General features: G+C 51.6%; 3 protein-coding genes across 4 annotated transcripts; 2 read left to right on the top strand and 1 right to left on the bottom strand.

Annotated features, from left to right (window-relative positions):
• Positions 1 to 15,927: 15,927 nt before the first annotated feature.
• On the bottom strand, positions 15,928 to 25,903 carry MFAP3 (microfibril associated protein 3). Its single transcript, XM_080554864.1, has 3 exons — positions 25,769 to 25,903; positions 21,444 to 21,905; positions 15,928 to 20,051 (listed from the first exon to the last, which is right to left on the bottom strand). The coding sequence occupies exons 2-3, from the start codon at positions 21,721 to 21,723 to the stop codon at positions 19,306 to 19,308; spliced, it is 1,026 nt and encodes a 341-aa protein (XP_080410990.1). The 5' UTR covers positions 21,724 to 21,905; positions 25,769 to 25,903; the 3' UTR covers positions 15,928 to 19,305.
• On the top strand, positions 25,777 to 35,591 carry FAM114A2 (family with sequence similarity 114 member A2). Of its 2 annotated transcripts, none has more exons than XM_080554863.1 (15): positions 25,777 to 25,916; positions 26,402 to 26,544; positions 26,660 to 26,859; positions 27,077 to 27,176; positions 27,651 to 27,746; positions 28,033 to 28,145; positions 29,080 to 29,214; positions 29,377 to 29,535; positions 30,139 to 30,262; positions 31,298 to 31,377; positions 32,048 to 32,176; positions 32,390 to 32,529; positions 33,314 to 33,386; positions 33,949 to 34,002; positions 34,755 to 35,591. In XM_080554863.1, exons 3-15 carry the CDS (start codon positions 26,662 to 26,664, stop codon positions 34,854 to 34,856), a joined length of 1,503 nt encoding a protein of 500 aa, XP_080410989.1. In that variant the 5' UTR covers positions 25,777 to 25,916; positions 26,402 to 26,544; positions 26,660 to 26,661; the 3' UTR covers positions 34,857 to 35,591. The 2 variants fall into 2 exon arrangements, with proteins under 2 accessions (XP_080410989.1, XP_080410988.1); XM_080554862.1 differs by having other exon boundaries at positions 25,797 to 25,938.
• Positions 35,592 to 49,241: 13,650 nt separating this feature from the next.
• LOC308177963 (LON peptidase N-terminal domain and RING finger protein 1-like) lies at positions 49,242 to 62,807 on the top strand. The gene is made up of 12 exons (XM_080555877.1): positions 49,242 to 49,903; positions 53,106 to 53,224; positions 54,052 to 54,174; positions 54,722 to 54,832; positions 55,619 to 55,745; positions 56,326 to 56,419; positions 57,812 to 57,926; positions 58,570 to 58,691; positions 58,918 to 59,076; positions 59,759 to 59,921; positions 60,065 to 60,211; positions 61,056 to 62,807. Exons 1-12 carry the CDS (start codon positions 49,534 to 49,536, stop codon positions 61,251 to 61,253), a joined length of 1,848 nt encoding a protein of 615 aa, XP_080412003.1. The 5' UTR covers positions 49,242 to 49,533; the 3' UTR covers positions 61,254 to 62,807.
• The last annotated feature ends 6,206 nt before the right edge of the window (positions 62,808 to 69,013 follow it).

Here is a 69,013-nt window from a genome sequence, read left to right as displayed (position 1 = left end):
TTTTGCCGGAGGGAAGGACTTAATGACTCAGCCCTGCCATACCCCAGCTGCTGCAGGGAGTGCTCCTGCTGGGGGAAAGGCTTTTTGTGCCAAGGCAGTTTGATCCTCCAGAAATCCCCTTTTTTTTTCTTTTTTTTTTTTTTTTTCTCTGCTTGGAGTGGCCAGAAGGGAGCTGTGAGTGCTGGAAGTGGACCTGGAGATGAGCAGAGCCCACCCGAGGCGGGCAGCCCGCGTGGACCGAAGATGGGCCGGCCAAGCCGCTGTTTTTCCAAGTTCTCACCATGATCGCAGCTGAAGGAAGCTCTTTGCTCTCCCCTCCTCACAAAACCTCGGGGTCCTGTTAAGAAATAGCAGCCGGGTCCTCGTTTTCCCCGTGCCAGCTTGTAGCCCCTGGCTTTGCTGCAACTCTTGGCTGCTTTCTCAGTCCCTGTCCGGCCGTTCGAGGTGGCTGTGTTCATCCATAGCCTTCCATCAGAGGATGCTTTTCGCTCTTGTCTCCTGTAAGCAGGGCTTCATCCAAGCTGATTTTAATGGGTGACAGCAAAAAATACCTCAGGATACTTTTAAAACCCTGCTGTTCTTGAAACTTTTCTTTAGCTAGAGCAGCTCCTGCTTGGGTTGCTCTAACAACAGCTGGAGACTAATGTGTGCTGCGTCTCTTGGGGGCCACCAAAGCCAGAGAGAAAGGCCAGCAAGAGCAGTGACAGAAGTGATGATCTTGCTAAGAAAAGCTGTAATGGAAAACTCAGAGCTGCCCATAAATCCCATTGTCTTGTTATGCTGCTGAGCGAAACCCCAAAACAAGACAAAAACCCATCACAAAACATGCCCTGCTGTAAAACCGGCATACTGTAAAACTCGGGATGTAAAAGTAATAATAGAACTGCAGGAAAATGTGGAGGCACGGGCTCAGTCCGTGTGACGGTGGAGCACCGAGTGCCGTTGCGGTGGGGCAGGCAGCCCCTCGGGTCTCCCCTGCCGGGCTGCAGGTCCCACCTGTGGAACTTGCTCTCCTCCATCTCCATCTAATTAAAATCCCTTGGACTACAGAACAACCGCGTGCATTTGGAAATGTTCCCCACCCCTGCTAATATTTGAATTGCCGGCCACTCCCTGTTCCGGCTGGGGAAAGGGAAGGGAGAGTTGGGAAGCTGGAGGGAATTTTTGGGAGCAGCAGCCGGGGGGCACGGGGCAGGGATTAGCACTCGGCGCACGCCCGCACGCACACACACGGGCACAGCAGGGCTTCTCGCTGCGTGCCGAGGAGAAACCAGTTCAAACAACAGGTCTGGCATTAATATCTCCTTCTCTATAAATAAATCAATACAAGGAGAGCTGTTCGGCTGCTCCTCCTCCGAGTTGCTTGCGTTCCCCCCGATGCTTTAGGTCCTGCTTCATGCCTGGACTTTTCACTGCCCGGTCTGGGGTTAGAGGGACGGGGACATCGCTGTCCCCCTCTTGCATGGGTGGCGGTGGCGGTGGGCAGGACGCAGCCCCCTGTGGACCCCCAAATCTGTGGGTGCCCCATGCACCGCTGGGGGAGCAGCCTGGCTCAGGAGGAGGCCACCCCAAGAAGAGGAGCCTGCAGGTGTAGGGCTGTGCAGTCTGTTCCTATTATCAGCACTTTAAATAAATGGAGCCAAAAAGGAGTCATCTGAGCTTGTTTCTGAGAAATAAGTGACTCAGCGAAATTATTGGGGGAAAGGAATTTTGAGGGTGGTGGAGGGGTCAATGAAGAACCTCGAAAGACGAAAACATCACTTGACAAACTGCTGTGCAGGGCCAGGAGCAATTCCTGCTGCACGTTGGGAAGCAGCTGCGCTTTGGATCGTTCTGCCTCCAGTTGGTTTGCAAATTTAATAGGACACTCAAGAGAGCATAGACGGGAAACCCAAAACTTGCTTCTCCTTTTCTCCATATGTGCTTGCAGGCTCCCTGACATTTTTTTTTTCCTGTGTGTTTGCTCTTTTTTTTCCAGCAGCTTATGTCTTACTGAGGAAATCCGACCTAAAACTGAGGCTCTGACGGACCGAGGCTCCACTCAGAGCAATGTCACGTAACGCCTCCCATGGTGGGAGCTGGCAGATAATGTACTGAAACAGGGAGTTCAGGTGGTTTGAGCTAAATAACGTGAGCTGGGTTTTAACGTATTTACAGAGCTGATCTGGTTTTTGACAAAGGCGAGGAACTGGCCTTTCTCAGTCTGCAGCTCACCACGACCCTCCAACCAAAATTATTGATACAAGCCATCAGCATGCAGCCCATGATCCCCGATGCTCCTGGGGGCTTGAGCATCTCTTGTATCCCGGCCTGACCCTACAGCAACAAGGCAATGTGCACAGGGGGAGGGCAGAGCTGAACTATTTATACTTGTGGAAAAGAAGGAGCCCTTCCCTTGACCTCCAGCAGGCAATAAACAGCCTCCAACCCAAGTTAGAGCTTCATCCCAGGACCTGCTCGTCAGTCTCAGGATGAGTCAGGAGCTTGCTGGTGCCAGCTCCATCACCATAAAGTCATAGAAAAGGGGGTTGCCCCCTGGGGATCCCCATTTGGGAGTTGCTGGAGGCAGCAGCAGCGTGTTCCTGTGCCGGGGCAGCTCTGCAGGAGGAGCAGTGCTGTGCTCGCTCGCCTAAGCCATGCCAGCTGCAGCTCTGTGACAATTTTCAGGTGAAGTCACTCAAAGAAGTCCTTGGAGGAGGTCGCAGCCCCAGTCCCCAGGAGGAGCTCCAGTGGTCCTTGGGTGCTGGTCAGCCCTGTGCTCAGCATCTCTGAGGGCTCACAGCCAGGGTGGTGCCACCATGAGCCACACACCCACGTGCTGGGAGCTGCTTGAGTCCGTGACACGCTGGGCACACTGAACACACACACCATGCTGGGCTCACTTTGGATACACCCTGGCTACGCTCCTGACCCTAAAAGTCTTTAAGACCATAAATAAATGATACTGCTCTGTCTTCTCCTCTAGCTCTCAATGCCTGGTGAGCTCACCAGCGGACGAGCTGTGCTGTACCTGTGGAGAGCCTGTGCTCTGCTATCAGCCGGTAAATCCCCCCCGGACGGGGGAGTAAGGGCTTCAGTGGCTGAATTTGGGACCGCATCCTGCCGGGGCAATGGCAGCACAGGGAGCTGGAGCAGTGGGAGCCCTCTGCTCCTTTTGTAACATGGGAAGGATGTTTTGTTGGGGCACATTATTCACCATGGCCAGATATTGATGGCCTCCTAACTCCTGAGCGCTGGAGCGCAGCACGCTCCTGGTGCGTTACAAAGTGATCGATAATGAGTGGAAATTAATGCAGTGGAAACGATGCATTCAGAGCCAGCTGGGAGTTTGGCCACGGGCTGTTAGCATGGCTCTGCCTTGTGGGGGCAGCAGGACATGGCATAGGATGCAGGTGGTGCCCTGGGCATCTCCCTGCATCTCCCTCGGGTCTGGGATGTGCAGGTTCCCAGAGAGAAAAATGAAGATTGTTATGGACTGGAGAGAAAGTTCAGCTCCTCTTCATGCTTTTTAGGAATAACTGGCCGCAGCCCAGCTGTGCTCTGGCAGCAGGGCATTTGGGACCTTCCCCTATCCCGTGGCACAGCCTCGCCTGGGACTGCTGCTCCCCTCCTCTTCCTCCTTGCTGCAGCCCTGGGGCAGGGCTGGGGCATTCCCGGCTCTGAGCAGCCACAGCAACATAAATGTTGCCCTAATAATCAGATAGCTTTTCATCCTTTTAACTCACATCCTGCTCATGTTTCCTGCAGAAACAACCCAGAACCCATCCGCTCCCACCCCACTCATTTTCCGCTTGGTCTGCCTCTTTATTGCCCAATAAAGAGCTTCTGGTTCCATTTTGTGATCGGCCTGCTGGGGCCCCAGCCCTGTGCCCTGGGCAGGCTCCTTGCCTGGCCCCTGCAGCCCCAGTGGGTGGGGGGGTCCCGGTCTCACCCTGGGGACACGGGGACGTCGGCTGTGGGGCCCCTGAGCTCATCGGGGCACCCTGCAGGGGCAGAGAGGCTGCGTTGTGCCTTTCTGCTCCTTGCCGGGCTTTGCCAGCCTTGTTGTCATCCGAGTAGCGATTTTGGTCTCTCCATCGAGGTTTGCAGTGAGCAGAGACAGAGGAGCACACATTTTTGGCAGCTGCTGAGACCAGGAGCCTGCACGACGCCCCTTCCATTGTCTGCCAAGGTGAGCCTGCGGCTCCAAACGTCCCCGTGAGTGGAGGAGCAAAGCGGCTCCTTGGCGGCTGAGCTGCTCCTCCCGGCCTTAACTGCAGCATTGTTACAAATATTGTATCTCAGGCAGAGCTGCAAAGGAGAAAGCTCAGCATCACAAATACCTGCCCTTATAGTAAGATGGCCAAGCAAACAGCTTCCTGAGCAGTGCTCCCTTTTAAATGTTCTCAGCTGGGGTCTGATGCAGCTTCTTGGGCTTCTCTTGTAAGGGAGGAAATGGTTCTGGTTTTATTTTAAACTACAAAATCTTGGTCACTTTTCCTGCCCAGCTGCAGATTGGAACAGTGCTGGCATGACGAGTGCTTTGCCCAGGAGTGAGACAAGGGGCTAGTTTTGGTTCCTAGCCCCAGCTCCCCCCCGGTGCTGGAGGCTCTGCGCATCGCTCTCAGCAGCGGCACAGTGGCGAGGTTCCCTGAACACTTTTAGTGCATAATAGGACTGGTTCAATAATCCCATTACAGTCTGTCTTCGGGATGCCAGAACTAATTGGCAGGCGCTGGGACCTTCTTCCCCAGCTGGAATTTTATTGCTCATCACAATTAACCACGATGCTGAAGTCTCTCGGCTGCACATGTGCCATTAGCTCAGTCTGGAGCTGTGTCCTCGCTGGGCACTCTCGGGTCCCCAATGCACCCTGTCCCCAGCCTCTGGCAGGAAAAGTACATGGTTATTACCGTAGCTGATTTGCCTTTATTTCATGCCGTTTGCACTAATAGGATTTATTTTGCGCATGTCCAGTTGGAGCATCTTAATGCCTGAAATGCTGAAGGCGGCCGTGCCAGAGGCACTGGGAAGCTGGGGACAGCACTTGACATGTGCTCCACTCTGAGCACGGGCAGAGATTCAGCTCTCTCCAGCATGATGGACACATTTGTTTAAGCACTTTTTTTTTCCCCCTGAACTAAAGCTGTTAAACAGCCTTTGCAGCTCATCCTGGCTGCCTGTGTTCAGCTGCTCCGGGATGTGCCATTTCTGGGGCTCCGGGGAGAGCGGAGGGCTGAGGACAGGCTCTGGTAACGCGGCTGGGGCCATTTCGTTGCCTTTTGAGCAATTCTGACTTCAGAGACTCTGATCCCACGGTGGCAATTTGCAGTGATGAGGAGCAAACTCTTGGCTTCGGTGTTCGTATTTCCCATCCCCACACGTGACCTGGATCACAGTGCCGCCGACAGAGGCTCTGAAAGCACACAAGCCAGAGGAGAAAACCTCCTCTTCCAGCGTTGACCAGAGACTTATTACTGGAAGATACTGCAAAAGCCCAAACTTTACAAGGCTTCAGAAAGTGATCAGACAAATTCTAGGAATTAAAAATCCATAAGGGGCTGTTAAGTGCCAAGACAAGCTCTGAGCTACAGGTCGGTGAAGCCAGGAGTCGTTGTGGGGAGGCAAGCCCGGGTCTGTGCAGTCCCTCCTGCTCTCACCATCACACCCACGTGTGGCCAGGACTAGCGCCAGGGTGCTGGGATGAAGGGGCCTTGGTCTGTGCAGGGCTCCCTTTGCCATTTTAGCTTCTGGAGTTGTTTTAATCAAGAGCTACATGATATTTGAGCAGAACAGCAGGAGTATCTGGAGCACTGCAAAGGATGAGGCTCCATCAATGGAGCCAAACAGGGGAAGGCAAAGTGTGCCACTTCAGAAGACGCTTGTTGAAACTGGGAGCAAAGGGAGGTTGGAAGAGATTTGTCTTGTTTTCCACAGCTGGCCTGTGGGGTGACAAAGCCCCAAAAGCCATGGGATCAGGACGGGAGGGCTGGGACAGCAGGCTGCACCCTCGGCTGGGGGTGGGCGTCAGCAGCAGCCAGAGGCACCCTGCCTCAGTAACGATGGCATTTGTATTAAACACAGGCTGCAGGATCAGATTGCCACCCAGCAACAGCCTAAATTACACTTCATTCCTCTGTTGATTGCCTTTTAGGTTGGCTAAAACCCTGCCTCAGTCCATTTCTCCCAGCGATGGCTTTTAGTCAAAATAAAACCCTGCCCTGAATTCATTGCGCTCTGGTTCACGCTCTCGGTCCCCAGCTGTCACCTCCAGCACCCTACATAGTGAGTTGCTGTGTGCCCCTCTGCCCAGCCTCAGCCCCTAAAATACAGCGGGATTGCTCCCTCTTTAGCATCTCCCCTCCGACAGCAAGTAGCTAGCGAATGCCCCCAGGATTATTTTATTTCCAAATAACTGAACCAGCCTCTTTTTCCCACTTGGGGGTCGGTCACCGTTTGGAGCAGAGGGATGCTGCTGGCGGCTCTGGGCTGCCCACCCCTGCCTGCTCCCATGCTGGGGGCCGGGGGGGGGCTCGATAGCAGCACTGGGGCCAGGGGAAGGTTTCCTTGGTGCGCTGAGGCTTTGATTCCAGCGTAGAGCCGCGTGCTGGGGCAGTATTTCATGCTTGCCGGTGTCGGCTGATAAACCTTTGATTTTCACTTCTGGGAATAATAGCACGGTAATGAATTATATTCACAAGAATAACTGTAATAGTCATAAAACTGCAAATAGAAGAAAACTGTAAATCAGTCATCCCCTTGTAATGTGCTTACTTCATCTGAATCACCCTCCCTGGGCAGATTATCAATTTTATTTGGCTTTTCCATCCTAAACTTTTATTAAGTGGGGTGCCTCATGCGTAAAGATCTGGAGCACGAGCCATATGTTCAGGGGATTTATCTGTTTATTTTGCCTGCCTTCCTGCGCTCTCCCCCTCCTGCTCACAGCTCTCCAGACCTGCAGGCGGCTGACGTGGGCCCATAAAAGACACACATCCCTGGTGTGGCTTTACCTTTATTATGCAAAAAAATAGATGCCGTCATGCCGCACGGCGATGAGCGTGCCTTCCTTCGTGCTGTGCAGAGGTACCCAGGCGCTGCTGCACATTCAGATTTCCATGTAATTAAAGCAGAAATCCATTAGCATAGCCCCAGAGTGATCAGGGGGACACATCGTGGACCACGACATACCTTGGGCTGGCAGCACGGAGCTGCTCCTGCTCGTGGCATCGCGGGGAGGCTGGGGCAGCAGGGTCAGCATCATGGAAAGGGTGGTGAAGGTTGGCTGCTGCTTTGCTGAGCTGGAGCCCGGATGGGGAAGGTGGCTGTGAGGGCAAAGCTGCTGCACAGGGGGCTCCAGGTGTCCTCACTGCAGCATCTGACCTGCGCTCACCTCAAAGGGAGGGAGCAGCATGGATCGGCTGGGCCCAAGGGTTTTCTCCTGCTGGGTGCAAGGAAATAACCTGGTAGCTTTTAGCAAAGAATTGTCACCTCCATTCCTCTTTTCTGGGGGGGGGGAGTTATACAAAAAAATGCCTTTGTGTTTCTCTCACAACAGACCCCGCATCCTTTTTTGTTTCCCCTCAGCTGAGATCCACCCGTTAAATCAGTGTAAAACCACAGCAAGGGTAATGCTGAATCTGGCCCAGATGCAAAAGGCATCGACGCAGCCAAATGAGGCACAGCAAAGGTGCAAACTGCACCCAGCAAGATGCAGCTGCGGGGCTCGGGGACCTTTCCAAAGCCAAGCAGGGTTTGCTTCAGCTGGATGTGAACCTGCCAGGGCCCGCGCCGCTTTTGGAAACCCTGGCTGCAATGTTCCACAGCCGCACAGCAGGGGAAAAGAGAAAAACCACAGAACGGGTTATTTACAAGGAGCTTCTCTGGGATATTTCTATCTGTGATCTGAAATCACCATGTAATGTAGAGATCCAGAACTGCAGCTCCAAATCCTCCCGTCAAGCTGTGCTTTTGCCATCATTTTCCTGCCCACATTGCTCCAGTCCTGACTTCCCAGTCTCACTGGAGGAGGTCACGGCTGGAGCCTGGAGAGGTCCCAGCTCACCAGCCCTTTCCCAGCTGCTGCTGGAGCTGCTCCAGCTTTTCCAGAGCTCCTGTTTGGCCTGAGGTAGGGAAAACCGGAGCCGGCTGCGCAGCTCGAGCTGTTACCAGCTTTGGCAGAGCTGGAGAAGAGACAAAAAACAAACTGCCGAGGTGACTGAGATGGGGAGTGGGTGGAGGACAGGCAGAGAGCTCCATTATTTCCATGATTCATGTGGGTGCTCCGCTCGACACGCAGCACGCGGTGTGATCCCGCACAGATCCCATCACGGAGCTTCAGCGGGGGAATTAAAAGCAACCGGAGCAAAGCTCCCGTGGAGCAATGGGGTCTGCAGGGTTTGGCTTTCCCATGCTGGTTCATGGCTCTGAAATCCTATTTTCAAACATCCCCGAGGCTGGGGGCAGCCAGCACAGGAGCTCAAAATCTCTCATGGGAGCCATGTGGGGTGTGCAACCTGCCTCGCATCCCCCAGGCAGGTTTGGGGTCCTGTATGGCCGCGTGCACTGCTCCTCAGCAAAGAGAGCCTGAGCGGAGTCATGCTCAGAAGAAGGGGGAAAAAAAATCAACCTCATAGGAATCGGATTTTAAGGACAAGCCAGAATTTCAAAAGTAGCTGCGATTTGAACATAAATCTGCTCTTTGCAGCCAATTAGCCAGTCTGCGAGAGCAGCGGGAGCGTCTCATGTTGTGACAGCGGTGGAAAGGCACCAAAGCCGAACAGCGTGGGTTGTGTGTGCCTCCCGTGCAAGCTGCTGCTCGGGCAGCCCCAGCCCCAGCCCCAGCCCCAGCCCCAGCCCCAGCACCAGCGCCCAGCACCGGGCAGCAGGAGGATCCCACCCGTGGGGTGCTGCCGGCAGCTGCAAACAGCCTGGTTTGGGGAACTCTGGTGTCTGGGGCTCATGCGCATGCCCGTGCACAGTCCCTCTGGGATCTGCTCATAGCAAGGGCCTCTCCATGCAGTTTCTTGTGGTTTCCTAGGGAAAAAAAGAGCTGATAACGCCGTGCAGGTGTGTCCATTGGTAGCTGTATTTCCTTCGGTGCTTTCAGATGCAGACAGGGGACAGCCGCCTCCCTGACCCCCAGTCACCAGAGCCTCTCAGAAGGTCGGCAGCGAAAACACCCCACCTAGAAAAGAGGGCAGTGTGAGCTCAGCCACTGCAAGACCCAGGAGAATCTACACCCTCCAGCACCAGGGCAGGGTCCCTGGGATGTCCAGGCCCCCCCCTGCTCACGCAAGCCCCCGCGATGCATTGGGAGCCTGTCCATGAGCATCCTCTGGGCAGAGCCGGCCAGAAGCCTGCAGCCTCCACCGGCCACCCATGCAGCTCGGAGGCAGGGCCTCCCCGAGCAGCTCCTGCTGCTGAAATCACATCCCCGATCCCTGCTCCGTGACCGAATTAGCGAGGAGCAGCCACGCGAGACGCATCGCCCCCGCCTGTGCGCGGCGAGGGGGCGGCGGGGGAAGGCGGCCGGGGGGATGCTCTCGGTGAGTCAGTGCCCAGCTCCCGCTCGGGTGCTCGTTTTGGAGGTGAAGGCTGGAAAGTGGCTCCCTCCCTCCCTCCCCAAGCCAAAAAAAAAAAAAGAAGCCGTGACAGCTTGATTTAGTGCTGGATAATGAGGCAATTGTGAGGAGGATGGGTACAGCGGGAGCCTGCGCTTGCCAAATCGTTCGGCTTAATTGATCAAATATTTTTATGCATCGTTTATTCCTTTAAGGCCTCCGTAAGCCGCCTCTCCTGCCGCACTGAAATGAAAAGAGCAGTGCTGGAAATCACCCAGGCTGAGCCCTGCTGTGACGGGGAGGGACGGGTGGCAGCTGAGGACCTCCCGGACACCACGGACCCTCCTGGCTGCCCCTGCTGCCCACCCTGCTCATGCTGCAGGGCCAAGGAAATGGTGGGCGAGACGATCCAGCCTCCCCAGGGCTCCCGTAGGCAGGCAGCAGGTGGGAGCACAACCACGGACAGTGTCCATATATCCAGGCTTGTCCTGAAGTGCTGGCCAGGGCACGGGGACAGCCCCGTGTGCCACCCGGGCTGTGCCTGCCCGTCCCCGTGCCAGCCCCGGCGTCCCCGCTGTTCGCGGTGCGATGCAAGTGCCCGGCTAGCCAAGCTGGGCAGACAAGGAATTGCTAGGAAAGCTTTCCCCCATGCAATTAAGTCACTGTAATCACTAAATCCTCCCGTCAAAGCCGGATCTGTTAATCTACGAAGAAAGAAGGACAAATCCCTCTTTGCTGGCTTTTATCTCCTGCCCTCCTGCTGCCAGGCTCCCCCGCCGTGCTGGGGGTCTCCTTGCCCTCCCACAGGCTCTAACGTGCCGTATGTGCCCCCATGGGGACAGCCGCTGCCGGATGGGACCCCCGGTGGGCTGGGGGGCTGCAGGCCCCCGCTGGAGGATGGTGCTGGGCTCGGGCAGGCAGGGAGCCCTGCAGGGCACTGCCTGGGCAGCCGCTCGGGGCCTGCGGGCAGCTTTCTCTGTGCTCAAAACAAGAGCTGCCTCTAGCAGCAACGGAGACGGCCTTGGGGCTTGTGCCAGCTCTGGGAGAGGCAGCTCCTTCCCCACCTTGTGCTGGGGTTGGGGGGGATGTGCCCCCGACACGCAGCAGCCTGGGGGCCGCACAGAGCAGGCCCCCAGCGCATCCCGGCCTGTCCAGCGCCAGCATCTCCCCCAGCGCTGCGCAGCCCCCGTCGCGCCCTGCCTGTGTCCTGTCCTGCCCCTCAGGCAGCCGCTGAGGCCAGGAGGTGCTGGAGCAGGCCGTGGCCTAGCTGGGAGATGGGGCAGCGGGTGGGTACGACATGTCCCGCAGTGCTACTTTGGACTCTCCTGACACCCAAATTCTGTTTTCTCTTATTTAACCCCCCCTCCACGACAAACTTTCACTCTAATTCTCCTAGAACTGGCTCAGAGCTCTCCTAGGAAACTAGCAGATAGAAAACCGCAGCATCCTGTTGGAGCTCTCCGCTTGTTATCCAAGGCGGGGGGAGCTCCACCAGCACCTCAGAGAGCGGAGGTCTCTCCTCCAAGCGCGGCCGGACCCTGCACCTTCCTTTTTGTTCCCAGCAGGTCCAGTGACGTGGGATTTCCCTGACGGCACACCCAGGGATACTCCTCTCTACTTCTGTTCTCTAGGAACAAGAAAGACCACGAAGAAGAAAGCTGGAAATCCTGCGGACACCTAAAATGAAATGCAGGTAGGGAGATAATCGAATGGAGGTGTGTCGACAGCCAGGGCTGGGACTCCCAGCCCCGAGTCCCTGGGGAGAGGCGGCCGGGCTGTGCTCGGTGCCGCCAGGCGAGGACCCTGCTGGGAGCACGTCGGGAAGAACTGCCATTCTTTACGGCCACTAATGGTATTTGCAGCTCCCCATTTAAAGATGATGATAAAGGTAATCAAACTGTCAGGGACGAAGACAGATGGGGAGCTCGCTGCAGTCAGCGAGGGATTCCCCGCCTCGGGTTAGCAGCTGTGATTTATATTTCCTTCGTACCTGCGCACTCGGAGCGGGGAGCAGGGCAGCGGGGCTTCACAAAACCCTGTACAGAGTGCAGTGACGCTGAATTTATCTGCATTGAGCTCCGAGGCCTATTATGCCTTCTTTAGCCATCACCATGAAATATCGCTGGGATTATAAACGTTTCCTAGAAAATATTTGGTGAGCGGGATTGGCTGACAGCGATGAATAGCTCAGCATCCTGCAGCCAGATGTGTCCCAGCCAGCAGCAAGCCCCTTTCCCTTCCTTCTCCATCCACACAAGGCTTCGAAAGGGCCCTGGCAGAGCAGGCACTGAGGTCCTTATGATCCATCTGAGCTATGAAGTACTTGGTTCACTCGGAGGTGCAGGTTACAAGAGCATCAGCCGTGATGAAGGAAGGGGATGGAGGTGCAAGGACCCCCCCCAGATGCATTGCCATTGACCTGGACCTGCCTGCAAGCCACGGCTCGGACCTCTACTGGCTGTGGATCCCTACCTGTAAATCAGAGAACAAAGGGCAGCCCTCCCTTGCTCTTCTCCAAGCTCTTGCCTCATCTTGGCTCTGGCGTTCCTCCTTTTCTATCCCCAGACATTGTCTCTTTTCTCATCTTTCCGTTGTGCACTGTCACACCGACAATAGGGACAGCCACCAGCCTCGCCCTCGTTGTAACACAACGTCGCTCAGCGGGGCTCTGTGCCGGCGCTGATACCGTAGCCATGCAACCCGTGTTTGTGTTTCAGGGATTGTGTTTGCTTTATTTCCCTGGATTAAAAAGCGGTAAGAAAACAGCCTCACCAAGAAGAGTTCGAGCAGTTAATTAGTTTCAACATTGAAAGGGCCGCTGCCCAGCAGCTAAAAAATCATCGTGTTTGAATGGTGAATTAAGTCAGCCAGCCAATAAATCTGAGCAACAAAACAGTCCCTTTAGCCCAGAGGAGCTCTCTTTCCTCAAAACACTGATAAATGGCTTTTTCTCAGAGCCCACAAGGTCATCAAATTAATAAAGCATTTCAAGTAATGTACGGAAGCGAAGTGACACCCTGTTGCAAGAGATTTGCTGTTGAAACGGACTCTCTATAACAGAGTGTGATGCGTAGAGGATTTCCAAAGCAAACCCATCCTCTAATTTAGGGCAGTTGTCCAAACTTCTTCATGTCTGTTCTGGTCCATTGTCTTCCCCCCTAGTCGTTACTTAGGAGGGCTAAGCTTGGGAAAAACTCACAGAAGAAAAAAAAAAGTAAATGAAAATTTGCGATTTTCCCATTGACCAGGCAAAAAACTCAAGATACTTACTGTGAACGAAATGTAAGAGAAAGTAAGTGAAATGCTGAAAAGCTCTTAAAATGATGGCAGGACACAATCCCATCCTTTGCAGGGGCTCCTTTCCAAGCCCACATGAAGCCAGGTCCGGGCACCGCGTGGTGCTGGGGATGTAGCAGTGGCAGGCATGGACAGGACGAGATGAGTGATGGATTTAGAGCTGCTCGGGGGCAGATGTTAGGGAAATCTTTCCAGCAGTCAGGATAGTTTAGCAAGGGAACAGATTGCCTGGGAGATGAGGCAGCTCTGCCCCTGGCTCTTTCTACGGCATCTGCCAGTGGCTGCGAGCGCGTCCTGGTGGCCTCGCTGCCTTCCAGCCCAGGGCTCTTCTCAGTGCCCTGCTCTTCAGAGGAGGTAGCACGGGACACAATTTTCACTTTCCCCTCTTGCAGATGGCCATAGCAGGCCTTGCAGCAGACGCAGAGATGGAAAAGGCACCTCCAGCCAGCTATCTCCAACTGATTTACTTGAAGTTCGTGGTGGGAGCCTCTCCCCTAATCTTAAGGCTGGGTATGTCCCCTCGCTCTCCACTGAAATAGCTTTCTGCAAGCTTGTGTTACACTTGAAACAATTTAATATGAAATATATACTTAATAACACGGCAGCACAAAGAGGCACCGAACAGGCCAAACATAAAAAATCAGAGCTAGCAATAATCTCTGCATGTTGTATCCACTGAGTACCCTTCGTCATGAAATCCTAGCCTGGCTTTCATTTGCCTTTGAGTTACTTGGAGCACAAACCTCTCGAGGCAGCCTCCAGTCCGTGCACGCCCCGCAGCATCCTGCGAGTGCTGTCCCAGCACATGGCTCCTAACCACGGCGCTGCCTGGGGCGCACGCGGACGGCGACCTCCGAGGGGACGCGCATCTCGCCCAGCTCCTGACATCCAAAGCTGGCAGCACGCACGCAGCGACAGCTCCAGCCTCTTTGCGAGCTCATTGACATGCAGCAGGAGCCCCGGGTAGCATATGGAGCGTGGAGGCAGATGGATGGACATATGTATAATCTGTGTGCATCTCCGCTGATGTAAACGTCCCGGCACGGGCATTAACACTCGAGTACACGGCTTGCGTTGGGGGCACGAGAGAATTTTTCTCCCATAAAATAAATAAAGTACGTTCCGAGCATCTTGGGATGCAGCCATTCTAATCCTTTTATTCCTTCCAAAGGAAAATGATTCCATATTCAGGGCACTGTGCAAACAATTAATTAGCCTAATGAAAATGAAAGGCCTAATTGCTTGATATTATTATGATCATTGGCAGCCAGGCGTGACCAGGCACTGTCCTATCAGTGAGAAAGCTCCACTTTCTGGCTTTTCAGGTTTTTTATGACATTTGAATATCTAAAAATATATATTTTGTTTTCTTTTTTTTTGGGAGCGATAGTGTAATCCTCCCTTCCACATGCAAAAAAAGCTGGCAGTATTTGGAGACATCTGAACGAGCTGCTGTATAATTAAAAAAATGAACAGAAGAGATACCCAGCTGGTGTGAAATGGCCTGGCTGAACAGAAGTCAATAAAGCTGTAACTTGCCTGAGTTGAATGATACGGTGGCGTCTCCAAAGCACGTCTCCTGCAGGAGACCGCACTCACAAGACAAGAGTGCTGCAACATAAGAAAGATTATCTTTTTTAAGGAACAAACCCAAAATTAAAGTACAATTGCCCTTAACCCAACTCCCTTTTCAATTATCTGTTGTTATCCAAATGGAAAAGTGCTGTAAGCTCATGCAGATGAACTTTTTCACTGTGGTTAGGATCATGAGGAGTCCAGTTACAGGAGTCTAAGAAAACGACCCTTTATCATTGATGCTTATCTCACAATGTAGGGATAGAAAGCAGATGCTGACTGAACACTGACTCAGCCTGAGGAGCATGGGTCCAATAATTCTTCCTTTACGCAACTGATTCTCACAGGAAAATCCCCAAGATTCAGCTTTAATTCTACTCTCTTGCTTGTGCAGAGACTGGCAACCAGAGACTTTAAAAACAGCATGGGCAAAGTCAGCTCTCGTTTGCTCAAACAACCCCACTGACTACACTACTGAGGGTTTCTCAGGATGCTGTATTTTGGTTGGGGAGGAAGAAATTGCAATTTAAGCTTTTTTAGGGGTATTTTTACTCTGTGCTCCAGGCTGGCACCCAGAGCTGCAGGAGAAGCCCATACAGAAGAAGTTCATAGCCGTGCAGCATCAGGCACTCAGAGGGGAAATAGGGCTCCCTGCTGCAACCAGTGGGGATAGGTCAGCTCCTCACTTACGGCCTTGGGATATCCCTGGGCAGAGTTAATGCTTTGAATTGATTGCAAAGCAATCAGGAATCCAAGTCTGGCCACTGAAATGAGGTGAAGCCTGGTCACCAAAATGAGGTGGAGTGGGCCCGCTCCCTCATGCTCTTCGATGTTATTCCTTCCCCACGTAATTTAACTTACTGCTGGCTAGCAAAGAGGAAGGGCAAAGTCAAACCTACACCTCTGTTAGCACGAGGTGAGAGCAGCCCACATGCTCCTCTAGGCACAGAAGAAATTTCTTTATGCCATCTCAGCAGCTTGCTGGGAAAACAGCAGTAGACTTGGTCACTTGAAGACTTTGGCAACTCCACATTTGTATCGTGCTGACTTTTATGAGATGAGCTGTCCCCAAATATATAATTTTCTGAGGATTAAAATAAAAAGAGGTGATTATACTATAGACTTGTACAATCATGTAAAAATGTAAGAATAGAAAATAAAGGTTTGTGGCTGAGAGTCCCTGCACTCCACAATTAACTTTTTACCTTGCAAAAGTGAAGCTGAGAATGTATGGGCCTTACTGAGACCATTTCAGGTCTGCAACTATTTGTTTTTGCAGCTGGCAACAATTATTACAGATGCTGCTGAGGACTTTGAGACAGAGAAAACATCAAACCCAAAGACATCATAGCAGGAACTGTCTGTCAGATGGCTGAATGTCCTGGCAACCTTTATCAGGGTTGCTAACAGCATTCTGCAGAGTTGAACACAGCTGCTATTTAACCTCAGACAGACTGTTGCTCACCACCCCTTACTGATGAAAAATAAAAAATGAAACCCTAACAAAACAAGGTTTTTGTTTTTAATTTATTTTGCAAATCTACCAATTCATTTTATGAAAGTATGAAATCCTATGTGGTTACATTAAACAGTTACATTACAATCCATGTAATACAAATAACCACTACAAAGTTATTTTTAGGTACTCTTGGGTAGCAAGTAGATTTTACGTTATTTAAAATAAAAAGAAGTTACAAAGAAGAGAGAAAATAGCCTTGCGATTGTCAAAGAATTTAGTTTAAACCAAGAAAACCACTGTAGAATCTCCTCGTGCTACAAAAGGTTAGAGAGAAACACTGATGTTTACAGAATCTTTCAATGTTAATTTTCAATTAGTCACATCAAGCAAATTTAAGTGCACACATCTAGTTAATATAACAAGAATAGTTCACAAGTTGTTTGGAAACCACTGTCGGGTTTCATTCTCTGGAAATTACGTTTACTGTATAACATCACCACTGTCCTCGCTTTCAGATGCACAAAGATCCTGCAATCCTGGTTGTAAAACACACTAGAGCTTCCAATCTGCTCTAATTGAGTTCGGTGGGAGTAGAATCAGTTCCTACATTTAGTAAGTATCACTGATGTGCTGAAATTCTTGCAAAACAGCCTTGTTCCCAGGAATGAAATTAATTCAGTGAACAAAATACTGTAATAATTTAGGACAATTCTTAGTTTTACCATTCCGGCAATTGACATGGCAACTGCATTTCTGAGGACCTTTATGCAAGATCATTCCTTCCTCTCCAGCAGCAACAAGGACACACGAAGACAATGAGTATCTGTGCTTAGTAAGAACTCGAAGCTATGTAAATAAAGTATAAAAATCAAAGAACAGATTGAATTAATCTAGAAACTGCTCTCCTGACAACCCATCTGACACACCTCTAGTGTCATTCTGCTGCCTGTAAGCTGCCACGTCTGATGAGACATCTGTCAATCACAGTTGCATAACTGCTTCTTCGGAAGCAATTAAATGGAGCTTCGATTTTGTAGCTGCACCTCTACATTGCATATATAGTATGCGGGAAAATGTCAAAGATGCTACTGCCACATGTAATGCAACAGCTTCACAGAAGCAAGGAGAGCTGTTTCAGGGAAAAAAAGGCAGGTGTGGATACAATCCCAAAGGCATGTGGCACAAAGGAGATTAAAACAGGTTATCCTCTCTTGCGGCCACCATCTCTTTCAAACAGGACATCCAAAAATGGTGCAAACCGCCAAATCTACACTCATGCACGTGCAATAAACCTGCAGAGCTGGCTGTAGTACAGAAGTGAAGCCAGCAGCATCTCAGCAGGGCTTCTAAGAGAACTACGCCTTTATCCACAAGAGTATCTTTTAACACTGATCACCAAAAACTTCTGAAGAAACCAGACAGGTTACACAAAACTACACAAACTTCTCACCTGGACATAAGGTGCCATCAAGCTATGGAAGCTAAGAAGTTACTGCTGAGGGCAGTATCTACTGTAAGTGTCTACAGCAGGCTTTATTCCCCTGAAGCAGATAATGTTTGCTACAGACTTGGAAATGGCACCAGGTTGGTCAGAGCACTGCTATAACCAAGGCTAGCAATTTTAATTCTTCCTGAAAAACACAGCTCTTACCCAAAACGCCAAAGCCACCCAGGCTGCATTTACTGGTGGCTGGCTGCAGAACTTTCCCCAGGAGGTATTTTAAAATAGTAATAGATGCTTCAGTTTCCCGTCCTTTGATATGATATGATAAATATAATCTGTTTAGACCCTTTTTTATGAGGAAGCATTACAACAGGAGGCCCCATCCTGTTATTACCACTGTGCCTACTTGTTTTCCATCTCTAGTCATGTAGTGTCAATTCCTGTTAAGAATCCTGAACAGTCTTCCAGAATCACTTGTTCAACTGACATTTCTGTAATAATAAGGAAAAGAAAAAAGAGTTGTGGGAAATTAAATGGTGCTCCTGTTGCCAAGTTGTTAAAATTATATGGCAATATGGTTCCAGTAGTTGTACGAAATTAATTTATGGAGTGCTTGCAAGCCTTACATCTACTAAATCTCAACAGGATATAAAATGCTATTTAAGTGATACAACTTATAAATGCTAAGGAGAAAAAAATCAGCACCAACGAGTGAAAGGAGAAACTTGATTCTTGTCTGCACTCAACTTCCACAAAGCTGGATCTCTAAGGCTGAGGAAGCCGTGCAGGAGATCCTCGGTGCAGTACATCTGTGCTGTGAAGGCAGGGATGTGAGCACTCGCACCTCACCCTTCTGCCACTCCGTCGGCAGACGGGAGAGAGCATGCTACCGAGTTACTCCAGTCCTGTAAGCAACGCTGGGCAAGCAGCTCAGTCAGCCCCTCTGCTAAGCTCTCTCTCTTCCGCTGCTTTCTGAAAGTATGAGCCAGAGCAAAGTGAGTGTCGTTGCTTTTCCCCTCTTTTATTATAATTCTGCTCAGAAAGATCTGCCTGAGATACCCGATCTGTAGACAAATTCATGTTTAAGTTATGTCACTAGATGATTACTGTCATTCCTTTCTCACAACAATGTCAAATACAATGTAAAACTCTGGATTTTCTATAGTGAGTGAAATCAGCAGAGGCAGAAGACGGACGGTGCCAGCAGTACTGCTCACTGCTCTGCAAGACAGAACCAGGGTAAGGCGCTTTGGCAGTCAGCACCAAGGTTAAGTGACAAGCTTTGTAACAACTTGCTTTCCACACACTGGAGTACACACAAGTTTTCTGCAGACGCATGGAAAACTGAGATCCCCTGGTTGTTCTCTAAGCTGCTTTGAAACTATACCAATGCGTTTCATGCACCAGCCGATCCTGGTACCATTCTTTTTCTAAGTACAGTACATTGTGATAGCAACATAGAAGCACACCACACAAAACAGATTTGTTCAAGCTCACCATGGTTCTGATGGGCTACACGCACCAAAAGGCAATTCAAAAAGAGCACACAACTCATCAGGACAGTAACATTGGCTAAAAGGGATTCTGGTTTCGCTTTGTGAAGGAAGTAAGAGTTCACAAAGGAAAAGATCTTATTGCAAGTTGTTTTGCTCAGCCTGACCACTTCTAATACAGATCAGAAGTGTCGGAAACTACCACGGAGACAAGGACAAAGAATTCCTGTCTTGTAAATATTTTAAGTTTAGTAAGCTTGCTTCAAAAATAAAAGCCACAGATATTTCAAATGGCCTTCTCTAACAGACTTGAAACTGTTAGATCAACACAGAGGAACACTGATGGAAAATACAGATTTCAGTAGTAGTTCTGGCACCTTGCAATTTGGAAAAAAACAACTCTTGTGCACATGGGATGAGGCAGCTTGTTTGCAGATCCCTTTCTCACAGTGTCCTAGAGTCACTCACACTTCTTTCACAACTGTGTCACTGCTCTCAGCAGGTGCCTTCCTCAGAAGGAGCAAACTGGCAGCTGTCATGAGAAACAGTGTCGATGCTCTGCACTTCTGACTGCGGGTGGATGGACACCTGAACGGCTATCTCTTGACCTTGCTCATTCATGGATCCATCGTCTGAATCCCCGGCTGGCGAATCGCTGCGCTTGATCTCTGGGTTGATGGGGTATATCGCAGCTTGGGTACCACACGCCTGGGTTTGCTTTTCCTCCTCGCCGACTCCATCAGGGTCATCAACTCGCACAGCCTCAAAGATCTCTTCCATGAACGCCCTGCAGTTAAGGATCAGTGGTGGAAGGGGAATGCTTCTGGCAAGCTCTTCAATGTACCGAGCAAACTCCATGGTCTTAAACTGAGTGACTTTGGCCAACTCTAGCGTTTTGGCAGATGTAATGATAGGGATACGCTTGGCTATCTCGAAAGCCTTCTGAAGCTTCTCAGCCCCTTCCGTCCTGAAGAACTCATTAATAGCCTTCTCTGTTTTGCGGAGGTGGCTGCTCATCATGCACAGACGGGTTATGTTTAAAATGAGGGTGATAGCAAAGGCAACGAGGCACACAATCATGTAGTAGATACTCATGTCTCCCGAGGTGAAGATAACTCTCAGGGTGACTGTGTAGTACGAGGTGTCGTTACGATTAACGGCTGCACACGTGTATCGCCCCCGATCAGCAAAGCTGACCTTTGTGATGTTAAGGGAATTATCAGCAATCTTCCACCGTCCACCTGGAGATTCAAAAGAAATAAGCTGAGCTAATGAAACAAAAATGACTAGGCAAGCTAGACACATGCTGCTTGCTCCATAAACAGGAGCCAGAGCTTCGAAGCAAGCAGTCCATTCCTAGCGTTCCACAAAATATGCCAAGAATGGAAATTTCCTTTTCATGCTTGTGACACAGAAAGCCCTAACTCAGGTACCAATCGTACTGCTTAATGGTAAATTATTCTATGCACTTGCTACTCTGGTCCTTCTGTTTTCTCTCATCTGCACTTTCTTGAGCACTTTTGCATTTCTATTTCTTTCTGGCGAGGAACCTAATTCTTAAGCAGAACTTGTCACCCACTGAAATACAGTGCGTTGAAAGACTGTCTGCCATAAAGCATAATTTTCTGTATATTCTCAGTCAAAGGTCAAGTGACCCAAGAAAAAGATCAGAATCTGTAAATGGCTCAGCTGGCAAAAGAACACAGGATTTTCTTGAGACGCAGCTTTCTGCTGAACACGCAGTGCTGATATACAAAACTCATGTAAAAAGAAATCAATAAAAGAAGCTAGCTTTATACAGTATTTCCTACGGGTTTATTACTTGGAAGAAAAACTGTTTTCATAACTCATTTTTCTAATTAGTCTACTTTGAACTAATTTCCAGATGGCATTCTAACTGCAAAGAGGTTACTGAATACTTAAAGCAGTAAGATGGCCTCTGAGAAGATCCTATCAATTAGCTCGATGACCTTCATTAATACTAATAGAGGATACCACGTGCATCTCTAAAAGACGTTATTTTTTTTTTTAACTGAAAAACAAGAGGGACAGAGCTATAAAAGCCAACGCTTCAAAAATATGTTCTTCCTCTGTATGAAAGGGTTAAATATCATGTATTTCATCCTTGGCCACTACAAACTGTGCTGGTTTCCGCAGTCTCAGTGGTGCATAAACCAGAAAATAAATGCAGTTAAGTTATCCCATGCTTTATAAAATCCTCTAACAAAATTAAAGCACTGTTTGCCAGCTCAAAAAGGTTACAGCTGTGGAGAAGCGTGTTTAATTCATGCATTTGGGAAGATAAAATATAAACCAGAGCAATAATAAATAAAAACATCAGTTAGTATCTGGTAGGATGCAGGCAGTTCTTTTGCATTGTGTACTGGATGCCTCTTGAACAAAATGATTCTGTAGGGCACCATAGCAGGATGGACAGGCTAGGACACACGAACCCAGGTATAATTCCTGCTCCACCACACGCAAAAGGGCAAAGAGCCCTTTTTTGGGCTTGTTCTCTCTCTACTTCCAAACTGTAAAAATGTGAGGATAGGAAAAGAAAACAACAATAAAATCTCAGAGGTTTTCATATAAAAGCAGAACGCCCAAAGGCATAAAATAGCAGAAAAGCTCACCTTCATCTTTCTGTTCAAGCAGGTGTCCTCTGGAGTTATACCAAAGGATATATTCATATTGGCTGATGTTCAGCTTACATTCAATTAAAATACTGGTCCCCTCTTTGGCTATGATATCACGGTGTGCTGGGGAACTTAGTAAAGCTTGAGGCACCGGATGAAGTGATGTACTGAAAGACCCAAAGGCAGATGTTCCATTAGAAGCTACATTTTCCAGTGTAAATCCAATCGAAAGATCAACACTAACAGTCAAAATTAACAGGCAGCAGCTGAGCTTCATGGGAAGCTAGAGGAAAATCTTTTCTCATTTAATTTGGAGAAGTGAGGTCATAAGATATTAAACTGTCTGTACTGCTCTGAGATAGGAGAGGAGGCTCTTGATTTGTTCGGTGATAGAAAATGTCTTGGATCCAAATGCACTTTCAAGACCATCAATATTATGAGAGGAAAGTGGAAATCCAACTGAAAAAAAAAAAAGAATTAAGTTTATTAATGATAGCAAGCTTACAGCGTATTTAAATTTCATTTCCAGTAAACATATTTCGATTAGCATAATATAAACTGTCAGCCGAGAGCTTCCAAATCAGAGCTTTGCTCACACCACAGCAGTGAAGCGAGGGTAAGAAGGCATTAACACAACCTTCGGTCCTCTAGATGTTCATCTTCCCATCCAAATAAATAATCTCAGGAACAATAATCATTAAGAGAAAGAAGGTTTTAAAAAAGGACAATTTGTACTGACTACTCAAAATGCATAACTATCTTTATGGTCAGAAAGTGGATTCTGCATTTGTTAATGGGAAAAAAGTGCTTTCTTAATAGATACAGAAAAGCAAGAAAGAGGATATAATTTCTGCCTCCTTCCGCACTGACATCAAAGTCCTTTTAAGCCCCAGTTTTTCAGTACTGGTTTTCCATTTAGCATCTAGAAATAAAGCACTCACGCATCTCATTTTTAGCATTTATACATCTACTTACTCGATTTTAAGGCACAATCAGTGTTAAATGTCTAAATACTATTTAATATGCTTATCATTTCTTGCGTTGAGAAAATTCTCTTGGCAGTCATCTACAAAGACAGAAAGTCCCTTTCTGAATATCAGGACAGGATTGTCTAAACATACTTCCCTTTTTTTTTTTTTTTTTTTGCAAACTCCCTTGCTTCTGTATTCTTTGTTGTTGTTGTTGTTGCTGTTTTACAGCAAACTGCTACTGAAAATCTTCTGCTTTGTGCTGCTACATCTCAGCTGTCGTATCTTGCTTATTATCTCCACTACACCAAATTGTGCCCCATATTTCAAAACAGATTGAAAAATTGTTTTGTCTAGGGACAGAATTCACACTTCAAATTTACATGTGCACGAGATATTTGAAGATGCTGGGATACAGACTTTAACTTGAGGCTCTTTGCACACAAGGATTTTTCTTTTTTAAAAGCCAGAATAAAGCCAACTTGTAATGAAATGAGATGATGCTGTTAAGAGAAAATCTGTTATCAATTTTCCTGGAAGCCTGATTCAAGAAAATTTCTAATCCAATGTGCATTCCCTGAAGTTATGATTCCATTTAAACTGTTCCAGAGCCCTAAAAAAAAAATTAACGAAGTATAGAAGCCACAAGTTAAAATGTTATCTTAAAGAATATCTGACTTCACCCCACTGTCTGGGTGACTTCAGAGGTACCATTATTTTCTACCAATAACAAATGCTAATAGAACTGAATTTCATAAATATCACAATACAAAGGAAAACATTTTCTTAATAAATAATGCAGACACTCCCTGTGTCCTTCCAGAATCACTAGCTAACACTGCCTAAAGCAGAAAGAATTTGTATCGCTTATGAAAAATAATTTACTATAAATAAGTACAGCTGATTTGTACTGTCTGTCCAGTAGAGAGCAATCAAGCGTATTCAGGAACGGGAACGTTTGCTGCTAACACACTGCCCAGACCAGGAGTTTTTTCAGTTCAAGATAACTTGTTGAAGGTCAAACCAGATTCTGGATTTGACATCTGATGAGAAACGTGTATCTGACCCTTTTCTGTTGCAGTTGTTGCCAAAACCAGCTCAACAAAGAAGGCAAGAAGACAGCTGTGTCCAGCTCTCTTTCAAGCTTGACTGACTGACTCACCCACTGAATCCTGCAAGGGAAACTGGAAAACCTGCACTCTACTTGTTTCTCTGTAGACAGCAATCTTTTCTTTTTCTTTCTTTCTTTTTTTTTTGGCCCCACTATTTTTGATCATGCCTCTTGCCTGTTCACTTAAGATGGATGAGCACTGAGAACGCAGCTACACCTCTGTAAAAAAAAAACCACCAACCAACCAAAAAAACTACCAACGCTTCTTTTGTTCCTGTTTTCGACCTTTCCACCAGTGACACTTTGGGGAAACGTGTTACTGACTTCTGCTGCCTCTGGAGAACGGCATCGCAGCCACGTCAACTGCACCAAGTCTGAAAAAGCAACATGAAGGTTGCTGCTGCACAACAGCTATTTGTTTGTCCGAAGGAGCGGTTTCAACCTTTCTTTTTTTAGACATGTAATGTTTTCAGAGGGTTTCAGGGCCCTCCGAAGGCTGCTGACAACAGGCTTGCTCATTTGGGCAACCTCGTGCAGCTTTCTTTAACGTACGGTGAGGACTTTGAGCGCTGCGGACCGCTGCCACCCGACCTGACTTCACAAGATTCGATGCCGCTCCGACTGATCCCAGCTCTGAAGTGAAGATAAACCCTGGTCTTCGTTATTGAATCGAACACACGGAATAATTTCCAACCTTCCAAAACAATAATCTCCCAACTAATAGTGCTTCAGATTTATTAGAAAGTAATTCCAGCACCTCCTCTACTTTGCCTGTGTCATTTTTACCACTTTAAATTATTACACTTAAATTATTAGATTTCCAAGTGTCTGCGACTTTCCTTCTAAAACGACATTAGAAACCTCAGTCAATTATTTAACACAAGAAATACTGAGCAACATTTTCCCTCATAAGAATAAGATAATTATCTTCGGTAATTGCATAGGCTCTCTGCTATATCTGCGCTGAGCTTGCATAATTTGTGAAGGGTCATTGAATTTTACTGTTAAACTCTTTAAAAAGGCCTGATTTATTAGAAATTGTTTGTCACGTTTCACTTTTGGAAAACCCATTCCTGTTAAGCAGACAACGACGTCTTATTGCTGAACGCTGGGGAAAATGATTTGCAAAACCCACATTCTTCGACCACCACACTTATGCAAAACAGCTGCTGGAGCTGATAAAGGATCCAGAAAGGATAAAGCGCGAGCGGTGCCAACGGTACAATTCCTCAGGAAGGCGTTGGAGCCAAGCAAGACGAAATGTGCAGGACAGAAACTGGCAAGCTGACAGCCGGACCCCAGGTTGAGCTCAACGCATTTAACCTTTGTGAAACCGAGTTGTAACAACACAAAGCAGCGCGAAGATGAAAATCCACGATGCGTATGCTTACGGGAGTCATCGCTGGCTCTCAGCCTGAAAAGACGTGTGTTTCACTTAAAGTACTCTAGTCCCACTGAGGTCAGTGGGAGTACTAAGAACACTTAAAACTGCACATATTTATAAAGTGCTGCAAAACTGGGGCCCGAGAGGTTCTTTGGCTTTACGGTCAGGGCTCACAGCACGGTCAGTAACCCCAAAATGTGAGTTTGGGTGACGTTGGGGGCGATACGGGCGTGATGCTGGGGAGAGCCACGGCCACCGCTGCCAGCACGGGCATGCCCGCAGGGAGAGCTCGCCCTCGGCCTGCAGCGGCTCTGGAGAAAAACCAAAAAACCCCAAACCAGCCCAAAGAGCTGCAAAACCCCCAAACCCCCCAAACCAGCCCCGAAACCAGCGGGAGGTGCGAGCCTGGGGGAAGGGGCCCAGGAGGGCCCAGGGCTCGTGCTGTGGGCTGAGCTGTGGCCAGCAACAACCTGCACCCCCGTAACTGCTAAAAACCGCTAAAAACCGGATAAAAAGTCCTCAAAATTGGATAAAACATGCTAAAAACTGCTAAAAACTGCCAAATTCCCTCCGCGGGGGCAGGAAAACCGAGCGGCCCCGGCCCCGGGCGCAGGGACAGAGCCGCGACGTGTGACAGCCCGACGGCCTCGGGGGCGTGACGTCACGGGGGCGTGACGTCACCGGGCTCTGACGTCACCAGGCGTGACGTCACGCCATAATATTCCCCCCCCCCCCCCCCCCCCCCCAAAATAAACCACCGAGCAGCCGCCGCCGCGCCGCTCCCCGCCCGGCTCTGACAGGCAGGGAAGGCCGCGCCGCCGTGAGGAGCTTGGGGGGGCCCGGCCGCAGCCCCGCGTACCTCCGGTACCGGCACCCGCACCCCGACACCGCCAGCTCCGGCCCCGCCGCCGCCGCCGCCCGGACGCGTTTCCCCCCGCTCGCCCTTCCGGGCCCCGCTCCGCTTCCGGGTTGAGGCGGCCGGGGCCGCTCTGCGCCTCGTCTCGATGGTGCGGTCCGCCCGGCCCCGGGGTGAGGGATGGGGCGGGGGGGGGGGTGGTAGGGGGGATGAGGGGGGGGTTAGGGAGCCCCGGGGTGCTCTGAGGGGCCGCGGCTGTGGGGTGGGAGCACGGGGGGCGCTGGGCGGCCGGCAGCTCGGGACCGGCCTGGGGCCGGCCCTGGGAGGGCCCTGGGAGTGGGGTCGGGGGGCTGCTGGGGCTCTTGGGGCTCCTCAGGCTCCTGGGGCTCCTCTGGGGTTCATCTCGTGTCCTGGGTGGCTCAAACACCCTGAAGAATCTCAGCCCTAAATACCGAACCAAACGACCCTCAGCCTCCCCACCACCCACTTTCATTGCTCTCCACTTCGGGATCCAGCACCCTTCAGAGCAGCCACCCCACACGATTTGTCCCCCTCCCCCCTTTTATTTTTTTTGGAGAAGCAGGTCACGGATTTAATCATCTGAGGACCTTTTGTACCTCTCTGTTTGTTTTTCAGAGTTAACAGCCTGTCTTTTTTGTGTGGTGGTGAGGTAAAGCCACGTGTTCCTGTGGGACTTTAAACTTCCAGGTGTGACATTTCGTGCAGCCAGACGTAACGCGGTGTGCAGGCTCGCTTAAAAATATAATCTGTTCATGCAGGTATGTGCGGTAACAAGAAGGGATCTGAATCGTTGCGTTTAATTATTTAAAACTAATGTCAGTGTGTACATGGGAGTGATTGTTTTATCTGCTGTGCTTTCTGTGATTGTCATAGTCATGTCTGAAAAAGACAGCGGTGAAAATCTGGAAGAGGAAGCTTCTTACGAAAATGAACAAAAATCAGAAGAACTTGGCCACGCTGAGAGCAGCAAAGAGAAAGAGCAAGAGCCTGTGCCTATGACTCGGAAAAGACCTGAACCCAAACCCCCGTGTCAGTCTGCTGCCACAGAAAAGTCCACTGCTGACACCCTCAAGGTACGTTTCTGTGCTAGGTCTGAATGACATGACTTCATGTTTCACGGCTTTATGCTCAGAAGAATTCTGACTGTAAGCCTCACTCCTTTTCTGAAAATTGACATCGCTGTTTATTTGAAAAGAAAAAGTGTCACAAAAGTTACGCATCACAAGCTGATTGTGTTCCTCTTGACACCATCATATCTGCATCACTGTCTTCTGCTTTTCTTCATTAAAGGCCTCAGATTCTCCTTCTGCAGCTCAGACAGGATGGGGGTACTGGGGAAGCTGGGGGAAATCTCTTCTGTCAACTGCATCTGCCACTGTAGCTACTGTAGGTAAGTCTCTTTCTGGTATTTGATAAATGTTGTAACCATATGTCACGTTACAAGCTAATGCTTTTGAGCTTGTTTCTAGAGAATGGGGTTCTGTTGTAGAAGCAAGTATTGGAAAATGTCAAGAGAACTGTTCAAGTAAAGGGAAAACCTGTACCAAAATGTACAATAACATTAAAGAGAAGTGCACAAACAAAACTACTTTCAAGTTTTTGAGGCGTTTGCATAATTTTCAGTTGACGTTTTAAAGCTTTGCCACTTGAGATGAAATTTTTGCAAACCTGAGATGAAACGTGAGTTCATTAAACTGGCAAGCAAGCAAGACGGGGAGTAGTAGGTGTTAGCGTGGGTTAAACTGTTTTGAACAGGAGGAAGCCAGAACAGTAGAGAAACAATATACAACCCTGATCCTGTTTCTGCTCTAATGAGGAATAAAATGTATCTCATGGTTAAAGTAACACTGCTATCTTTCTCTAGGTCAAGGTATTTCAAATGTCATAGAAAAAGCAGAAACAACTCTTGGGATCCCCAGTCCTAGTGAAATTTCTTCGGAGACCAGAGATGCTACAAGAGGTCAGTTTTTATTGCATAAGAATAACACTGAAACATATCTTACAATATAATCAGCCCCAAAATATCGTAACATTACTCCGTATCTCTCATATTGGTATAGATAACTAAGTGCTAAAACAACACATTATTGCTTACTGGTGTTAGTTCCGAAAAGTAGGTGGGAGAATAATAGCAATTCTAGGCCTGATCCTGACTGACACTTTGCGTTTGTTAATTTTCTCCACTCAGCAGGTGACAGGATCTTTTTGGGGGAGTGAGGAAGTTAATTTTCTACCTTCTATTGCAGGAAGTGAGAATCCTGATGATAACAGCACAGATGCAATTGCTGATGGCAGTCCCTTTCCTATTGCTGGGGCTCTTGGTGTTTTATCAACCATCTCTACTGCTGTCCAAAGCACAGTGAGTGAGTTGGGAAGGCAGAAAAAAATGTGCTTGAGAGCATTGTCTGAAGTATCTTATCAGGAAACATTTAATTTTGGCTTTTCTGGCATAAATGGTGAGAGACTATCTCAGCGTTCAGACAGTCTTTATCTCGTGCCATGCTTCTAACTGGCACTTGATGTGTCAGTTGTTTTGAATTTTGTTAGTTTTATATTAAATGCTGATGCATAACAAAGATGCCCAACATTGGACTGTGTGGTGCGTGCATTGCCATGCATGTCACCTCTATACTCTGTTACCATGCTCTCTTCCTTTAGAGTACATGGCCAAATGGAGGGTCAGGCTAATTCATGGAATACTTTCACTGATTTTCACAGAACTGTCTAGAGATGAAATCCATTCTCGGGTTCAAAAACGTCTGTGAAACTGGCCTCAATTGCTTGGAAATCGGCTTGCTCCTGTGACCATGAGAAATACACTTCAAAGAACCCATTACCCTTAGAAACTGTGCTTTTGTGATCTACCGTCTTGTCAATTTGCCCATGAATCTGAAAGAGCTGCAGATGGAAAGCTTGCTTCTGCTTTTAGGGCTTGAACAAGAATTTAGCAACCAACACAGCCCACAGGTCTAGCGTTTTCTGATTGGAGCAATTAAAAACTAAATACTTAAATGTGCTGAGAACCAGCTCCTTCACAAAATAAAAATGTTTCCCATCAGATTGCTGCAGCTGTCTGAGTGCTATATTAAACTGTTGGATGATAGTGTATTGTGGCTCTTTCCATGCCTTTCTGCTCTGATTTTGGTGATTAGTGTTGAATTCTAGAGTGATAAGGACCAGTTTGGCTTGTATGTGAGTGCCTAGCGTAACGCAGACTGTATAAAGCCCCCAGTATAAGCTGTTTAGTCTTCTGTGACTCTTATGCACTGACCATATCCAAATCTGCTTCCTAGGGGAAAAGTGTGATTAGTGGAGGTCTAGATGCCTTGGAATTCATCGGAAAAAAGACAATGGATGTGATAGCTGAGGGAGACCCTGGATTCAAAAAAACAAAGGGCCTAATGAACAGAAACTCTACGTTATCTCAGGTATGGCTGTTTCATATCAACTCCTTGTTGATTCTTGTTTGTTCTTCCTTCTTTTGCGGTCCTGTCATTAAGCAGCCATTTCTTATTGTTAAACCATAAGTCTTCTCTTCCCTATTCCATATGTTCTGGTGCTGATCTGAGTCCTTTGGTTTTCTTTTTCAGGTCTTACGAGAGGCAAAGGAGAAAGAAGAGCAGCAGACAGCTACTGAGGTTACCATGGCTACGGAGAAGAAAGCCCATTATGGATTACTGTTTGACGAGTTTCAGGGTCTTTCGCATCTGGAGGCCTTAGAGATGCTTTCCAGAGAGAGTGAATCAAAGGTAATGGCCTTGAGCAATTTTCCTTCTATTTTTGAGTTCAGCTGGGCAAGAAAAAAGATCGGAAATGTCTGTACACACATGCAAAATCAAGTGGTCAGAACTTGGAACTTGCTACAAAATGATTAATTGCACAACGTCACTTTGACCCCTGCATTATGATCTAGTGTTTACCTTGGGAGCATTCTGTCCTACCCTCAGGTCTTAGAATGATCCTCTTTACCTAACTAGCCTCACTTCCAGCATTTCTCCAACAGCTTATCACAAGTTACTCTTTCCTCGCATCAGCTTGTTTGCTCTGTGGCCTGTAAGAGAGTACTGCAGGCAAAGCTGAGATCGTCTTCTGTCTTGGAGCAGGGAGGGGCTGGGTCAACATATCATTTCAGAAGTCATTCAGTTTTTTATAAAGGAAATTATTTGAATAACTCCATAAGAATCCATTGGTACCTAACAGGTCTTTGCAAAATAGGTCTTTTCCCTAGCATTTTCCTAATATTGCTCTGTAATGTTTTTACACACAATGTAAATGAGTGCTGCATCTTCCATCCTGTTTCTTTCCTTTACTGGACTTACGATTCTCTCTTTGGCTGCGCTGCCCCTAATTAGGTGAAACTGGTTCTAAGTGCCCTCTCTGGTGAAGAGTTGGACACGCTGAAGGAGGAAATGGAGCAACTCAAAGAAGCGTTTTCTTTAGCTGAATTCTTTGAAGAAGAAGAGGAAGAAAAGAAGGGTAAGAGCCTTGGGTTGTGGGAGGAGAAGCTTGTTCTAAATGAAATTCTCAGAGCAGAACCAGCCAGTCCTGAGAGCACTAACATTGGGCATGATGCCACAGTTAAGTTATTCTTTAGCTGGATGCTTAATCCTAAAGCTGCCTGTGGCCAGGAGCATGACAGGTAGCAATGCTCTTCATCTTTGGAAAGCTTCTATGCATTAATTCTGTTGCAGAAATCGTTTGATTTCTTGCCAGAGCAGGATTAGATCTGCTGGATTCCTGGGCATTTCCTACAACTGACCTTGAGCCAAGATGCAAATGCAAAGAGATGCTGGGTTTCCCTGTTCATAAAGGAAGGACTTTGAATAGAGTTGTCTAACCTGTGGGAGAGTTTTTCTTGTTTTTTTTTTTTTTTAATGAGAGTTAGCAGCAAAGACCAAAAGACTTAGAGGTGTCTCCATACAGAGGAGCCATCTGATTCTTGAGGATTACACAGATTTAAATGTAAATGTCTTGCATTGCTTTTACTTCGATGGCTCATCAGGGAGGGCTCACACCTGCGCTTGCTAGCATTTAACATTTAATGCATCTTTTATATTTCCATGATGGATCTCACAGCATCCCTCCCACTGTTAACATCTGCCCTGCCATGTATAATAGGAGAACCGTGGGCTTTAAGCAATATTTCATACTCTCCAAGGTGATGCACAAGTTAGTGCATTGTAAAATGCTGTGTTTATTTGATGGATTGTAGACTGCTTGCCTGTTTTAAAAAAAAAAAAAAAAGAAAAAAAAAAAGGAATTACCTTAGCTAAAGAACCAGGATAGAGAAAGCAAAAGGTAATCTTTTGGCATCGGTGTCTGCCTTTTCAGAACTTAACTTACAAGTTGTATTAAAAAGACCGGATGTGATGCGTCCTTTTCCTGAATCAATGATTCAAGGACAAATATAGGAAACAGTTGATAGACTTGTGCAGAACTAGCTGTGCATTGAAGTCCTGCTTTTTTCCCCTGTATCTGTACTTTCTGGGGATTCATTAGCCTTTTCTTTAGGAGATGAGGAGTTCACAAAGGAAGTAACAGAGTTGTTTTCGGAATTGCATATCTCCACAAAGCCGGACAAACTGATCATGGTGAGTTATTTCCCATTCTCTAAAAGCTGGAGAGATTTCTCTCAGGAACTGCTTCTCCATCCTGCTTTGCTGATGAAAATATGAAAGACATGAATACAAGCAGTGTTTTAGATCCTTTGACACTGGTAGTGAAAGAAATCGGCCTTTACCTTTGACTTTATGAGGCAAAACCATGCTCTGCACTGCCTCTGGCTCTGAAGCAGTAGGCACTAGTGTGTCTTTGCCCTGTCACTGGGCAGTAATATCTGGTGGCAAAGACAACTGAGCGGTAAGACATCAGCCAACGCAGTGAAATCAACCTACAGTCGTGAATTGCAGCCCTCCTCTTGGTACAAAGCAATTGTTTTTACTACGTACAGAAGCTGGTATGAGGAAGAATCCTTCCTTTCCTTCCTTTCACTACCCTTCAGATCCACCAAGTGGCAGCAGCATTCTGCAGACACGTTTTTAAAACTCCTCTGTTAGTCATGGCCCTGGTGTTAGAGAAATGACTGCCTTCAACTGCATGAGTGCAGCCAACTCTCTACAGGTCCTGGAGGCGCTAGGATAATTCGTTCTTGTTCTCTTCATGTAGCTGTTTCCTTCCCCTAGAGATCCAGCACTCTGTGTTTTGTTGTGGGGAAGGGGGATTCATTCTGCTCCATAAATACTATGGCGCATCTTCATACAGGTGAGGACATCTGCTCATGAATGGATAGCACAATTCAACAGTAGTCTTCCAAAAGAAGAAAAAGAGAGTGAAGATGACCAAGAAGTAGAAGCTGGAGATGGTGACCATGATGCTAAAAAATCAGTAGAGGTAACTGAGCAATGGAGGAAGACAATATCTGACCACAGAGTGTTTTATCTGGCTGTTGAGTTACAGTTGTGATTACTGGAGCTTACAGGTTTCTATTTCTGTGCAGATTCTGGGGTCCAAAATGGCAGATAGAACATTGTGTGATTTACTTGTTTTAAATAATAAAAGCTGCTAGTTTTTGTATGGTATAGGGGATCTCTTTAACTCTTGTAGGATATTCATGCGTTTGCCATTAGAAGCCTGGCAGAACTGACAGCATACTCCATTGAAATGTTTCACAAAACTGCAGCTTTGTTCCTTCATGGTCAGAAAGAAGAGGTGACTGCTACAGACAGAGCCAAGTCGCTTTCACAGTAAGTTCATATCTTCGTAAACATGTGGCATGCAATAACTTGCTTACCGATGAAACTGTCTGATGATTCTTGGCAATTCCGAGGGATGCGGGGCTCTTGAATTCTGCATAGGTGTTCACCGTTGCTACGGGTGGCTATCTCCCAGCATAATTCAGCTGGCTTTATCTAGTTCAAAGACGTTCCTTGACAAGAAAGAAGAAACCCTACTTGAAAACTTATATAGCCAAGGAGAATATTTGCTCCAAGCTTGTGCTAGTTAGTAGACAGCCATTTAAAATATGACAAAACAGTTATATAAAAATGATTTTTGATTACCTCTTTGCTGGTCATTTAGTATACTAGGTACGTGGTTATTGTAAAACTACTGCAGTAATTAATAGACTGATCTTACCAGTAATGCATAACAGGAGAGAATTTTTCATTATATCAGAATGTACTTGGCAAGTATATGAAATATGCAATACTTCCTCATTCAGAAAATGGTACTTACTTGTCAGTGATAAAGCAAGTTAGTACAGTTCCTTTTTGAATGGCTGGGTCTGTCTTCTGAATGCAGTTTCAGATCTTCAGCTTTAGTTGACTATTTTTTTCACCTTTCCATTCCTCAGTTTTTTAATAGAACTTCTAAACAGTTCATGAAGATACAGATGCTGTATATCAATTTTGGTTTAATTTAGCTTTATATACGTGGAAACAAGGTATTTGTGTTTTACAGGAATGCTAAAAGAAAGTTATTCTTCGTAGATTGTGTTTACTACATAGCTTTTCCACTTTTCTTGCACAGACTGACAATTGTGCTGTGTAAAGAACTGTCAACTTTCTCTAAAGAGTTCACTACATGCTTAACAGTTGCAGGGGTAAGTCTTGCATCATAGTTCTTTGGGATGAGATGTGATTAGTTTATTGCAACCTTGGGATCTTTGCCATAAAGTGCTTCTTGTGCTTGCTCATTTATGCGTGCAGTTTTTTGCCCTGTGAACTGATCTCCTAGACCCGTGTTTTCCAGACTGTGGCAGCTGAACATAGCCTGAGCTTTTGAATGCCTCCTGAGGTATTCAGCCTGGCACGGAATGATGATGGGGGTTGGTGCTGACAGTACTAATGAGGCAGAAGAAAATAAGGTTGTAGATACTGCAAAACACTCAGGTGTTATTGAAGATAATATCCTTATCTCTAAATCTTCCAGCAGTCCACAGTTCATGTGGAGATGTAATGTGTGTCTTCATGTAGGTCTTGCATTGTGCCTATGTGGGTTACTTTGTTGTTATCTGCACACTGCAGGGCAATTCCTCTGCAGCTTGGGACTTTGCTTCCAAGGGAGCAGTGGTGTTTTTAACCTTAGTGAGGGTTTGGCTCTATCTTGCTTGAAGAAATTTGATCAAATTTTCAATCAGGATAATGTATGTCTGATCTCTGCAGGTCAAAGAGAAAGCAGATGTGCTTAATCCCTTGATCACTGGAGTGTTTTTGGAGGTCAGTTATGCTAAAGTTAAAACTTTAAGCTAATACTTAGAAAATAAATGCACTGTTTTTTCCACTTCTGTATCATTAGCATGCAAAGTTCTCTAGCCCATGATCTAAGATTCTACTTACCTTGCTAATAACTTAGAAATTTTAATAAATGCTCATAAATCTTCACAAGACATGAATGTTAGTGAAGAGTGAGCCTTATATGGTCTCAGCTGACAGTTATGTTGGATCAAAGACACATACTAGACATTCATCAGCCTATTTTCTAGCATTTTAGTGGGAATTTAAATGCCTGAAGTCAAACCTCAGACAATCTCATACATTAGCGTGCAAGAGTCCCAGCACTTCCCAGCTGTTCAGTTGGTTCTCAGTGCTTGTAAACTCCTGAGGTGTGGCAGGAAACGGGTGTTCCTGTTGGTGTGTCCTTCCTTCCTGCCACAGCATAACATTTACTTTGCTTTGAAATAAATGCTTCTCATCTATTATACAAAGTAGTATCCTACATTTAGATTGCACCTGATCTTGTATGGCAGCTTTTAAGGCAGGTGCTTTTTTGCTGAGTGGCATAAAGCCCCTCAAAAAATTAATGTTGAATTGATTTCTAGAATGACGCTTTAAAGACCCAACAAGCAATAGATTTCTGTTTCTTACGTATGTTAATCAATGCTGTTTGAAATGAATATATGGTTAGTAAAGCTGACTGGTAGTATAATTATTCATGCATGTTTTTTTTCTTTTTTTAATTATTTTCATAGGCTTCAAACAGTGCTTCATATATCCAAGATGCCTTCCAGCTCTTGCTGCCTGTACTGCAGATCTCTCTTGTTGAGGCTAGAACGGAACCATCACAGCAATAAAATTCCTTCTAATTAAGAACTTTCGACCTTCCCACTTCGTATTTTCCATGCTGGAGAATGATGTAATGGCTGATATTAAAGGGAAAAAGATTAACTGATCACTGCTACTGCAAGAACGGTGATTAAGTGCAGACTGGCAATGACAGCTCTTAGAGCTCATTGAGAGATGTGATTAGCATAGTCCAGGCTGGTGGGCAACGTGACAGACTTTAAAATGCAGTCTGCTTCCCTGTTTTCATAGACTGTATCTTTTCACTGAAATCCCTGTGCTGTATGTGTTAACAAGCTCTTTGGAGAAGCTCTCTGGACTGTGGAGACAATGCTGAAGAAAAGAGCAGCAGCTGGCTAGTTAAAATGTTAGCACTCTTGTTGCTAAGTCATGGTGTGATTTTTAAGTCAGACATAATTAGGCTCCTGAAAGCTCTGCGTTGAAGTGAACTTTGGATTGGAGATGCAAGAAAAGGCAAATATTTATGATTATCACCCTTGCAATTTCCAGGCTGGAAAAAATAGAATGGAGAGGATGCCTTATCGAGCTGCTGTTGCTGAAGAGAAGCCCCAGCTTCCTAAAGGTGTCTGCTAAAGACTCAGGGATGTGGGACTGGGACTCTCACTAGGGTGCTGTTACTCATTCCTTTGCAGAATGCTTGCTTCAGCATGAGGTAGAAAAATGCTGATCTGGCCCTAAGAATGTGGGTACTTTGCTTTATAGCAATAAATGAGAATTGGCTAAAAGGGATTGATTCTTGTTTGGGCAATCTAATGCAAGAATGGAGTGGGAGGATTCTCCTTTTTTTATTTAATGCAATTTGACATGTCAGCCACAGACTGTTCAGATTCAGATACCACTCTCTTTTCCATTTCTTTGCAAAAACACTATAATGCAATGCTCCTTTTTGGAAGATATATGAAAGTAGGGGGAGAGGAAGCAATTTGCTTCTGTTAGCAGGAGTCCTAATTTGTCTCAGAAGCTGCTTCACAGCACAAAGAAACTGATAATGTGAAAGTTCCCAGTTCTGTTCCTTTTTACAATTCCTATCTTTTGAGCTTTCCCATTCTGAGGGAACAGCCTCTGATGGAATCACAAGAGCAGAAACACAGATTAAATGCAACTTAAGTCCAGAACAGCAAACCGGAGGTGACTGAGTGTTGGTTTTAGCAGGTCTTGCAAATTTCTGCAGTACTGAACGCTTAGCATTCCTCTGCTCTGTTGTGAAGTAGAAATGTTCTTAAGCATTAGCCAAAAGGTATTCTAATATTCTGTGATTTTATATATATGGAAAAACCCTTGCCTTAGTCCTTGTTAGACTGATCAGGTCTTTAAAAGTAAAGTATTTATTTTGATTTTTAAAGAAAACTGGACTTGAAAGGAGTGTGATTGGATGGAAAAAAATCTGCACTACAATAAACTATATACTTTTTCTTTACCCTGATAACATTTTTAAAGAAGGATTTGCTTTGACAACAGTTTCAGGTACAAGCTATCAAGGTAGTGTGGGGCACTAACCAAGCAGGAGGAAAGACCCGTGTGTGTGCTTTCTTCACACCCCTGACCAGTTTCTGGGGCAGGGCTCAGTGCTGCTGTGGGGCAGAGACAACTGGGGCCTCTCATGGCAGGGTGTCCTTTCATAGAACAGAATTCTAAACCCAGGCTGGGGAGTGAGAGCTCCCCCAGCTGAGCTCTGAATTCCTGCATCAGTGCAAAATCTCAGCTTGGCTCCTGTCACAAAGCCACATTTTACAGAAATGTCAGAAGAGAAGAAGTAATGATAACAGGGTTTTCTGGAGCAGCAGCAGCTTTTTTTTTTCCCCAGATAAATTGTCTACTCAAGCTGACCTGCAGTGCTTAAGTGTAGAGTAGTTTAATAATTAAGGAAAGGAGGGGATTTTTTTTTTTTTTGATGCAGATGGTAATTCTTTCAGTCATATGCTCACCTGGATTTTGTCAGAGCAGCCAATAACCAAGCATGAACCGGCTTCACTTGTGTGCCAGTGCAGAGACTGCAGTAGCCTGCCAGCGAGAACAGCCATACAGTTGTTGAAATCTTCCTACCCAAAGGATTCATCAGAACTCAGCATCCAACTGTCTGGAGGTCTTATTGCTTGGCCTCGCCTTGCTTATGAACCTAATGAGAGCTGGCAGTAATTTGAGCACTTCTGGTTGTGTTTGGGGAGGTGAGAGGTGGCTGAGAATAGATAGGAGTTAGCTAAGATGCTGGCAGTGACTGGGAGGAGAAAAAAGCCACAATTATTTTCTTTCCTTAGGAGAGAGAGCCCGTTACTTGCAGCTGTAAAAGCTGCTTCCTGGCAGCTGCCGTGGAAAGCTTTAAAACATGAAAAAGGCTTGATCCTCCTGGTGGGTTTGGGGATGTGCTCCCAGCCCTTGCCCAGCCAGCTTCCCCAGGGCTCGTTTTTTCATTAGGAAAACACACACGTTCAGCAGCAGCAAAACCTCTGACACAGGCGCGATGAGCAGTTGTCCTGCTCCTGTGGAAGAAGCAGGAGCTGTGCTGCCAGGAGTGCTGGTGGCCGTGAGCAAGGGGACAGCTATCCCAGGTCACTCGCAGCACAAATTAAGTGCTCTGACCCAGAGGCAGGAAGGGGAGAGCTCGGGGCAGGAGGAGGAGGAAAGCTCTGGCATTTCTTTCCCAGGTGTGCACACCCGATCATAAATAAACAGCTGTCGACAGCGATGTGATTTAAGCAGAAAGATTGGTCTTCTGCAGCCAAAGGCTCCTTGGCACAGATAAAAGATCTAGCGTGGGAGGGCGTAAATGCCCAGTACTGTGCTAATTACAGTTTTCTGGGGGTGTTGCTAGTCCCTCACAGCTCTGTACTCTGACAGCAGCTCGGCTGCAGCCCTGTGCTGCTGTTTTGAGTGCTGGCTGCAAGGTTCCCTTCCCTTCTTCGAGGCAGGTTTGTGCCTGCTGCCGGGCGAGAGCTGAGCTCACGCGTGGGCTGGGGCCTGGGCATGGAAGTGACTGTCCCCCTCAGTGTCCTGGTGGTGGTGGCAACCAGCGCCCTGCTGTAAGGTGCTGCTGGCTGGGGCGGTCCCTACAGCCGGTTCCCCGGGGTGCTGCTTCGTGTCCCCACGTCCACGCAGGGCTGGGCCACGGGCTGCTCTGGCTGGAGGATGCTGAGCGCTTTGGTCCCTCGCAGCTGCATGCTGCGAGCCTGGCTGGGGCTGGCAAGGAGCAGCAGCTGCTGCATCGGGGTCACCGTTTAAAAACAAGGTCAAGTGCAGTGCTTGGAGGGGTGGATCCTCCTAAGGAGGAGGCAGGAGCTGTTTGGACGAGCAGGATTGGATTCTAGCCATTCCTGACACCAAAAAATCCTCCCCAGTGCTGCTGGGGACCCGGTGCTGTGCTCTGTGTCCCCATCCTTGCCCCAGGTGCCTCGATCTGGGCAGGACTGCTGTGATCGCTCGCTCCCAAACAGTTCCATGAATGATTTGTGCATGGACTGCAGCATCTCTGCTAGGAAACAGCCGCTATTGCTTCTGAAACTAGCAGCAAGGAGGGCTCTGCCACCGGCCTTGCTAAACTCCCACGGGGTTTGTCCACCCTTGCCCTCAAAAACCCCTCCCTTAGTCCTGATCAAACCTAGCTGTATTTGGGGCCAGAGGCCTGGGGCAGAGGCAGGCAGGTTTTGGGGTGGATGACCTGTGTGCCTGCCCCTCTGCGAGGTACCGGGGTCAGTCTCATGTGGAGTGGGGGACACCACGTGCGCAGCAATTTCAGCTGTAAAATTACTGCGGGAGCAACTTTGCTGTGGAGTTGAAGGGTTTAAATGGCGCAAATCTTGTGGGAGAGGTAATACCTTTTATTAGGTGGAGAAAACAAATTAGCTTTCAGGTACACAAGCCCTTCTTGCCATTATTGTTCCTGTTATTATCCCATATTGGTGCTATTAGGAACGAGGGCATTGCATTAGAGGGGAAGCACATTATGCAAGTGTTAAGACCTGCTGGTAACTGCTCTCTGCTGACAGGCACTTGCTTAATGATGTGTTGGGGCGAAAGCCAGCGGCAAGGACGAGCACCAGAAGGATCTGGGAGTGCTGAGCCCTGCCTCGCACCGGGCAGCCATGGCTGGGCCCCGCTGCCCTCCTGCCACCTCCCCATGAAGGGGAGAGAAAGGACCTGGTGGAGGTTCCTGCCACCACGGCTTTAAGGACACTCCCAAATCCCCTCCTTTTTACATCAAACAAGGTCCTGAGCACAGCAGGGCCCCGGGACAGGTTCCCTGCGGCCTGCAGAGCCGCCCTGGCTTGCTGGCAGAGGGTCAGGAGGGCTGGGTGCTCCTGCCCACGCTGGAGGCAGAGATGTCTGTGAGGCTCTCATGGGTTTGAAGAGGACCAGTCACGTTCTGGGCGTCAGGCGGTGACCGGGGCGGGCGGCAGAGCCAGTTTTACTGCTCTGAAAGTGGGGCTGGGGAGGAGACGGCGACACTCAAATACCCAGGGCCCTGCACGCTGCCAGCCAGGCGTGGAGGAGGCCGCTCGCCTTTCCCTGCTGCGGGTAAGGTGCTTCCCTGCGTCCTCCATGTCACCGGGGGGACTTACAGACAAGCTTATTTATCTCAGGGGCTGGGGAAGAGGGGGGGAAATGTGGGCTGAAGCAGGGGGTTGTGGCAGGAGCATCCCTGGGGCAGGTCTTGGGTGGTGTGAGGGATGGAGATGGGACGTGGTGCCTGATCCTCGCTGGGAAGGGCTTCAGTCCTCCCCGCTGAGAGGAGCAGGAAAGCGCCTCCGAGAGTGTGCCAAAGGCACACCCTTCCCCCAGACATAGAGGCATGATGTGGGGGCACCCCACGGGCATGGGGCTGGGCACGAGCTGTGGGGCCACAGAGAAGCTTTGGCGCAGGACCCCATGGCAGAGAATTGGCTGCACCTTCTTGTGCACCTTCCTAGGGGCTGCCTTTCCTTTTTTGCTAATGTTTGATTATTTTCAATGATTTTAGATTAAAAAGTAATTATTTTCAATTAGGAGTTGCACTTCTTAATTACGGAGATGAATTAGATAGCTATTCATTATTAGATTTTAACTCCGCACTGATAGTCCATTTTATCCATCCCTATCTGCTTTCTGCCCATCCTGCCTGCCTCTGCCCCAAAGCTGCCCCAGCCCTGCAGCATCCCTTGGCTTTTACAACTATTTAGAAAATACACATCAATGCTATCATCCCAGAGGCTGTCTGGTTCTTTCAAGGGTAAAAATCCTGACCACAGATGGTGTCATTTCGTGGGCTTAGAAACATTAATTGAAAGCATTAACATCCTGCCTCCCTCCATCGGCAGCTGGGGCAGAAACCGTGCCCGAATTGCGTGCTGAGCTCAAACGATGACCCTGCTTTTCCCCGCCAGCAGAAGGAACCCGTTCCCTTGTCCCTGCCACCTTCTCTCCGCCACAAGTGGCAATTTTGTCATTTGTGTGTGACAGAGAGGGTTTGACCTGCCTCTGCTGTTTCTTGGACTTTGTTTGTTTCTGCTATTTTTAAAGAAAGCTGTCGGCTTTCTTTTGAGCTGCTTTCTTTGCCATCTGTCACCTTTCGGACATTAATCAATGCTCAGAGTTTTCTCACTATTGCTCATTGTTGTCTCTGTTTCTCTCTTCTACCATCCTGTCCCTGGGGAAGCTCTCCTGTCTGGTTTCCTGAGAACCCCAAAGCATGGTCTTTACCCTTAGTTATAAATATTTTATGTATTTCTTTAATTTTCACTTGTTCCAAGGTGGGTTTGGAAGTGGTCTTAGGCATCTCTCTGCATATTTGAAGAGAAAACCAAACGGTGGGGACCAGGAAGGTGTCTTCATCCCTGAAAAGCCCACGTTATTCCCCCCTCCAGTCGCTCTTCTCTGTGCCACAGGCGTGAGCACCTCGTGTCCCAGAGCCCTTTGGCTGCAGCAAAATGTCGACGATCCTGAAATGTGAGTGTGGGGTAGGAGCTGGGGTGGGACAGGGACCTGCAGCCCCCTCCCGTGGGTGCCTGTGTGCTGGGGGCTGCTGGTAATGACCCTCAGCCTGTGCCTGTCGTAGGGTTTGGACGGGAAGATAAGGAGAGAGAGGAGAAGGGCACTGAAGAAGAGAAGGAAAAGGAGGAGGAGAAAGAAGAGGAAAAGGTAGGGGAATGATGGAGCTTTCCACAGATTGGTTGCTGAACCATTTCCCAGAGGATTTCCAGCCCCAAAGTCCCTAGCACGATTCTCAGGGTGAGCCCAGCACTTCCCAAATCAGCTGTGTTGGGGACCCTCCATGTCCGTGGCTGTGCAGCACCCGCGGGGCACCCAGCACCCTGAGCAGGGTGCACAGCGGGGATGTGCACAGGGCAGAGCTCCCGGCTTCCCACTGAGTACCAAAAATGCTTGGTACAAGCGGGCATGGGAGGCAGCCAGGGCTTGTAGGGTGCTAGAAAGCACCTGCCCCGCCTGATTTACATCCAGGCTGCAATGACTCATGGCATCCACACGCCTCTGCTGGATGGTGCTGTGCTATCTGCAGCCTGGAAATCACACTGTGCGCGTGGCTTTTCCACTGAGAGGCAGCTCTCACTTCGCTCCTGCTGTTCCCGGTTAGTTCTCCCTCCTTTTCCTCCCGTTTCAACCCAGACAAGACACCGTGGCGGCCACTGAATCCTTGCTCTTGGCTCTTGAGGCCTCTGCAGGGTGATGGTCACTCGTGAGTCCGTGGTGGCACTGTGGGGGCAGAGCCTGGCTCTCCATACAACCTGCCACCTCTCTATCCCAAATGGGGCAAATGGGGTGTCAGGGCCCTGGTGACATTTATCCTTCCTTCTGCCCCTGCAGGGAGATGGGGAAGGTGGCGACAGGAGTAGCAGCAGCTCCCACAGCGGCTCAGAGGAGGTAATTCCCCAAACTGTTTGCCAACACCCCCAGCCCTCATGTGGGTGCTGGTTTTGGGTGGCATGCGGTACCTAGAGGTACCAAGAGACGGGGTGCCCAGCACTCTGCTCACCTGGTGTTGCTTTTCTTCTTGTTCCTGCCCCAGGAGCACAGCAGCGAGAAGGACGAAGAGAAGGAAGCCGCAGATTAGCCTTGCTGTGCACCCCCAGGAGGTGGGGATGCTGGTGGCAGCACTTCGGAGGGGGGACTGGCCGCTTTTAGCCAAATAAAAGAGTTTGCGGGCTCCAAAGAGAGATGCTATTTATTCGTGCTGGCAGGCTGCCTCCCCAGAGCTGTGTGGCCAAGGAAAAGCAGGTGATGGGGAGCTGGCATCTGGGGGAGCACAAGCAGGTTTTGTTCAAGATCATGAAAGGGAATGGAGGGAAATCCAGCAGCCCTGGCTGCCTGGCTCTGGATAGCCCCTGAAATGGAGCAACCTGCTCCCTGTCCTCTCCGTGCCTCTCGCTCCGGGGCTGTGCAGCAGGCGGCTTCAGCTGCCTGAGGCTGTGCTGAGCTGTTACAACCTGGTGTGATTTTCAACGGATCCCAAACCACACGAAAAGCAGTCGGGGGGGGGGAGAGAAAAGCCCCAAACCCCGGCCAGGCTGCCGGCAGAGAGGGGGCTGAGGATGCCCCTGCCCCACGCCCGCCTGCGGCTGGGAGAGGGCGCAGCGCCAGGAAAAAGGGGAAAAAATGGGAAAAATGAGCTGTCACCGCCATCTACCGGGGCTGGGACGTGTGGCAGCAGGGGCCAGGGTTTCGTAACCGCTCGGCTGTTTGGTAAGGCTTCCTCAGAAGGGCGTTATTCCTTGGGTAATGCAGAGTTCAGAGAAACCTGGGGTTAGCAGTCAACGCCGGGGAGGATTTTACCTGGAACCGCAGGACACGGAGCGAACGCAGCCGGTTCCTGTACAACCCCAGCAAGCAGCAGGAGCGGCTGAGGAATGTTTTCTTAGTGACCCGGTGCAGAGATTAAAGGGAAAACACGAAGAGAAAACAAACAGTCAATGCCAAAAGCTAAACCAGGTTTCAGAAGGCTGAGTTTAAGTGCCTTGTTGTCACACGAACGGGGACACCCCAATGTAAAATAGTGCCCTGGGGCCCCCGTGGCTTCCATTGCTCTCTGCGCAAGTATGCGGGACCCTTGCACAAGACAAAGCCTACTTCCAAACAGCACACGGAGCAGTTTGCATTCCCCTCAGGCCACGCTCTCGCAGGATGGGAATCTCTGGGAATAAATTCAATGTGCCTGAACATGAAAGGGGTGGCCCAACCTTTGCTTTTTAAGTTTGGGAATTTCCCCATGCGTGCTGTGCCAGGCCATTTTTCTGAGGTCAAATGTGCCTGTGGGTGCTCGGTTGGAGCTTAGCAGTACTGCATCTCTTTTCACCTGATGGCAGATTTCTTGCCCTGGGATGGGCTGAAGAGATTCAAAGCTCTAAAACTGCCTCTGCACCTTGTGGCACAGCTCCCAGCATTGGAATTTGTAAGCAGCTGTCTGCAGCTGAGCCTGCCACATCCTCACACTGCCCCAAATCCCAGTGCTTCACGTCCTCGGAGCCAGAGTGTGTACATAAACCCCACTTTGCTGGGTGTTGGTGAGCACCCAGACAGGGAAAGTCTTACTGTTTGTGGGTTTTGTTCGCTGCTTTGGGCCACTACACAAAGTCTCTGTGCAAATACAGAGTGTTTTCCCTCTGCCCCCACGTGCTGCCCTGATTTGAACTGATGAGGTTTCCCCAGTTATCTGCAGCCCCTAATTCCTCATTGCATCTCAGCCCTGGCTTGAATCCAGGTGACATGAACGGACTTATAGCATGAACATCCATGACAGCTACCTGGATCAGGGCTTTAAAAACACTCAGCGGAGGGGACACAAAGCAGGCCAAACATTTGGCTTTTGGGGATGCTGAGGATGAGCCCTGCAGCGCCATAGGGGACAGTGGCTGTCCTGCGGGACACGGCTGGGGATAGCTGGGTATCCCCCAGCATGACCTAAGTGCTTGCCCACAGCCTTGATGGCCAAGAGCTTCCCAAGCACTGCTGGACATGCCGTCTAGCTCCACTGGGGTGTTTAACCACCAAACGTGCTTGAAACATCCTCACGGTTCAACCTGGGCCTCCCTGGACATGTCTTTGGCCAGCTGAGAGTGGAGCACGGACAGGGCCGTGCTGAGCATCTGTCACGTCCAGCTCGTGGAGGGGCGGAGTAGGAAAAGAAGACCAGCAAGAGAAACTGGCAGCCGTGAAGTTACTTAAGCAAGCCTTGTTTACACACATTTAATCTTCTTTATATAATCGCCCAGAGGCAGCAGGAGGGGTTGTGCTGCCCCTGCTTACAGCAGGGGCGGCTGCAGGGACCCTGCACGGCACGTGGCCACCCGGGGCCTTGCAGAGATACAGGTGCCAGGAGCTCCTGGGCATGGAGAAAGAAGTGATTGCCATGCCATTCCATGCAGAGATGGCCCCGAATTAGGGCATTTTTCGCTAAATATCGATAATTTCAGAACAGTAAGGTTGGACCTTTATTTTGCTCTGAAATTTTCCATCTTGCACTTAGGGGCTGCGTTGAGTAAACATGGGTGTTTTGTTATGTAACGTGTCCTGTTAGGGAAACAAGCCTCTCTTAAGGTAGAGATCAAAGAGAAATCTTTCCTTTGTTCCCAAGTGGCCTTCTTCATGGAAAATTTCAAGCTGCTTTTTCATTCCACCAAAAAGTGGGAACAGTAAGAAATCCTGACTTTCCCGGCAAAGCTGATTCCTGCAGCCCTGCTTACGGTCTACTAATCTCTGCAGGGTGCCAGGCAGAGGTTTCCTACAAACCAACTCTTCTATTTTTGTGCTGAATAATAAGAAAAGCAAAACCAGAGCAGAACACATGTCTCACAAGTGGAGGGTGCTTTGGGAGGTCAAATCTCTCCTCCCACCCCTGCTTCCTGGAGACTCTCTGTGCTGAGTCCTTCTGCAATTTGTCCTCTCATTCTCAATATCTGTAAATTAAAGGCTTGTTGCCATGTTAATTAAAAGCTGGAAGTTATATCAGAGCTTTATTCACTGCGGTGCTTGGGATTCCTTTTCATAAAAACGGCTGTAAGTGTACAAACCCTGCACCCTTTTCTCCCCTGCAAACGCTCTCTTCTGAGAGTCCTGCACTGGCTCTTTCAGAAGAGCAGAGAGGGGTCTTTGTCCCCCAAACCCGACTGCAATACATTCATAACACCCACAAAGAAGCAGCACCAGGCTCATTGTGAAGGAACGCCTGTGGTTTGCTTCAGCAGATCTGATGGGACATGTTTCTGGGTGACAGATCTTCTGCGGAGCAAGAGCAGCTGGACCCCGTGGAAGGGTCCACAGCTCCTGCACCCAAAGGCCGCTCACCTGCAGTCTGAATTTCAGGGAGAGGAGGGAGCAAGCCAGCACAGGAAGATGGCACGGTCAGAAACGCTGCTCCCAGAGCATGGGGTTGCAGGTGTGGGGGAAGCAGAAAGCTCTGCCCAGGCCACCAGCACTGCAGCGAGCACCCAGGCAATGGGCTATAATTGTGGCATGCATATCCTGGCTCATCCTGCCCGAAATCCAGCCCTGTCCCTGTGTTTAGTGCTCCCCACCGCTTGGTGTGGGGATGGGGGCTGCTCAGCGCCTTCCTGAAGCCCTCTGCATGGCTCCCTGAGTCTTTGAGGTGCTTCCTTTTCTGTCATGTTCACACGCAGGGCTTAGCTGGAATTTGGCCCACTGGCTTCACAAGAGCTCTTTGTCCTTGCTAGAGAAGGACACCGAGGTATCAGGCCGGTGGGGTGGAGATTGCAGAGAATCCCTGCGAGCTCACAGCATCCTGCCCTGCAGACCGTGGGCTTGTCACCTGTCCTAGGGTAACTGGACAATTCTGACCTTGCTTTTACCTGGCATGGCTCACATGTGCCCACGGTTTTCTCCACGCTTTTTATGTGGGACGTGCTCCAAGACCAAGTGACAATATTCTGTCGAACTTTGCCAAGACGTTTGGCCCAAGAGAGTAAAATGAGCCAGATGGGGATCGGGGCCCTCCCCACTCGCCTCTCAGGTTTCCAGGACTCGAGGCAGAAGCAGGGTTACGTGAGCACTGCGATAACCTTACATCGCAGCAGTGTGTCTGGCCTGTCCATGTGACACTCAACGCATTTCTCTAGGAATGACGATGCCTTGGGCAAAGCCTGCGTGACTCAGAAAGGAAAATATTGAAGTTTTCTTGAAAGGAAAATATTAAAGTTTTCTTAAATCGCCTACCCTGTTTACCTCCGATCCTCCTTACTGAGAGTCGGGGCCTCTCTGAGCTCTCAGCCAGCTGAGTTTCGGGCCTGAGGAACAGCACCATGTAATTTGTGTGGTTGCTCCCTGCCCAGTGCCCAGTCAGCACAGCTCAGACCTCGAACACCAGACATCAAGGAGCAGTGTGGCAATCCGCTGCGTCTGCCAGAGAGAAAACCAGGCACGGGGCAGCTGCCCTCGTTGGACGCAGGGACCTGGAGCAAAAGGTGCTTGTTACAAAAGAGCCGCGACTGCGGACAGAAGTCTCCTGCACCACCTGCTTCCACTTCCTCTTGCTCCATTTACCAGGAACGTCTTTGAACTGCGTGTGGCAAACGGAGAAACCCGGCAGCCAAACAATATCCTGGATACAGAAATACTGTGGGGCAAAGAAAGCAAAAATGCCAGGAAGCTGATGTGCTTGTAGACGCACTGGGAGGCGTATGATGCAAATGACTCCCTGCGTGCTATTTGCACGTACCGAGGTGTAAAAACAATTCCATGCGCCAACCCCCAAGGACACGGGGCTGGGCTCCAGCCCCAGCTGGGAACCAGAGGGGCACGAGCGGGGCTGCACAGGTGCTGAGCCTGGTCCTGGCTCTTTGCCCGAGCAGGAATAAAGCTTGGAGCCTCATCCTGTGCCGGCTGACTCCTGCACATCCCCGCTGCCTCCAGCCCAGCCCGTCTCCTGATGTGGCAGCACCGCAGCCCCTGCGCTGCTTCTCCTTGGCTGGGTGCCGACTCTTTCCTCTTTTGGGTGTTTTTGAAAGAGAAAAACTCGTTTTACCTCTGCGCAACAGGACTTGCAGGTCTGATGGTGACAGCCCCATCCACACAGGAGGGAAGAGCAGGGTAGGCATGTGGCGGGGACATGGCAGGCACAGGGCACGTCCCTGCCCAGCAGCTGCCGGTGGCGCCTCTGCAGACACCCCGAGGAGCACCCCGGTCTCCCCTGCCAGCACTGTGAAGGCGCCACAGGTAGGTGCTGTCACCTCTGTGCCACTCCTTCCTGTCAAACGTGTCAAAACCCAGTGTCAACACTGGCAGCAAATATTTACGTGCTGGAACCAAGCACACAACTGCCTGGCGTGAAGGCACCGAGTCCCACGTCGCAGCTTGGCTATCTGCACCGCATCAAGGAGCCTGTGCCAGAGCCGGGGCACCGGCGGCGTGATGGCAGGGAGATGGGGCAGCCGAGGGGCTGCTTGTCCCTAGGACACCCCGTGCAGCTCTCCAGCCTGGCTGGGCCCCACCTTTAAAGTGGAAAGAGAAAAATCCGATAGTGCTCTGCAAAACGCACCTGAGCACAGCGTGAGCTGTTCTGCAAAGCACTAAGTCCTCATCTGGTCAGCAGAATAGTTAGCATTAGGTATTTTTATTTTATTTTATTTTATTTTATTTTATTTTATTTTATTTTATTTTATTTTATTTTATTTTATTTTATTTTATTTTATTTAATTTCAGCACGTACCGAGTCAGCACAAGCACACCAGTGACAAGCAAAAGCATTCGGACTTCACCACCAGCTCAGCTCTCTATAGACCAAAGAAAACACACTGCTCTCACGCTGGTGCCAGCGAGGCCCGGTTCCCAGCGCGTGTACATGTTGTGGCTGAGTGATTTTTGAGTGCGTTACGCAAAGGCAGCGGCGCGGCCTCGCTGCTGGCGAGGCGCTGGGCCCGCACGCGTGAGGATGCCTGCGGAGTGAATCAGGAGGTGAGCAGCAGAGCAGGCAGGGCCCGGGAGCAGCCCGGCATCGCCTGGAGGGGCCTGTTGGGGTGGTGAAAGGTGCCCCCCACCTGCTGCCGGCTCCCAGCGGGCTGCTGCTCCCGGCTGAGCCGCAGCAGCAGATTTTGGGATTGCTCTTCACAGCGCTGCCCACTGGGCTGCGGTGGCTGAAATCGCCCTCGGGTCACGGCTCAGCAACGCGTCCTGCTGGAGGGTAAACTGGGTGGTCAGGGCTCCCTGGTGGCAGTGTTATGTTTTAGTCATTATTCAGGTTTTGGTGGACAAACTAGCCACTGGGGAACTAAAGCATGAGACGACAGCGTCGGTTGTAAGTGAGCCTTGTGCGTCTGAGAAAGGTCCGGGAGCGCGGCTGGCAGGAGGCCTGGTGGGACCCCCCAGGGGCGACTGATGTGGGTGGCTTTCACCCTACCCAAAGCAGATGGGGGACACGGAGGCTGTCCCCAATGGGGCAGGGTCCTGGGCAGCCCCACAGTGCTCCAGGGGTGACTGCGGTCCCCAGAGCCCCGCGGGATGGAGGGCCGGGGAAGGAGGTGCTCGGGGCTGTGCTGCTGAGCAGGGCCAGGGTTTCCACCCGTCTGCAGAGACTGCTCACAAAGATGCCGAACTAACTGCAAGGCCTTCAAAGCCCACAGAAAATAATTAGCTTTTGAACTTTTACAACCACTCGTGAGTTGTTTAATGAAATCACAGTAGGTTTTGAAACAAAACCTGCTCCGCAGCCCCAGCCGCTGCCAGCCACTCCCTCAGTGGGACAGGGGTTGCACCAGCACTGCTGGCTCACCGGTGATCTCCCGCCCTGAGCATCCCTGCCAGCGTGCTCCCGTCTTTGTTTGGCTTTTAGGGACATGCAAAAGAGCCTGTGGAGAGCTGTGCATCATCCTTACATAAAGTCTGATCTACTAAGCTGTTTTTCCCAGCACCGGCTATCCGAGAGCTGCCATAGCCTTGCTGCTGGGATGAGTGGCAGGGGGATGCTTCCCCCCTGTCCTGGGGGGCTGTGAGCAGGAAGGGGACCTCCCCAGCCAGCTCCCTGCTGGTTCAGCTCCCAAAGAGCACCTGGGGAAGACGCAGTGTCCCACCTGCACCGGAGGGACCCTGCTCCGCCCCGTGCACCCTGCAGTGAGGCGGCTGCGTAGTGGGGGCTGCAGGGGCACACTTGGGGTCCCCCAGCCTCACCAACCTCCCAGGCACCCCGCACCCCATCCGACCCACGGGGCTCTCCGGCACCCCACAGCGGGGCTGCACCCCGAGCACCCCAACAAACCCCTGCACCCCGCTTCCTCCAGAGCCCCCCCAGCACCCCGCACCGGGAACCAGCCCCGGATCCCCCATCCTCCCCCCATTCCCCATCCCTCCCGGCTCTCACCTCGGTGCCCGGTGCCTCCGAGCACCCCGTCCCCCCCCCCCCCGTCCCCCGCCCCGTTCCCCGTTACGAAACGCGCCCGGGGCGGGGCGGGGCGGGCGCAGCGCAGCGGCGGCTGCAGCCAGTGGTGCCCCCGCCGGTAACGGGGGGGGGGGGGGGACACGGTAGGAGCCCTGTCCCGGCCGTGCCGTACCCTACCGTGCCGTGCCCGGGCTCCGCAGCCCTTTGCCACCCCCCCCACCCCCCCCCCCGGGGAGGATGGGCTGAGCCCGGTGGCACGGGGGGTGGGGGGGGGGGGACCGGCGGCGGCGGCGGCTCCCGGGATGTGCGCGCACCGCCGGCCCTGGCAGCAGCTCCCCGGCTCCTTTTGAAGGGCAGCAGCGATGAACCGCGGCCCCCCCAGCCCGCCCAGGGGGGGTAGCCCCGTCCGGTGCCCCCCGGGGAGCGGGGAGATGCTGAGCTGCCCGTCCTGCCGCCTGCAGCTCTGGGAGCCGGTGACGGTGTCGTGCGGCCACTCGCTGTGCACGCCGTGCCTCGGGGGGGCCGTGCCCGCCCGCTGCCCCCTCTGCCAGGAGAAGCTCAAGCTGCTGGGAGTCGGGGGGCCGAGGCGCAACGTGGTGCTCTGCAGCCTGCTGGAGAAGTGCGAGGACCAAGGCAGGCGGCTGGCGGGGTTGGTGGCCCGTGTCCGGCACCATCTGACCCGTGGGGAGGCGAAGGAGGCGCTGGGGGTGGCTCAGAAAGGCGTCGAGCTGGGTAAGCATCCCCTGGGTCTGGGGGGGGTTGGGGGGCGGGTTGGGGCTGGTGGTCCCAGGAGGGGCCGGGTCTGTTGTCCAGCTGGGGTGAGGATGCGCGGATGGTGCTGGTGGGGCAGGTGGGTACCGGCGTGGGTCGCTTTGTCCCCATGTCACGGTGTCCCCCATGCCAGCATGAGCTGGGAGACCTGGGGAGCTCATTTGGAGTGCTGGAAGTGCTGAGGAGGGATGGGGAGGGGGTGTACAGAAGCTGGGCTTTTCTCCTGCGTCTGCAGGTGTAAGGGACTCATCCCCACCCCTGCCAAAGAGCATCAGCAGAAGGGGGACGTGGCCTTCTGGGGCTATGGTGGCCGGGTTGAGCCCTGATGTTTGTCCCTAGTGCCAGGACCGTGGGCAGGACGGGGTGCACAGCCGTGTCCCGCCAGCCCTGGGCTCGTGGCATTAGTGGGCAGCTGGAGAGGAAGGAGCTGCATGGTGATAGCCGAGAGGTCAGCAGCTTCCCAGGGGTGTCCGGCAATGTTTCAGCACCAGGGGAAAAGTTTGGGGGCTTGCAATCATTATATAAAACGGCTGGGACTTTTCCACTCTGAGACAGATACGTCTGAGCCCCCCACGGCAAGCAGCGGGGTCCCCCAGCCCCCTTCTGCACCCAGCCCCACCGAGACATTCATCTGCAGGATCAGGATCAGGCCGGGGGGGGTCGGTCTGCTTTAACACCCAGCCGTAAGTGGATTTCTTGGAGAGCACCGCTGAACTAAAAGGGGTTACACAACGCGGCTGGGGAGCAGGGGGCTGGGGCGGCGGAGGCAGGAGGTCCTCTGGCGTCTCTATGACAGCGCTGTGCGGGCAGCACCGAGCTCCCCTCCCGCTGCGGGCACTCACTCCTTGCTCATCGCCACTGCCAGACAAGTGCCAGGGGTGCACGGCTGGGGGGCCGGCGGTCCCGGTGCTGGCAGCAGAGCGTGGGTGCCTTTGTGCAGCCTCCCCGGGCACCCCCTTCCCATCCTCCGCGCCCTTTGTGCAAAGCACACGCGCCGTCCCCTGCCACTCTTTTCGTTAGTGCCAGGCTTTCGTCTCATCGGGCCGTACGCTTAGGTGTTTCTTTTTGAAAAGCCTCTGCGAGGAGAAAGAGCGAACTGTTGCGAGCTCTGTCCTTGGCCTTTCTTCGCTACGTGCTCGGCTCCCCGAGGAAGCAGGAACCGGCTGCAGCTCCCATAAACCTGCGTGTGCCGGTGCTGATTGGGCTCTGCGATGTGGGTGGTGCTTTTGGGGGCAGGATTCCCACCCCCTGCAGCCTGCTGAGCGCTTTTAGGCTGCTCAGCTTCTTCTGGGCTCCTCTGTAAAACCGGAGGTTAATAAAAGCTCGAGCGGTGGGAAGGTGCGTGCTGGTTTGCACGGTCCTGCTCCGTGCTGCCCAGGGCAGGGACCCTCGGCTTTGCACCAAACTCGCTGCCAGGCGGAGCAGCTCTCTGCTTGGGAGAGACCGCGTGGCTAAAGCGAGCAGAAAACCAGAAGATAACAAGTTGCCAAAGTGAACAGAAAGGTGCAGCGTAACACAGGAGGGCTCCCGAAGTGCCAGGAGCGCTGTCAGTCACTCCGCAGCCGCCGGTCTGCCAGCTGGCTCACATCCCCGATGTCTAGTGATATCATAGATCAAAAATAGCTGCAGCAGCAGAGAAATGCAGAATTCGTAGCCTGCTTTTACACATCTTGTTTTTGCCAAAGCGAACGCTTTATTACCAGGCAGTGCAAATGTTCAAATGCGTTTGCCCATGTGGAAAATAAGCCCCTGGACTTTGTACCTGTGTTTTTATCTCCGTGTGTCACTGTGATCTGGAGCATTTCATCTCTAGACGTGTGCCTGAGGGACGGGTCACGGCACAGCAAGTTCCCCTGCTTCCTGCTCCGGGTGCCAAGGTCGTGGCTGTCGTCACGCACGCACGTGGGCTTGGAGGGAGCACACGGTGCCCTCTCGGCCTGGCTGCTGCGGGGCAGCTTGGGATGGGAGATCTGACTTGCACCTGGAGCAGGGCAGAGAGCGGGGGCCTGCTGTGCCCCACGCTGGGCACGGGGGTGGAAGGAGGCAGGAGCTGCCCTGGAGCTTCCTCCTCGCGGCTGGACGTGGCGGGTGCCTGGGCACGGTGGCAGCGGTGGCGGGCAGATGCCGGGTTCCTGCACCGTGCTGTCACGGGGCTGCGAGTCGGGACCTGCTGGGTGCTGGCACGGCTGCATCAGCGCCTGGTGTGAACTGGGGCGGGGAGGAAAAGCTGCCAGGGCTGGGAGTGCGGGAGACATCGCCAGCAATGCTGTCTGGCTTCAAAGTGACCCTGGATGCTGGCCCTACCGTCATCCCACGGGGAGCCAGCAGGGACAGACGTGATGACACCGGTGTCCTGCCCGGAGGGACCGGGGTTGCAGCTGTGCTTTCCCCACCGCAGCGTGTCCCCGGCCCCAGCCCTTGGCAGCCGTCGGGCGATGCTCGCCGCTGGGGGAGGCGCGGGGCCGTTGCCTTGGCTGGCAGTCAGCAGCAGATGTAGGTCACCTCCGTGGCTGTGATATAATGGGGTGGGTCTGCGAATCCTGCACGGTTCAAACCCACAAAGCATCGCCACACCTGGCTGAGTCGTGCCACCTGGGATTTCGGGGTGCTGGTTTCCGAGAGGGACTGCTCTGCACCACGCCACCCACAGTGTCCTGGCCAGCAGCACCTGCACACTGAGGTCCCACCGGTGACGTTGTGATAATGCAGGCCTGGGTGCCCAGTTCCCTTCCTCTGTTTTGGGAAACCTCAGCCTTTTCTTGTTCTGGGGGGCCCAGAGCCATGTGGTGGGGTGGATCCAGAACCTTCCTTGCTCCCCCAGGGTCTCTCCTCGCCCTGCGGGGAGCACATGTGTGGTACAGCCTTTTTGCTGCACCCCAAAAGGATGGATGAGAGCCCAGATCCCACTGCAGCTGAAGCTGAGCCCTAGGGCAGCAGTGGGGCCCCCTGACTGAGGAAAGATGGGGAAAAACACAGGGAAGAGGCTCAGAGTTTAATGCAGATATTTAGGGGAAAGGACTTTCTTGTAGAGAGTTATGGGGCTGGTGGCTCGTGCCAAAGAGGAGCTCGTGTTTGGCTCAAGCTGCCTGCGCAGCCCATGTGCCCCCTGGCCGTGTGGTCCTGCACGGGCTCGTGGCACAAGCCCCCACCTTTCTCTTCCCAGCCCCGGACGACACCTCCCTGCGGCGGTGCCGGGCAGAGGCGTTCGTGGCCCTGGGGCAGTACCCGGAGGCGCTGGAGGACCTGGAGGCTGTGTGCAAGGCTGAGCCCACGGAGCACAAGGTGAGCCGAGGGGAGGCTGGAGAAGCCTTGGAGCCACGTCTCACTGCATACGAGAGCTAATCCTCCCAGAGGATTTCCTTTTGCTGTCCCAATGTCACTTGGAAAGCTCTCCTGGTCACAGAAGGCAGAGGAAATTTTGGCTGTAGGGACACGGATAATTTACCTTTAATCCAAAGGCCTTAATCACAGTCTCTTGCCAGCCACTGATTGCTGGGCCCAGCATGTGGTTCACAGGCAATCCTGAGTTCTCATAGCCATTGGATTCATCCTGTTCAGAAATTCACTGTCCAAATCCACGAGGCTGCAGACACAGGAGGCAAGCACTATGTAACATTAACAGGAGTGCATTGCCTGGCAGTAAAGGTCCAGCACCGTGTGCCTGTGCACACGCACTCGGTGAGGACGCTGGTGTGCAGGGTCCCAGCTTTGGGCTGGGGAAATGCTGGCTGGGGGCTGAGCTGCCCCTGAAGACACCAGACCTGGGAGCTCGCTTGCTGATTTGCACTTGTTGGCAATAGCTTTGCAGCGTCAAAGGCAGAAGCCCTTTGACCCCTTCTGTGGGTCTCCACAGGGTTTATTTGCTTGGCTGTTGCAACGGTGGCATTTTGGAGCCCTGTTTGATGTGGTGCGTGGGTCTGGTGGGTAAAATGACCAGTCTGAGCGTGGGGCCAGCGATGTGGCCGGGTATTTCAGCCCAGGATGGGAGCGGGCAGGGTGCTGGAGGGAGAATCCCTTGGCACTGGGAGCTCGGGGTGCACACAGGAGCTGAAGGGACGCTCTCAGCTGGCCACTGTCTCATAGTCAGCGCAGGTTTTTCTGCTTTACAGGGCTTCTTCAGGAAAGGGAAGGTGCTTCTGGAGATGAGACGCAGAACTGAAGCCCTGCTGGCGTGGGAGCACTGCCTGACACTGTGTCCCCAATTCCAGCCTGCGCAGAGCGAGATGGAGAAGGTGCGTGGGCCCATGGCGTGGCGTGGCCCCGTGCCCTCCTGTCACTCAGGGAGGTGCCCTGTTCCTCTGAAGGACTCGTGTCCCTCACGGTCCTGCTGCTCTGGGTTGGTTTCGGGAGAAAGGGAAGTTGGGTCCTGGTCCAGGAGTTTCCCATTGCCCCGATGTGAGTTTGCTGAAAGCTGTCCCTGGAGATCTGGCGTCACTTCATTTTGGTGTCATTCAGGCCAGCACCCACCTGTGTGCCAAAATATTGTCACCGCTGGGGCTGCTGGCAGTGTCCCCAGCATGAGGACTTCATGCCATGAGTGGACGTTTGCCCTCCAGGAGGGAAAGGGCAGGGGAATGAGGAGTGACCCTGTGCTCTCCACTGCGCACTCCCTTCCTGCTTTTTTTGGGTAATGGAAAACAGGTCCCAGACCTTAAAATAGACTCTTTTATGCAGTGCCTCCTGCTGCCATCTTCCTTCTGCCAAACTAACACCTTCAGGTATAGCTCAGCCAGCATGTCCTTCTCCCAGTGCCCCGCTGAGCCCCGTTTCTCCTTGTAGATCCTCGCCCAGGAGGATGCTCCTCGGCCACGCGCTGCCCACCGGGGCTCGACCGGTCCCCAGGCAGTGGGGGACAGAGGGGACCCTGCATCCTCCTCTGCAGGAGCTCAGGTAAGAGACAACGATGGGACTCGGTGTCCCTTTGGGTCATCCCAAACTGGGATTTTCAAGTGATGGGAACGGAGGTGCGGGAAAGGGAGGCCGGGCAGGACCATACCCAGGGATGGGCAGCTGCAGGTAGCAGGGGGTGGGAGAGCAAAAACACCCTCAGAAATGGTGCTGAGGGGCTGGGGGAGCAGAGGAGGCTCCTACTGGTTTCCAGTCCTCTCCCAGTTTTGTTCTGCAATAATTTCCACAAGATTTTAGACCCTTGTGTTTAAAACACAAAAGCCACATTACATTCAGAAAAATAAAAGAGAAAATTTCAGTTTTAATGGCGGTTTTTCATCCAAAAAATACATCTGAGAACAGCTCAGACCACTAGGAGCCATTAAGGAAAACTCATTTTCTGCTCTTTGCCTCCTAAGGAGGAATTTGGCAGGTTTGGAGAGAGGGGAAAATGGGAGCAATGGGTTCAAACACACCCCAGTGCCCGGCGGTACATCTGGGCAGGGAAAGCCCGTGTTTTAACCATGAGATAAACCATGCCCTGAATGCATGCTCTGTGCCCCGGTTCTTGGGCTGTTTGTGTTTCCTCACAGAAAGGTAAAATCTGGCTCCCGGATGCTGTAGGGGGGTTGAACAGGGATGTCTGTCAGGGGCACGCTCTGCTGATGCAAGATGTTAACAGAAATGTGCCAGAAAACATCCTGGTGTCATTGGTCTCGGTGGGGCGGATGGGTTTGTATTCAAAGGGGGAAGGGGTGTCGGGCTCGATTTTCTCCTTGCTGTGTCCAGGACCAGGAGGGAGAGCCGGAGGCCGGCAGAGGGGCCGCGGTGTCTGAGCACGGCCAGGGGACCCCCACCCCGGGGCGACAGCAGGAGCCGGGGGCTGCGGCAGAGAGGCAGCACGGGCTGTTGGCCGGTGAGTGTCTGCAGAGGCACCAGAACCTCTTCTCCTGCAGAATAACCCTTAACAAGACGTTTCGGCACTGAAATCTCAGTGTTTGTGCCGTGTGCCGGACCAGTGAGCAGAGACGGGCTTTAGATCAGAAGATCCTTGTGAGGGACGTGACATATCACATTTTGGGGAGGCAGCACCTCTGCTGGCATTGGCTTGCCACCAGCACCCAGCCCGATGGCTGCCGTACACCCGGGTTTGCCCAAAGCAGTGGCGATCCCTCGTGGTAGCACCCAGGCCTCCAGAGATCTCTGTGTAGGAGCTTCTTTGGGTCACTTCACCGCCTGGTGCCTCAGTTTCCCCGCCTGCAAAAGGAGGTGGAGATACTGCCTTCTTCTGCCAAGTGCTGGGCAAGCTGTGGGTGAACGCATGTGGGTTAACGGCTGGGTTTATGTCACATTTATATTACATTTTTGCTTTTAATCTTAAAAGCACCCATGTAGCAGCTAATTCCCTACACCTCAGAACAAGGCCAGAAAGCAAAGATTAATTCTCAGTATGAAAATGGGGGGGTCTTTCTTCCCTTCTCTTCTTTTGCCACCAGGTAACGAAGAGGAGACAGAGGCAGCGAAGTGTAACCAGCTGTACCTCGGGGAGCTGCTGAGCATTTCTGACTTGGAGTGCTCCCTCTGCATACGGTGAGTCCTTCGGCTGGGGAGCTCTGGGGACGAGGAATTGGCACCTTCCCAGTTCTGTTCCCTGGTTTGAATCTGTCTTCCCCTCTTAATAGCAAACTCAGTCCCTGGTACTGCTGAAACGCGAGTTTTGGTGGGGACAAGAGATAAGAGGGGCAGATGGGGCAGGCTCTGCCCTGGCAGGCTGTGGGAGCTCAGCTCGCTCCGTCCCGGGACACAGCGTGCTTCCACGTGGTGCAGAGGTGGGGATGTTCAGCAGGGTCAAAGATCCAAGGTGATGGTTGCCCTCTGTAACTGCAGGCCACAACAGGAAGGATTTGCCCCAGGGAAGCACCGTCCATGATCGGGGCATTGCAAACCCTGATGGACCAGGGCAGGGTCTGTGTCCATCTCCAGCTCTGGCCAGGGAAGGGCTCGGTGCCTTTGAGGGGGGTGAGTGTTTTAGAGGACATGGTGAGACCAGGCTGTAGTTTTTGGCGTGTCCCAGTACCTTGGGCAGTTGTGCAAGCGCTGCTGCCAGGGGACTGGGCGCTGTGCTTCTGTACGTGTGGGACAGTCAAGGTTTCCTGCACGGTGGCTTGCTCCAGGTCTGGGCATGGCACGGGAGGATGAACTGTGAGTGAACTGCCACGGGGAGGGAGCTCAAGGCTGCATCTGGTCTGAATTAGGTGAATTTAATCTTTTCCAAGAGCAAGGAAATGTAGTGTTCAGGAAGAATCAGGGCTCAGTGCGAATGAAGAAGGAGACCCAAGCTGTACCTGCAGTGGGGGATTTCCGCAGGTATCAGTGTCCCCGCTGAGCTGGGCTCAAGTCCTTCATTTCGTTTCTGATCCCGGAGCCAGCCAGGAGTGACCTGAGCTCTTGGAGCCGGAGGAGGAGGCACCTTCCCACCGCGGGCTGCTGGAGAAACGCTCGTCCCAGCAGGGCCTGTGGGCACCCCACAGGGCCGGGGAGCTCAGGCCGGGGACAGTTGTCATCTCCCATCAGTGTGCACGTCCAGCAGCCTGAGCCCAGGCTTCTAATTACAGGAATAAGCCAGCTAGGAACCTTTACATTTAATTAACAGGAGTTACAAGCGAAGATTAGCCAATGCAGCTTTAGTGAAAGCAAGTTGCATAGCCGCGTACTGCCCGGGCTTGGGAAGCACGGCATGAAACAGCTTCCAGTGGCGTCTCGTCCTGCAGCATCGCTGTGAATTTCCCTTGAAGTGGCAGGAGGGGGTAGGGGAAATGCCTTGATCCTGCTGGAAGCGAAATCCCATAAGATTTTCGAGTCGCAGTAAGGGGATTCAAAGACGCAGTACCCACAGCACAGGGCTGGGCACGGCCGGGAGCTGTGCCTATAGCAGACGTGCTCCTTCCCCACCTCGGTCCATCGACGGTGGCTCTTTTGCAGGATGTTCTTGGAGCCGGTGACGACGCCATGCGGGCACACCTTCTGCAAGGAGTGCCTCGAGCGCTGCCTGGACCACCGGCCCAACTGCCCCCTCTGCAAGCAGAGCCTGAGAGAGGTGAGGGCACGGGTCTCCACGCCAGCAGTGTGCCCGGGGCTGGGGGCAGGTGGGACACGGGGGGCATGCAGGAGGCAGGGGACAGGCAGGAGGCAGGGGACAGGCAGGAGGCAGGGGACAGGCAGGATGCTCGCATGCTGTTGGCGGCCTGGCCCAGCGGTGTCAGCTCCACTTGTGCAGGAATGACCTGACAGCTGATAATTAAGACCAGGAGATTCATTTCCACGAGATGCCACAGTGATTTAGTGAGATCGTAAACAGGGCTGAGAGTTAGAGGGGAGAGAGAGAGAGAGGAGGAAGTTAATGCTAATTACTTTCAAAAATGGAAATGGATGGAAGACCTGCTAGCCTGGGGATTTGATTTTCTCTTTAATGAAAAAGGATTCAGAGGAGACCACTGGGGAAATTAGGTTGTCATACACAGACCACATCAGTGTCAGTGACAGGAGGCGGCGTTAGATGGGCCCCGGGTCTGAGCCGGCGCTGCTCAGTCCTGCAGTCCTCCCTGCTGGGCTTCAGCCCTCGCACTCTCACCTGAAATTACCCCCGGCTCCAACACACGAACATGATTCAGAGCTCAGGATGGCCTCGGGGCTCCCGTCCTGCTCTTGTCCAACCTATTTCTGGGTCTGTTTTCTCTCAGTACCTGAAGGCTGGAAGCTACAGCTGCACCGTGCTGCTGCAGGACATCATGCTGGCCACCTTCCCCGCACAGCTGGCCGAGCGCCGGGAGCTGCACCAGGCCGAGATGGCCGAGCTCTCCAAGTAAGAGGGACCTGCTCCGGTGTGTGGGGGGTGTGTGTGTGCAGGGGGGGGCTTCTCAAGCTTCTCACCTGTAGGACCGCCTCATGGTGGTCTGCACCACAGCATCACTTTGTGGGGTAAAGGACAGATGCGGTTTGGGGGAGCAGCCAGGGTGCGAGCCGATGCAGAGCCTTTGGTGGGATTTATTCCTGGAGGTGTCACAGCAGTGTCCCCTCCTCTCCTTCAGTCTGACCAAGAACATCCCCATCTTCGTATGCACCATGTCCTTCCCCGGCATCGCCTGCCCTCTGCACGTCTTCGAGCCCCGCTACCGCCTGATGATCCGGCAGTGCCAGGAGACCGGCACGAGGAGGTTCGGCATGTGCGTGTACGAGACCGGGAAAAGGTGAGCTCCGGGACGAGGCTGCTTCCTTCTGCCCCGGCTTGTTTACCCCTGTCTGCTCCAGCTCCACATTTCTAAAATCCCGAGTGGTTCAGAGAGGGGGAACGGGATGCGATTTCATCTCCCACTGCATCCTGCCGGCAGAAATCCCAGGGAGGATATCTCTGAGCTGCCTGCCCATGGCCACTTTATGGTTCCCTTACTTCTCATACTCTGTCCACAGCAAGCTGTGGTTGCACATGGGCCAAGCGGGCTTTTGTTTGGTGCAGCCTGGTCACCTTGTGTTCCTGGTGACACCTCCAGATCTCAGGCGTGCTCAGCCTCTAGGTGCCTATCCCAAGTACTCCATTAAACACCTGTACTTACATGGCAAATCTTCCCACCCTGCTCAGCTGAAATGAGATAGATAACATTTTCTGGCCTCAGATGGGTTTTGGGATGTCTCTGCAAGGGATGGTGTGTTCAGGCCTCTGGACATCAGGGCAGCATGAGGACCTAAGTCATTTTCATACAAGACAAATCCAAGGGAGTGCTCGCCGTTCCCTGCCCTCTTGCAGCAAGTGACAACAATTAATTTCTGATTTCACACCATTTCTCTGCTTGGAGGTGGTGCGTTGAGGAGAAGCGGTTCTCCCACCACCGGCACTGTGCTCAGGCCCTCTTTTCTCCCCCTCGCTCCCTCCAGCTTCGCAGACTACGGCTGCATGCTGCAGATCCGGCAGCTGGAGCTGCTGGCGGACGGCAGGTCGCTGGTGGACACCGTTGGCGGGCGGCGGTTCCGGGTGCTGAGACGTGGGCGCAGGGATGGCTACAACACCGCCGACATCGAGTACCTGGAGGACAAGAAGGTGAGGGCAGGGCCAGGGCAGAAGCCCCCGGTGTGGTGGGACAAAGCCAGGGGAGGAGGAGGAAAGCCAGACAAAGCCAGAGCACCCGCGGTGGGCACCGTGCTCCCCACGCGCCCCTCTCCGCTCTCCTCTTCCCCCTGCAGGTGGCCGGGGAGGAGCTGCAGGAGCTGCAGAGCCTCCACGAAAGCACCTACGAGTTGGCCCAGAGGTTTTGTGAGCACGGAGACGTTGCCTCCAGGCACCTCTTGATGCAGCATGGACCGCTGCCGGAGAAGGAGGAGGACATCCAGGTAATGTCCTGAGGGAAGGGGTGCTCCACAGGGTACCGAGAGAGCCTTTGAATCAGAGCCAAAAGAAAAAAAAAACTAACAAATGGACAAACATACAAACCCCACAGCTCAGCTGTGCTCTCCTTACCTGTTGTCTGTTCCTTTGAGAAAGCCCTGGCTGTCCAGGGAAGAGGTGCTAAGCCAGCAGGATCCAGTTCGCTTATTAAGTTGCTCTGACAAATTCAGACTATGGGCAAAAAAAAAAAAAAAAAAAAACATCAAAATTTAGTTTTCACTCTTTCAAGAGGGTGCTACCTGCCTGGATCTTTATAAACAAGCCTGTCCTGCTGTTCTCTGAGCAGCGCCCAGCTGCTGTGCTCTTGCTGGAGCAGCTGAGCAAAGCTAAAGCAAATGCCCCAAATCCTCCATCCCTGGGGACCCTGGGGAGGTCGTGCCGGGTGCTGGATGTGGCACTGACTCTGCTATGGTGGCAGTGGCTGAGCGCTGCTGTGCTGGGGTGCCTCTAGGAGCGTGCAGGATTTTGCTTACGTTGTTGAAAAGTGTGGTGTTAAACCAATGTGCAAGGTATTTCTCTTTGTTTCGTACAGACTTTCTCGGTTGCCTCTGTGGGGGGAGAGTCCCTAGGGAATGTTTGCCTGGAAATTGAATTAGTTCATCCAGCCATCTCATGCCTAAACAGACGAAAGGGCGGCTCGGATGAGTGCCGTAGCCATGGCAGGCAGTGCTGCAGGATCCTTCTTACTACTCCGAGCAAATATTTCCTATCGGCAGTGCTGCCTGAAGGCCGTGCACCTCCCCGCCTTGCGGCTCCTGACGCGGGGCTCTCCCCCTCTCTCCCCTGCAGGCTTCTGCCGACGGCCCGATGTGGTGCTGGTGGCTCATCTCCATCCTGCCCCTCGACCCGTCCTTCCAGCTGAGGCTCTTCTCCAGCACCTCGCTGCGCGCCCGCCTCACCCAGCTGCAGCGCATCCTCCTGGCTCTGCTGCAGCAGCCCCCGGCCGCGCACCCCCTGCCCGAGCACAACCCCCGGGGCCGCATCTGAGCCCCCCGCCCCGGCAGCCCCCGCTCTGTTCACAGGGGAGACCCCCCCACCCCCCCTTCCTTCCTTGGGTTTCTTCGTGCATTTCTTTGTGGTTTGAACTCCAAGGAAGGGACCTCAGCGATGGGCTGGGCTCTCTCTGCCCGGCTCGGTGGGGCCCGGTGGTGACTCGACGCCGTCCGTGCTGTCCCCATGAGCTGCGGCCGTGCCACCGGTGGGGACCAAGCCAGAGAGCTGGGTTGTGTCTTGGGAGCCAAAATCCCCTGGTGAGCTGCTTCAGCGCTGGGGAGGACTCTCCCTAGGGCAGAGGACCGAGTGCCAGAGCTGCTTGGGTTTTGGCTCTTCCTCTCCAAAGGACAACGTCGGGGTTTTGGTAGAAGGCCCTGCTCTGTGCAGCATGGGAGGGGGGATTTAAGGCTTGGGAGATTTGGCACCAGGAGGCAGAGAGGTCCTGACGGCTTCCCCCACCCGTGGGAGCTGAAGGCTCAGCCTCTGGTTGCGAATTTGGCTTAATTTCTATTTGAGCTAGAAGAAAGTTTCAATTAAACAATCTGATATCCCCGGCCCTGCTTCTAGCCACCTCCTTGGCCAGGCAGAGAAGGAGGCACCGGTCGGAGCGGGGCCACCGCCTCCGTGTGGCTGTGGGGACCTGCCGATGGCTGCTCCCGACCCGGGTCAGGTCGGGCTTTGGGGTCAGACCTGACACACGGGTGGGCTTGAAGGGGCTGATAGGGGAATTAAGGCTGGCAGTGCTTGTTGAGACTTTCTGCCCCTTGAGCAGTGCAATTTCCCCGTGTTCAGTGTTTCTTGTGACCCTTGAATTTGGGACCCAGGACAGTTCAGGGCCCCCGAACCAGCATGGATTGAAGTCAAAGGGGATCTCCAGAGGGGCTGGGGAGGGCACAATACTGGTGGCTGATGCTGTGAACCCCATGCAGGGGAGCAAGTGCCTGTCTGCAAGTGCCTGGCTGCTGCTCCTCTCCAGAGAGAGGGAAAAAGTCACTGCCCCCCCCCTGCCTGCACAGGCAAGGCTTTACTCCATGGAGATCCTAAAGGGTTGGGATTTTTGTCTCCCATCCATAATTTCAGTGACTTTGGGCTGAAATTTAGGAGTAATATTGACTTAGTGAGTTGTTGAATTATCATTAATTCCAGAATCATGTCCCTGCTTTCGCTCTGTCTGGAGGCTGTTACCTGGGGAGGGGGAGAGGCGGTGGGGTCGGAGCCACAGGGCCCCTTCCTGCCCATCACTCCTCTCCGTGGCCTTCTGCAGGGTGCCACTGGATTTTGGGAAGTGCCTTTCTTTTCTGCAGGGTGGATGTGAGCACCCCTGTGACCCCCCAGCCCCACAAGCTGCCCGATTACCAGGTGTGGGAGCTCCATGGGTCTCTCCGTGGCTCTGGGCCGTGTTCGTGCTGGGACCCAGCCTGCTGCGGGAAGGGACTCGTGCAAATCGCTCCGGTTTGTTTGGAGCGCCTTTGGGGTCCGTGTTAGCATCTTCTCTCTTTGAATTCTTTTTTCTTCTTGGTCACTGAAATAAAGAACTTTGTTGTTGTTTTTTTGTTGCTGGTGTTTGCCTTTTAGCCACTCGTTGATGAAAGTTGGAGCATCCCAGGGAGATCCGGGACACGTGAAGAGGCGATGCACTGGTGGTGGCAGGTTAGGTGGGCACAGTGAACGCAGGGTAGATAGCAGCAAGGGAAAAAAATAACTTGTTTTGGAGCAGACAAAGAGCATGTTAAAACAATCCAGGAGGACTGGTTCCTGTGCATCGTTGCAGCCAAGGGCTTTGGGGAAAGCTGGGAACCTGGGACATTGGTCTGGGAGGGATGGTGACCAGTGTGGGATGACCCTGGTGGGTGTCCGTCCCTCCAGCGCCGCAGAGAGCACCCGTCCCTGTCCCCTCCTCGTGGCGGTGGGCAGAGGGCTGCAGCCGGGAGCAGGTTTGCACGGGGCAGCTGGCACCAGGGACGCGTCCCATCTGGGAGACGTGCACGAGGTCCCAAAGGGAGAGGTGCCCTGGGTGGCGAGGGGACGCTCCGCGTGGGGATGTCCTGCTGGAACAGCTCCCGCTGACCCCTGCTCCCCGAAAAGGGCTTCCAAAATCCGCCAGGTGGAGGTGCCCACGCGTGTCGGTGCGTCCCCGTGCCGAGCCGAGCCGTGCCGTGCCACTAGGGGTCAGGAGCAGGCTGAGCTCATCCTGCAGGGGCGGCACAGCGCTTGTAGGGGCGCACAGCCTCCGGTGCCTGCCGGAGCCTTGGCCACGCTTTTGTCCCCCCCCAGTCCCACAAAGCGAGTAGGGCCGGGCTGCCCCCAGCTCTCCATCAGCAGGGAAGCGGGGCTGGGGGACAGGAGCAGGGCATGGCTTGAAGCCACCTCCTGTTGCCCAGGACTGGGGTCGGGGCTGTGCAGGGGGGTCCCTCTGGCCAGCTCACAGCGGGGAGGTGAGCAGGATAGGGATGGGGATGGGGGCAGTCAGTGTGGCAGCCAGGACAGGGCACCCTCCCCGCCCGGCCCTGGTGTCTCCATCACCAGGTGGGACTGTGAGCTGGCCATGGGGCTCATCGCTGGCTCCTGTCCGTGATCCCCTGCTGGGATGCTCTTCCCTTCAACAGCTGTTTTGGGCAGCTTTTTGAGCCAGGCTCCTATGGCCAGCCTCTCTGTGAGGACACAGAGGACCCCAGGGAGCTGCCCTCTCCCCAGCCCTGAGGGCTCCTGCTTCATCTCCTCCTCCTTCTCCTCGAGCTGGAGCGGGTGCTGCCTGGCATGGCCAAGGCTGGAGCTCTGGGCACCTCCAGTCCCCCTGCCCTGAGGTGAAAGGAGGGCCTGGATGACAGCACGAGGGCTCCGTGCCACCTGCAGCACCGCCGCGCTCTGCTTCCTGCTGCTCGCATTTCTTTCCCCCTGTGTTTTTCCATCTCCTCCCCTGCTCATCCCAACAATAACTGGTAATGATTTCTGGCCTTTATGTAGCACTTGTCATCGCAGCTTTACGCACGGAAGTTGGTCTCCTTCTCCAGCTTTACAGACGAGAACCGAGGACGGGGAGAGGCAACGTGGTGCCCAAGGTCACCCAACAAGGCTCTCCAAAAACTCTTCCCACCCACCCAGCCTCCACTCTTGGCTGCTGGGCGTATCCTGCACCGGGGGTTTGCATCCCGGGAGAGCTGCAAAGCAGCATCAGCACCGACCCCTCTCCTCCATCCCAGCTTCCCAACCTCCTCTCGATTTCCTTCCCATTCAGCATCTTTGACTCGAACTATCAGTGACAACTTCCCTCACCTAAGAGTGTGGGCAAGCAATTAGCTAAAGAGGCAAGTAATTAATACAGCAGGTGTCAGGCTGTGCCTCATCTTCCTTTAACAAATGGCATATTTCCAAAGCAATTAGACCAGCCGGTACCTGAGATAGCAGAAAATCAACACGAGATTGTTAAAACTAAGATCTCCTTCTCTAGTAAGGCCACACTCGCACTGGAAGAGAAGCATGTTACACATTAAGGTTAATGACGGTGGGAAGAAAGGGGGAAAACCAGCACCTATTTTTTTCCATGCTTTAGCAAAGACCAATTGGTGCAATAAAAGATGGGTCACATTGTTCCCGTTTCTCAAAAAAGAAAAAAAAAAGAAGGGAAAGAGTGAAGATAGATGTGCCTTCTCTTTCAAGAAAACTCACCCACGGGATGTATTCAAAGCCAGAAAATGACAGGTGATGAAAAAAGGGATGCAAAGCCAGTGCTGGAGTGGTTTGGGGGGACCTGCCCGATATGTCAGGGTGACCACAGCTATTTACACCTGCAGCAAATTGATTTACAGGGACAGGCTCTTCATAGAGGCTTTTAAAAGCCCACTGGGGCCCATTGCACCAGCGGAACTGCCTGGTCCAGTGCCACCCTCACCCGCTGGGTACCCATGCAGCCGGTGTCCCCTGGGGGAACACGACCAGGGACTGCCCCCAAAGCCTGGCAAACCACCGCAAAGCAAACCTTCCCCAGTGCTCAGCGTGTGCAGAGAGAGGGCAGCCATACAAGGCCCTATATACACACATACGCGATGCCATGACCCTTCCCCAAGCCTTTGGCCACAGCCCGTGTCCCCCCGAGCACCCGTCAGTGGCTCGGTCCCCCCCTGCCCCACGCTCTCCCTGCTGCTTTCTGATTTCACAGAACCGCTCCAGCTGAGGCAAAATATTTACAGCACTGATTAAACGTCGAGGTAATGGGAAACTTGTTAAAAGTGTGGAACTTATATAAATACAGCGTTATTAAAATAAAATGTGACTTCTAGCAAGGACAGCTCTCTCAGCTGTGCCGTGTTTACCTTAATTGTTTCCCTCCATTAATTACAGTCTGAGAGGGAGACTTGTGCAAATTGAAATAAATTAATCGAATTTGTTTAGAGTTTTGTGTGGCTGGCTTACGGGGATTGCAATTACACGAGCATGTTTGGGGTGTTAAATTACATTTCCTAGATCTATTCTTCCCTTTTCAAGCACCAGCAATGCAAAAAGGCAGGAGTCAGTGGCAATTAGGAGGTAGCAGGCATCGTGAGCAATGGTTATTATAGCTCCCATATAGCACCCCTTGCAAGTACTGAGGCTTATCCTGGATAAATGCAGCCTGGCTCTGTGCAATGAAAGATAAAGGGGAGGTGATGGGGCTGATGAACATGACAGATTGAGGTGATCTGCACTGCAGCAGGGTCCCACACCTGGGCAGTGAGTTGGGCGGGAGCTTGGTCCAGCTCTGCAGGAAACTCAGGCTCTGTGACCCAGCTGCCAGCGTCTGTCCTTGCTGGTTCCCACTCGCAGCTGCCCCATAGCACCCATATTTGACACAGGGGAAGAGGCTTCCAGGTATATCGAGTTCTGACAACGTGCAGTGAAATGGAGAAGAGAAATGCATCTGCCAAGGGGAGGGGATGGGGATGCTCAACCCCTATTAGACACCAGAGAATCTACACCGCAGTCTTTTTCCTGAAACCTGGCTTCCCCGGTGCTGGCAGGCCATTCTGCTCTGGTCTTGCCCCAACCAGCCAGAGGAATGGATTACATGGGATTTTTCTCTGAGCCCAACTTACCCCTGCTAAAGTGCAGCTGAACTTCAGAGGGGATTCAGCACAAAAGAAGGAGAAACGTGCAAGTTCCTCCCTAAAGAACAAGGAATTTGGGGAAGAAATGAGGGGACAGGGCTGTGCAGGAGCTGACTAGGGAGCACCAGAGCTGAGGGGGAACCTGCTTCTCAGATACAGAGCGCAAAATGCGCTTGGTTCCCCCTCCCTGCCTTGTGGCAGAGCCGCACGTGAACCTCCTCACCTGGCTGCTGCCTGCGCCCGGATGATGTATGGAGTGGCTGGGCTGCAATAGGATTTCTACCCGGAATATTGGCTGGATGATAAAGGAGTCTGTCTGCGGTGATAATTGCACCATAAATAGCGCCGGGTTCAGCAGTGACGAGTGAGGCACTCGAAACCCTCACCCTCTGGATTCCTCCCACTTCCTTCCATCTTCCTGACTGCTAACAAGCTGGAGGAATAGCGGCTCGGTTTTTACCAACCACGAGAGGTTTATTGCGCTGAGATGCAGCTGGGCACCTTCCTCCCCATAAATCTTAATAGCGAAAAAAGCGAGAGAGGCAAAAACCTGAGTAAATGGGGTCATTACTGAAAAGCAGCGGGTGCGGCCGTCCCTCCTCGTCCTCCCTGCTCCGTCCCGACTTTCCCTGGGTGCTCTCGGGCTCCTGGGGGTGCTCATCCACTTTATTCCACTGATGGGAACTGAAAGGCTGCCAGCCTGCCCCAAACGCTGAAAAATGAGGAGCTCGAACTGGGGAGTGCCGTAGCAGTCAAGACTGGGGGAAAAAAGTGAATGAATACGAATGGATTTGAAGCTTTCTCCGGCTCCTTGGACCCTGAGCCTGCAGAAAGCACGTGGGCCCTTCCCAGAGAAAAGCTGGGAAATGGAGCTGACTCTGCAGGCAGATTAACCTGCTCTTGAACTGCAAATGCTACCCTAAAACCAGGCAGGTGTGGACAGGAGGTTCCTCACTCACAGCAGCCTCAAGTCCTCCTGGGCTGTGTCCCCTGGGGAGGTTTGCTGGCTGTTTGTGACCAACCTGCAGACACTTTGGGGCGTGTGGAATAAATGGGAAAAGTGCCCAGCACTGAACTGAGGCATCTCCTAATCACGTCTTATCCACGGGCCAGGGATTTGCTGCTGTGGCTCTTTTCTTTCTTACATACAGTGCCCTATTTTGCTACAAATAGCTAAAAACTGGACCACGTGGCACAAATCTCCTGGGATGTAAAGGACAACCCCAGAGAGTTTGTAAGGCCCTGGCCAAAAAAAAATAACACTTGAGGAGCCAGAATTTTATTCTGAGATGGGAAAAAGACATTAAAAGGCAAGTTTTAAGGGCACTGGGTAGAGTTGGGGAAATCCATGCAGAGCGCCCAGGCTGCTAAGCAGGCACGAGCTTTTCAGCTCCCATACAAATCTGTAAGCTCCCCCAAGCCTTCCTCTTCTGCACACGTAACAAATCCAAAGGCCAAATATAGAGTATGATTTTTCTCCTTTTTTTTTTTTTTTTTTTTTCCATTCTGGAGTGTTTAAAGCAAAACTATTTACACTGTTTAAGCTTTGGATTTACAAGTCTAAATCTTTCACAGTTCCAGGTGCACCCAAAAAGATAAGGGTGTCAGGAGCTGCGCTGCTGTACCTAAAAATAAATAAATAAAGCTGAGATTAATTTGCAGCTGCTTCTTAATACCCAGTATTTCTCCGCTATCTGCTGCTATTATTATATTTACCTTGCCTAAGCCGGCATGGGATAGCACAAAACACTTAGCACAACAAAAGCGATGACCACTCTTCGGTTCTATGTTCTATGCAGCCAGATTGTGGGAGAAAACCAAAACCAGGCCCGCTCAGCGTTTCTGTAGCTGCAGCAAATGAGATCCACGATTTGGAGCTGAAATAAGCCGTCACCCTTTGTTTGTCTCTGGGAATTAAAGATCTGTGGAAATGGCAGTGGGATTTTAGTCCCAGCAGGAGAGACATCCGTTCTGAAAGTCACTCCTATTCTTGTCTTCGGTTTGGAAAGCCACTGGCTGCATTTTGCTCTGCCAGTTTTCTCTCTGGAAAGCTCACCACCACCCACAGCACTGGGTACTGCTGAGCTCTGGCTCGCATCCAAATCCTCCTCCCTTCAGGGAGATGGAAACTAATCAATGAAGAATATTAAACAATATGAAAGCCACAATGACTTAACATTTCCCATAAAGGTCAGATTCCCCCAGCAGCTTCACGGCAGCGCTGAGCTGAAGGCGGCATGGGGAAACGACACCTCTCAGAGAGAGGCTCGCCTTCCTGTTTTCCACGGGATGCTCTCACGTGATGGAAAGGACAGTGCTGCCGAGCAGGCTGAGGCTGGCCTGGCATCCAGCCTTGTGCTCAGCCAAGCTTTGATTTCCCTTCTGTTTGCGGGGAGCCTGAGCTGTCCCACCCACAGGTTTGCAGGTGTGGATTCATGTGGCCCTGGGGTGTCACCACCACAAAGATGCAGGGGACCAAGGTGGCTCACTCCTGCTCCAGTGCCCTCACCCAGCCTGAGGTCTCCCAGGTTTTGCTGGGAAGGGAGTGATGCGGTCGGGTCAGGGATGCTCAGCAGAGCTTGTCACGGAGATTTCAGGATCCTCCACTCTACTGAACATAACTCATCTGCCCAACAGCCTGCTACCCAGAGCTGCCTGAGTCTGGGGGGTTCA

This window comes from Anser brachyrhynchus (assembly GCF_964034855.1).
Source record: "Anser brachyrhynchus genome assembly, chromosome: 14".
In the NCBI taxonomy this organism is placed as follows: Eukaryota; Metazoa; Chordata; class Aves; order Anseriformes; family Anatidae; genus Anser; species Anser brachyrhynchus.
This window is presented reverse-complemented; position numbering and strand designations above follow the sequence as displayed.

Coding starts and splice junctions, on each gene's coding strand:
- MFAP3 (XM_080554864.1), bottom strand. CDS start 21,723: ATGAAGCTCAGCTGCTGCCTGTTAATTTTGACTGTTAGTGTTGATCTT. Junction 20,052..21,443: donor GCTTGAACAGAAAGATGAAG/GTGAGCTTTTCT, acceptor TTGAATCTCCAG/GTGGACGGTGGAAGATTGCT.
- FAM114A2 (XM_080554863.1), top strand. CDS start 26,662: ATGTCTGAAAAAGACAGCGGTGAAAATCTGGAAGAGGAAGCTTCTTAC. Junction 26,860..27,076: donor CCACTGCTGACACCCTCAAG/GTACGTTTCTGT, acceptor TCTTCATTAAAG/GCCTCAGATTCTCCTTCTGC. Junction 27,747..28,032: donor GACCAGAGATGCTACAAGAG/GTCAGTTTTTAT, acceptor CTTCTATTGCAG/GAAGTGAGAATCCTGATGAT.
- LOC308177963 (XM_080555877.1), top strand. CDS start 49,534: ATGAACCGCGGCCCCCCCAGCCCGCCCAGGGGGGGTAGCCCCGTCCGG. Junction 54,175..54,721: donor CGCAGAGCGAGATGGAGAAG/GTGCGTGGGCCC, acceptor TTCTCCTTGTAG/ATCCTCGCCCAGGAGGATGC. Junction 57,927..58,569: donor GCAAGCAGAGCCTGAGAGAG/GTGAGGGCACGG, acceptor GTTTTCTCTCAG/TACCTGAAGGCTGGAAGCTA.